This window comes from Molossus molossus, unplaced genomic scaffold (assembly GCF_014108415.1).
Source record: "Molossus molossus isolate mMolMol1 unplaced genomic scaffold, mMolMol1.p scaffold_m16_p_13, whole genome shotgun sequence".
Taxonomy (NCBI): Eukaryota; Metazoa; Chordata; class Mammalia; order Chiroptera; family Molossidae; genus Molossus; species Molossus molossus.
In genome coordinates this window covers 85,503,275-85,564,222 of record NW_023425348.1, presented here as the reverse complement: position 1 = coordinate 85,564,222, position 60,948 = coordinate 85,503,275, and the positions used below count along the sequence as shown (strand labels likewise).

Genomic DNA, 60,948 nt, shown 5'->3' with positions numbered 1-60,948 from the left:
AGACGGAGCCCGAGAGCTGGGGCGGAAGAAGGACGTCGGCCCCGCGACGCGCAGTGCGCGAGGGCAGCGGCGCGAGGTGTGTGGCCCAGCCGCGTGGCCTCAGGTCTTCGCGGTCACCACCTCCCAGTGCATGAGGGTGCCGGGACCGGTGGCGGCAAGAGGGCACCAGCGAAAGGGTGGCTGCAAAGCCCGTGTGGCCGTAGCTGGCGGTGAGGGTGAACCCTGAATTCCGGCCTCCGAGATCCCCGCAGTCCGTTCCCAGAAACCTTCGCGCGGAGAAGTCTCATCAGAGGAGTTGGGGGAGGGCGCCCAGCTTTGCAGGCCCTTCCCTGAAGCCCTGCTGTCTTCTCCAACCCCGATTCCTTGGTCTGGACAAGGAGAAGAACCTCAGGCGACTCACCCACCTGTGCTGCTTTTTAAAAAATAATCCTCACGTTGCGAGGCTGGACATTGAGAGGAAGCAAGGTAAGCTGGGCAGAGGACCCACGCACAGAGAGGCCGGCCGGAGCTGCTCCCGCTGCGGAGCTACTTCAGGTCGGGCCTGGGGGCAAGGCGGGAGCTAGTGGGTTGGGAAGCTTCCGCAAGGCCTCGGTTTTGGGCCCTTGCAACACCTGCCAGCCTCCATCGCCATTTCTCTGGCTGGGGTCGGAATTGAGCCTACCCTTTCTTAACTTACCTTTTCACTCTTCTTTCCTGATAGTTTGATGTTAACTCTTCGGATCCTCAGTGCCACCCGACAGAAAACTGCATGGCAGGAGAGGAACACCAGCTGTGCAGTGAGTATAAGGGGTTCAGTGCAAAAAGCTGGAACTGAAGTCACAATATCCACTTTGTTTTGGTTGGGGTAGAATGCTTACTTATCCTTGCTCCATTGTTAGCCAAGTATTCAACCAGACTGACAAACCTAAAGGCCAGATTCTTTGCCAGTTTCTAGGTGGAATCAGGCTCACTTTGGTCAAGAACGTCTGAACTAAGGGTGGCAGTGTCCTGGTTTCTGTATGGGACCTTCCCGCCAACTCCAGCAGCTTTTCCTTGACTGCACCCTCTGCTGGTTAGTGTGCTAGAGTGAGCTCAGAGAAAAGGTGAGCTAGAGTGAGCTCAAGAGACAATTACCAGAGAATTTTATACTCAGTATTGTTTCTTTTTTTTTTTTTAATCTTCACCCGAGGACATTTTTCCATTTTTTGTTCAGATAGAGTGGAAGGGGGAGAGAGAGAAACATCAACATGAAAGGGACACATCGAGTGGCTGCCACCCGCATGACCCAACCAGAGCCAGGGACAAACTGCAACCAAGGTACATGCCCTTAGTGGGAACCAAACCAGGGTCTCTCCGGACCGCAGGCTGACGCTCTAACCACTGAGCCAAACTGGCTAGGGTTCAGTATTGTTTCTTCAATGTTAAATTGAGGATTATACCTGTGGAACTCTTAAGTGTGGTGCTCAGGAAGAAAGGATAAGAGTAGCCAGCACTATAGAAATTGACTCTCAACAGTAATGTGAATGAGAAAAGTTAAAGGATGATAATAACAGCTACCATTTTGGGGGTGATAGTTATATGTGCTAGGCACTCACAGTGCTAAGCAATTTTATCTGCACAGACTCATTTAATCTTTGAAACAGCCCTAAGAATTAACTAGTTACCATTCCCATTTCATAGATGAGAAAAGTGAGCCTCAGAAGGTAGGTCATTTACCTGAAATTCAAATCTAGACTTATCTTTTAGTTCCTACATGAAACAACTATGATAGTCTTTCTTGAAGTAATATTGGCACTCAACTCATCCTATTATCTTTTAAATTTCCCTGCCACTTTAAAGATACACACACACACGAAACAAATTAGGTGTAACCGTGGTTCTGAAATGTATTCTCTTACCCACAGGAATCTGATCTAGGAAAACCTAGGTTTGTTAATAGATCAACATGTGTTCTCCTGCCAGTCCCAAAATCATATACAGGAATTCCCGGTTCCTCCGGTTGGCTTTTCTGCAGCTTTATCACCAGCAACAGAGTGGGGTGTTCTGTGATGTCCTTCTGCAGGCAGAAGGTAAGAGACTACAGCAGTTCCTCGAATAACATCATTTTGTTCAGTATTGTTTCATTATAACATTGAGAAAAATAAAATTGATTTCTGGTTGGGGACACTGTCTGTGTGGATTTTGTGCTTTCACCCCATGTCTTGATGCTACTTCCTTCCACACTCCAAAGATGTGCATGTTAGGTTAATGGGCATGTCTGAATTGGCCCAGTCTGAGTGGGTATAGGGGTGTGTTTGGAAGTACACTACAATGGAAGGGCATCCTCTCTAGGGTTGGTTCCTGCCTTGAGCCCTGAGATGCCTGATAGGCTTTGGCCACCCCACCTACAACCCTAAACTGGAATAAGCCGGTTGGAAAATAATTATCTGACTTGTTTTTATTAATTTTTCTCAAGTGTATATATACCTCACATTTATTTCAGTGTTTAACATTAGAAGTATTTTGGTTGTTCTTTATTTAGAAGTTGGGTGACACTTCTGTGACCAGAAATATGCTATAGGAACTTAACTCTTGTTTATATTAGTCTATGGTAAAATTGGTTTCTTTATAGTTATTTTGCTTCAAGTTCCAGTTTCTTTTTTCTTTAGTTTTTTTTTTCTTTATTGGTTTTTTAGAGAGAGAGGGAAAGGGGGAGAGACAGAAACATCGATGAGAGAGAACATAGATGAGAGGGAACATCAACTGGCCGCTTCCTGCTTGCCCCCCACTGGGGATCAGGCCCATAACCTGGGCATGTGCCCTGACCAGGAATCGAACCGGTGACCTCTTGGTGCCTGGGTCACCGCTTAACCACTGAGCCACACAGGCCGGGCTAGGGCTAAAGTTCCAGTTTCTAAGAACCTATCAATGACATTAAGTTAAGATTTACAGTAGTGGGGACTCAACTGAAAATTCTCATAGAATAAGATAAAATGACTTTAGGACCAGGGAGAAGAGAACATAACCAGAAAAAAATGTATAACCACCTTTGAGCACTATAAGCTATTTGGTAAAGAGCTGTTTGTTTCTAGGACAGTTGTGTTTGCAGGAGTATAAATGAGACTGTGCTCTTTTTCTCTTAAAAAATGAAACTAATTGTCCCTGGCCGGTTTGGCTCAGCGGTTAGAGCGTCGGCCTGAGGTCCAGAGAGACCCGGGTTCGGTTCCCGCTAAGGGCACGTACCTTGGTTGCAGTTTGTCCCTGGCCCCGGTTGGGGTCGTGCGGGAGCAACCAGTCGATTTGTCCCTTTCAGGTTGATGTTTCTTTGTCTCTCTCTTCCTCTCTCTCTCCCTTCCACTCTACCTGAACAAAAATGGAAAAATGTCCTCAGGTGAGGATTTAAAAAAATGAAACTAAAGTTTTTTTAAGCAGAAATTCTATAAAACTTGAATATCAAAATGGAATGGTTGTGAAGAGTGAGTTAACATATGTAAAGCACCTAGAACAGTGATTTTAATGTACTAAGCATAATGTAAGTGTTAGATGATACTATTATGTATTTCCCATTTTCTAACCAGGCTGGTGCTTTTTTTTTCCTTGTCTTCAAATTGATGGTTTTTGTTGTTTTTAGACCTAAAATGCAGGTGTTGGCAAAAGAAGGTTTACAGTTGTTCATATGGAAAAATATATAAAACACGAATAAATAATTAATACAAGAATAAACTGCCCTGGCCGGTTTTGCTCAGCGGTTAGAGCGTTAGCCTGCAGTCCAGAGAAACCCGGGTTCAGTTCCCGCTAAGGGCACGTACCTCGGTTGCAGTTTGTCCTGGGCCCTGGTTAGGTTGTGCGGGAGGCAGCCACTCGATGTGTCCCTTTCACATTGATGTTTCTCTCTGTCTCTCTCTCCCTCCCACTCTATCTGAACAAAAGTGGAAAAATGTCCTCGGACAAGGATTTAAAAAAAAAAGGTTAAGAATAAACTGTGTTTGGCTTACGCACAATTGTAAACCTACTTTCTCCCACCCCTGTATACATAGCTTCCTTCTACCCCTTCCCTTTATATTTGAAATGTTAAATCCTCATGAGGTTGAGCTTGGTATAGTCGTCCCTCGTGGTTAATCCGTTCCAGACTCTAGCAGTTGCACCTGGCATTGAAGGATTCCTGGGGTGCTCAAATACATAGGCCTACAGTCCATACGTACTGTAATTTTAATTGTAATACAAGGGTATATAATTGACTCAGACAACCAAGCGTGCGCTGTATCATTTTCACTGTCTCGATCAACTTTTTAATGAATATACTTGAAAAAACCACAATAGAGTGAAGCCGTGAAAGTCAAAGCGCAAAGTGGTGAGGGACAACTGTAGTGGGAAAGGCCCAAGACTAGAAGTCAGTTTAAGTCCTAGCATTTTACTTAGTTAACTAAGTGACAAATAGGCAAGTAACTTCATCTCTCTGGAGTTCAGCTCATTTATAAAAAAGGATTTTGACAACCAATATTGTGCAGCATTTTACAATTTACATAGTACATACACTATAGTATAGTGTCTCTTATAACTGCCTTGTGAGATAACATTATATATATGGTGAATGAATTGAGGCCCAGAGAGTTGACTTGCCTGTTAGTTCTTTAAGTAGGTGGTGTTGGAATTCATTCCTTAATTCAGAATAAACAAAAATATATCGATTATCTGTTGTATTCTACACTGCATTGGCATGGGCATACAGTATATATGAAGATAAAGTCCTTCCTCGTAAGGAAATCAGGTAAGGGGAGAAACTCAAATAACCAGTGTATTCAGGTAACTATGCAGTGTGATAAATAACATATTGGGGTAAGTATAGGCTGATACAGCAGCATCCTTTAGACTTAAGGTTGGGGGTCAGGTTTAGGGAGATTTTCTTGGAAGAAATAACCCCTTAGGGTGAGGTCTGAAGGACATACAGGAGGAGAAAGTAGGGAAAGGTTTTCCCAGGCAGAGAACAGAATTACAGAGAATTAGAGATGTGAACAGGGATTTGTGAGTGGCGTCTTATGTATGGTTAGAGTGCAGACTACAGGAAGTGTCTTGACCAGAGATACTGCTAGAGAAGTTAGCAGCGCCATGTAAAGCCTGAAGTATTATGCAAAGGACGTAGGTCTTGTCCTTAGAACATTGGGAATTGTGCCCTGGCCAATTTGGCTCAGCGGTTGGAGCATCGGCCTGCGGTCCAGAGAGACTTGGGTTTGGTTCCCGCTAAGGGCATGTACCTCGGTTGCAGTTTGTCCCCAGCCCTGGTTGGGTCGTGTGGGTAGCAACCACTCCATGTGTCCCTTTCTCATCGATGTTTCTCTCTCTTTCTCTTCCCCCCTCTCTCCCTCCAGCTCTATCTGAAGATAAATGCAAAAATGTCCTTGGGTGAGGATAAAAAAAAAACATGGGGAATTGTATTTACAAGTTTTAAGGTTGTAATCAGATACCTTTTAGAAACAGCACTCAGGCTGCATAGGAATTATTGGATTATTCAGGGGCCCAGATAGGAGGCTGTTTTGTAATCCAGGGAATGGTGGCCTTAACTAAGGCATTGTGAGTAGAGAGAAATGTCTGGCTTTTGAGCTACTAAAGAAAATTTTAAGTCCTGGCCGGTTTGGCTCAGCTGTTAGAGCGCTGGCCCGCGGACCAGAGTCATGGGTTCAACTTCGGTCAAGGGCATGTACCTCAGTTGCGGTTTGGTCCCCAGCCCTGGTTGGCATCGTGCAGGAGGCAGCCAGTTGATGTGTCTCTCACATCAGTGTTTCTCTATTTCACTTTCTCCCTCCCTCCCTCCCACTCTATCTGAAGATAAATGGAAAAATATCCTTGGGTGAGGATTTAAAAAAAAGAGAGAATTTTAAAAACTTGTTGCAGTTGAGAGTATAGACTCTGTGGCCAGAACCCTGGGTTCAAATCTTTTTGCTACTTACTAACCATATAATTGTGGGCACATTACTTAACTGTCAAAATTGACTCATCTGTAATAACAATAGCTACTTCATAGAGGTCTGGTGAAGATTAAATGAATATTGGTAAAACCCTTAGAATAATACCTGGCACATAATAAGGACTCAAAAAAGTATTCGCTTTTTTAAAATTATTGTTTGATTAGATGCTGTAGGTAAGGGAGACAGAATCAAAGATAGCTTCTAGTGCTCAGGTTTGACCAGCTGAGTGAAATATGACCTTATTTTGAAGTAAGAAACAGGTGGTTTTAGTAGGTGAGGAATGAGTTCACTTACTAGAAAGGTTCCATTGGAGGTAGTTGTGGGACACCCATGTAGACATGCAGGCTATGTCATGTTCAATATCTCAGGAAAGCTATCTGGGCAGAGGTAGGATCTGGGAGTCATCAGCAAGCCTTTGTTATTTGAAGCCATCAGAGAGACTGAGATTGCCCACAAAGTGCCCAGTAAATGAGAAGGTGGCTAGGACAGACCACTGCCTGATAGAGTTCAAAAGAGAATTTAGCTGATTGTCTCTATCTAAAGCTCATGCCCTTTCTACTAGATCACAAGCAGCTTCTATACATTTTTTTACACTCATGTGAGTCACAAGTTTATTCAAGTATTTGATCCCCTACTCTGTGTCAAGCACTGGGTATACCTTAGTGAACAAGACAGGCATGGGATCTGTCCTTGTTTAGTGAAGATGGACCATACAGATAGCTAAGTGCTATGATAGCTCCAGAATATCTTTCTGTGCCCAGGAGCACCAAACCCAGACCTGGGGTGAAGTGGGGGAAGACTTTCTGAAAGAAGTGATGTCCAAACTAGATTTTGAGTTAGCTAGGTAATAGCACGAGGTTTCAGGAAGGCAAAAGGAACAATTTTTCCTTCTACTTGAACTTCCATGGAGGGAAACTGAGAGAAAGGGCAACACGTTTGGGGTAGTAATATCTGCTTAGCTCATGAACATGCCAGTCCGTGTGAGATAACTAAGTGTTTGGGTTTCCCTCCAGGTGAGGTAGTCCCAGCCCATTGCTGTATCCTGTCTGCCTGCAGCCCCTTCTTCACAGAGCGCCTGGAGAGGGAGAAGCCAGCTCAGGGTTGTAAGGTGTTGCTGGAGCTGGGGGGCCTGAAGATCAGGACACTTAGGAAGCTGGTGGACTTCCTATATACCTCAGAGATGGAAGTATCTCTAGAAGAAGCCCAAGACGTGCTTTCTGCTGCCCGTCAGCTCCACATATCTGAGTTAGAATCCCTTCAGCTAGAGGGTGGGAAGTTGGTGAAGGCCCCTCAGGGTCGAAGACTGAACCGGGAGTGCTTACAACCTCCCAGTGCTGCACCAATCTCTGCCAGGGTGCTGGCATCCAGCCACTGCCCTAGAACTCCACCTGTTACCCAGACTCCCTGTCCCCTTGGAGCAGTGAGACTGAAGTCAGGGAAGGATGAGGGGGCCCAGGACAAGAGCAACCGACGGAATGCAGAGAACTCATCTGGCACTCTTCTGCTCAAGAGGAAGGCCAGAGCCTGCCCACCTCTGCAAGAAGAAAGCTCTTCACCATCAAGCCACAGTCAAGGATCTAAAGAGAACAAGAGTGAGCCTATCCTTGGTCCTACAGAGCTTTCCCCACCCAGTTTGTACCCCTCTGTGGATAAGCGACTCTTGCCCAGAAAGATCAGGCTGAGTCGTTCAAAGCCACCACCTGATGTCTGTACATCCAAGCCTTCCAGCATTTTAAGTGGACCCAGTTCAGTGCCATCAGCCCCTGGCCGGCGTCTTTGGCGACAGAAAAGTATAAATAAAGAAGTGCTAGAGGACAAGCATAAATCAGGGAGAGCTAGTCCTCTACAGAGCACCCAAAGCCCATCTGGTCTAGGAAAGACAGGTGGGAGTAAGAAGTGGAGCCCTGAAGTCAGGGCACCTAATTCAGACTCTGCAGAGGAGGGGCAGATTGGGAGAGTGAAACTTAGGAAGACTGTCAATGGGACCTGCTGGGAGGTGGTGCAAGAGCCTCCCCTGAAAACCTCTAAAGATAGCCCTCATATCCCAGAATCTGGAGACTCAGAAGAGCCTCCAGGGATTCAGCCATCCTCAGTTAACCAGCAGGGAATGTCATCTAGAACAGACTTGTGTCAGGACTCCCCAGTGTGCTCCAGGCTGCAAGACATTCTGCTCTCTGCTAGCCACTCCCCAGAACACCCAGTGGTGAAGTCCGAGTTTGGCTCCAGTCCAGAGCTGGTAGGGAAGGAACCTGGGTTTGATATTGACTGCAGAGAGCCATATGCATTTGACACAGCCCTGCTGGAGCAGCCCTGTGAAGCTGAGGAGTACCGAATCACAAGTGTTGCTGCCACCAGTGAGCTGGAGGAGATCCTGGACTTCATGCTATGTGGCTCAGACATTGAGCCACCTACAGTATCTCTGGAGAGTCCCGGGGCTGAGGGCTGTACGACCCCAAGTTATCACCTGACAGAAACGGGAAAGAACTGGACCGAAGGGGAAGAATGGTATTTACCAGACATGGAACTATGGCCCAGGGAGCTCACAGGATTGGAAAAAGAACCTGTTGGTGAGAACAAAGAGCCAATTGAACCCTTTTGCCCCTTTGTCATGCCCTCTAAGATTAGTGAAGGGGAGGTGCTTTCAGTAGGACACTCTTGGACTCAAGACCGAGAAATTTCCAGCTCCCAGCCACTGGATGGTCAGAGGAACAAACTTCTCCATATTGACTCCCTTGACCCTCCCCAGAGGTCCTATGGGGACCTCTCACCTCCCTCTTCTAACTGGGTGGAGACTGGGCTGGAAGTATCCCTAACTATGGAAGAGGTGTTGTATCCTGCTTCAGAACCAGGCAAGGAGGTGCTTAGCAACTCCGAGCCATTAGACCCACTTCCTGCCAGCCCTGAAGAGGAAGAGATTGATGTAGAAGACTGGACATCAGAAGGAAGGCTGGTGCCCACCAGTATTCCCTCTGTATGGCCTGACCCTTCCTCAGAGTCAGAAACAGAGGTAGACATACTAACCTAGTGGAATGGGGAAGGCAGTTTAGGGGTACTGGGAGGATGGGAAATGTTGGCTAGCAAAGGTGGTATAGGAAGACAGGCTAGCACATGTCTGTCCTCTTAGCACAAGAGGCAGGTATACTCCTTGCTCTCTGCAGGCCCCGCCTTCCCCTCCCTAGATTTTGGGAGTAGGGCAGAAGTTTAGTACCATGGGTAGAAAATTATGAACTTGAACCATCTTAGTTCCTTATAATCTACTTTCCAGTGACAGGTAGAACAATAAACTGTGTGGTCCCAACTCTGGTGGGTCATAGGTAATAGCCAAGGCCAGGTCTCCCAGGTTATGAGGCACTGCTAACTCAGGAAAAATTAAGTACACCCTTTGCAGTAGTTCTTTGTCAGAAAATGTTCCAGAAGGTGTGAAGCGGTGCTGGGCTGGAACACAAAGTAGATGGGAGGGACAGGACATTGTCTAGCACCTATGTGTGGGGCTTACTTATTCCCTGTATGAGAAGTCTAGCCAAAACCTCTGTCGGGGCCAGGAGGAAGTACTTCCATCATCACTTCCAAGAAGTGAGTTGAAAAAGATACAGTTGCTTTTTAAAAAATTACTTACTTTCCCCCCAAAATTTTACAAGTTTTCCATATGCTCTACCAGACACCCTGGGCGTTTCAGGTTCATTGGTTACTGGCTTTCATCCTTTACCATAAAATTAAGTTTTACTTTATTACTCAAGTACTTTATTTCAACTTTTATTAAACAAACCAAATCTAAGAACTTTTCAGTGTCTTACTAGAGTGTTGCCTCACAACTGAACCATCACTTCTGGAGGGGAAGAAACCGTAGCTTCAGGCACATGACTGAAGTTTGGCCATGTCCCATCATAAATGCTCCCAACATCACCAGGGATAGAAGGCTGTGAAAATGAGAGAGAGAAAAAAAAAAGTTAGAAAAGGGATCCAGGCAATCACATAGCCTGAGGAAGATATGCTCTCCCACCCCTGAACCCAAAGACTCAGGAGAGCTCAAGGATTGCATCCTCCTCCCACATCTCAATATATCAAGTGCCTAGCACATGCCAAAGCACTGCATGAAGCACTAGGGATGAAGACAAGATCAAATCCAAGTGACTAAGAGAGTACAGTAATGAAGTGTTACCACATTGGACTATTAAGAGAAAGACCCTACTAGGAACAAGTCGGGGTAAGTATATGTGAAGTTAGACAAAGACTTTGCCAATAAAAGGGGGAAATCACAACCCATACAAATAAACACGTGTCAGTGATTTTGTTTAACTCATAAAAGAGGGAACTGGTGGGATTTACAATCACTTCAAAGAATCAAACCACTTGCCATCAGGGACGTGGAAACAAATTTTTAACAAAACCGGCCCATACCCCCTGGGCAATAATTAACTGCATCTTCAAAGGCTATAAATTGCATTTCCATAGGTCATTTGTTTTAAGACTTAGCTGAAAGACGATGAAATGAAACATGGAAATAAGCAAAAGGCACACTAGACAGAAAACAGTAAAATACTTTTGCTGATTTCAGTTTTTCCTACCAGTAAAAAGGGAGAGGTATTCCCAATGGAGGAAATAACTGAGAACAGTTAAGAGTTATGAAAACAAACAAAAATGTGCCTCCTGGGTTAAATGCGGCTTAATCGTAAGGGTTGCTTTGCAAAATATCCGCATCAAAATCACCCAATCCCTCCCTTGCCCCTCGGCCCGATTTCAAACCTCGGCGTGAGACTTTCTGCCCAAACATCCCTACGAAAGGTACTTCTTCAGCTTCTCCACCACCTCTTGCGGCTCAGGGAACTTGAGTTTTCGTGGAGGTCCCTTCTTAATCCCCGTCCAGAGCTCCGCACCTGGAGAAAGACCGAATGAAGAGAGATTACTCTCTCTCCCAGCTGTATATCAGCCCTTCCTCTCCTCGGACCCATGCCCTCTCTTCTCAGACCAGGGCCCCTACTCACTACTGCCGTCCGGGCGCTGGAGCGTCACCTCGAAGCTGCCCCTCCGGGGCTTGGCAGGGTTCACCTTCACTGGAAGCTCCGGGGCCTCCATGCGCAGCGCCTGGCTCAGGGCCGCGGCGTTGCGCCCGTACACGCGTCAACTGGTGCTACGGAGAGACGGGGAGGGTCAGAGACCAGGGCCTTGGGTGTGCGACGCCCTTGTTCCCCTCCCAGTGACTCTCCAGACCCCTCACCAATGCTCGATAACAATAGTCGCCTCCTCCATTTCCTTCTGGCCACCAGCCTGCTTCTCCACCTTCTCAGCTGCTGCGACCACCGCCGTCTCGGCCTTCCGCTTCCTCCCGCGGGAAGCCATAGCACCTGGAGCCCGGGCCGGGAACCGAGCCGACCTGGGGCGGAAACAGGGTGCAGACACGGCCACTGGGCGGCCACGAGGAAACAGACAGCCCCTCTCAGAGTTCCAAACTGCAGGCCAAAGGCTCCGCTCCCAGAACAAAACCTCTCCCAAGCAGCGGAAAGCGTGGCGCGGCCACACGTAATGGGGAGGCGGGACCTTCGGGCACAGCCAATGGGCACACAGGCTCGGGGTGACCCGGGAAGCATCAGATTTACCTGCGCCTGAGGGCAGACACAGCAGGGGCGGGGACTAGGTAGCTCTAAACTCAAGCGAGGTTTCAGGTTTTTCTGTAACCACAGGACCGGGTAAGTAGTGTTCATGGTGAACTCGACCCCCAGCCCTCAAAACCTCCTCTCTGGGACCCGGGCCCAATCCGGGGCCAATTCTACAATCTAATACGATGTGATCGGTACTCTGGATTTACGGAAACGGGCCTTCCCCAACACTCCCCAATCCTAGGTACCAATGACTGGCATTTGGTGAAACTAATGAAAATGGCCTTTGAAGTCACCAAGAAGTTAGGCAATTCCTTTGTGGTTGCCTGGCTTTTTACACACTTAAGGAACAGACAGGAGGCGCAATCAAAAGAAAATCCCAGTCTCTTTATTATGTAAAACCGTCAACTGGGTGTGGGAGAGCAGGTAGGAGGGTAAGTGAAATCCCAATCCTGCCCACGGGCTTTCTCCTCCAGGCCCCACCTCACAGCGGAAGGTCTCAAACTTCTATCTTCCTTCCTCCCAACCTCCATAAAATAGATTATCGAATACTATCTTCAGTGAGAAAACTGTGGTTAAAGGTTTATTCTTGGAACCAGTGACAGTTAGGTGTATTTTTAATGAAGGCCACAGGTCAAGCCAGAAGGACCTAAAGAAGCAAGGGTCCTTGAGGGAAATTTTTTAGTGCATACTCTATACCCCGGCATCTTGTTAGGGGTTCAATCTACTGTAAGTAGACTGCGTAGGTCCACTAAAGAATATCGAAACCACAGCATGGTGGAGATGTATGAGTGGTGGGCAGCACTTGACACACTGACCCAAGCTTGAAGGGAAAAGCATTTCTTCCTCCATTACAGGAGATCTCTCCCTTCCTCCAGTGAAATAGTTGGCCACAGGAGTGGTCTTCCTGGAGTGTGCCTGTCGATTCTCTGGATGCTTCTTTAAAATCAGAAGCAGCACCCTGCCCCACCCAGGCACAGCCAAACAAGGATAACATAAATAAAAGGCGAGGTTCCAGAAAGGCTGTAGTTACAGATGAGGCCGAGCTTCAAAGGTGTCTGGGATTGACAGAGAGGAAGCACTAACAAAGCAGAGGACCTATTTGTTCTTCTTGCTTTCCCCATCTGGCACTGCTGTGGGTGTTGGGGCCACAAACTGCTCTTCAGGGATATTATCTCCAGCCTTCCATTGCTTCTTGGCCCTTTGATACAGTTCATTCAAGCTGAATTCTCGGATCACATTCTCCTGCACAAGAAAGATGTATACGTGAGGGTTGGGAGGGGGAATTCAGAACCTGCGAAGTAATAAGTATTTAGGCACAGCTTAGGAAAAAAGGAAGCAAAGGACAGAAATCTACTCTAACCTAAATCTTTTTTATGGGTACCTGAAAAGTCAACTAATGTTTAACTACCTATTATGTGCCAATCACTGTGCCAAGAATTATAGCGACACTATTTAATGTAATCTGCAAAACAACGCCATGAGCCAAGTGTTACTGTCTCCAATTTACTGCTAAGAAACCTAGGGCTACAGTAAGACTGAATCTTAACTAATAATTCCCCAGTACTAGCAGGTCTGGCACATGGTAGAAACATAACATAAATCTGCTGAGTGAATTCATGAATGAGGTCTAATAATTAGTCCATACTCTCAAAGCTTGTGGGCAAATGGCAGAGCTAGGAATCGAACCCAGGTTGGCTCCAAAGCCCACCCACTGTTCCATATGCTTCTCCAAACCACTTGCATACTCTTTCTTGTACCTCAGAGAAAGTCCAAGAGACAGCTCGTCCTTTCTTGTCAATCTGTGGCCGCCGCATGACTTCCTTGCCACCTTGAAACAGGATCAGGGTAGGAAGCTGCTTGGTGAGGGGGGATGTGCTCACTTTGTACCTATAGGGCCCACAAAGTACTCTGTAAATGCATCTGTATACATCACTCAAAGTAATTCCCTGTTTAGACCCTCAACCAGGCCTTTACATACCGTGTACTAACATCAGTGTAGCGTCCAATGTCCACCTTCCCAAAATTTAGCCCTGTACAGTTGTACCTGAGAAGAACATATTTTTTAACATAGTATAATAAGAGAATGTGGAAGTATAGCTATTGGAGGGAATGCCTTTGGTTGTAATGTGCAAAAATCAAAGCCAAAAATAATGAGAGAAGGTACAGTCTCTCAATTCCCATCATCCTTCCTTTTGCACCACTTACTTCAGGGAGAGGTCAGCATAGATTGGAGCAAATGATTGGCAATCATTAGACCAATTGGCAAAGAACTCCACAATCCAAGTGACCCTCTTGTCTCGCTCCAGCTCTTCCTGCCACACACAGGGAGGAAACAGTGAGCTGGATCATACAGGTTCCTAGAAAAGTTTAGACCTTAGCATCTAACTCCTCATCAGGGCTTCCCCTCTCCGCCTCCCTTAGCTCCCATGATAAATGAACCACAGTGCCCTTGACTTCTGTTCTGAAGCATGGTTGCTCCTCCTTGTGAGTAGGGTTTACAACTACACAAGGGACCCAAGAAACTAGAGAGAAGATGAACACTCACATCAATGGTTTTGTCATTGAAGTACTTGATGTACTCAGGGCCCATGTACAGGGGAGGTTTGCATGTCATCAGGAACACTAAACACAGAAAAAAGATGTCAGAGGAAACACATAAGGCCTTGGGAAAGGATTTACTTTCAAACCAGACTTCAAGCACCAAAGAACATACTTTGTGAGCATATACAGACCACTGACATATTCCCTTCCTCTTAAAGGCTCTGTAGATTCTTATTGTCTGAGCTACACACATAATTAGGAAAACATATGGAAGAAGACTATGGAGAAACTGGTTTGGATTTGGTTCCCACAACCAAGTCTTGTAGTCTCCTTACCTATGCAGAGTATGATGTAAAGCAGGCCCATGCGAATATCCAGGCGGAAGAAAAGAATTGCATTGGCCACTTTACTGAACATGAAGATGTTGCCTATATGTTGCTCCACAGTGACTGAAACACAAAGATTTCACAGGTCAGGCTGACTGTATGCTCCTATATCCCATTCTTTGTCCCTCTTCCTGGAGTACTTTGAATTGGGGGGGGGGGGGGGATAAAGTCCAAGATCAAATTCAGCATTGGCATGGAATGAGAGACGAGTACAGTAAATAATGCCCCTCTCATAACAGGAATGAAAACACCTCTGGAGGGTGTTAGGCCTACCCCTGTGAGACAGAGAAACAGGCTCAACTTACTGGACCTACGGTTCTTCATCATCACGATGGCACTGAGAAACATCAGGATCTCTACTTCTCTCTGCAACAGAATCAAAGTAGTAGAAATGCCATCAGCAGAGATAATTTGGGTGGGTAGGGGAACTAAATATGGAACAAAAACTAACAGCGATCCAAATGGGGGAAGGTAATAATAAATAACTGGAAGTCGGCTAAGGTGTAGTGGGAAAAATACTAGTCAGAAGATCTAGATTCAAGTTCTACCCCTGCCACAACCTGGCTGGTGCCTTTCAGCAAATCAACTGCTAAGCTTCAGTTTGTTCCACTGAATAACATCTATTTCAAAATGCTATAGTGAAGGTTAAATAATAATGGGTACAAAAGAGTTGTATAAAGTATGATATGGTGTAAAATTGTGAGAAATTACAACCAACTCTGTGACCCTGAGAAAATAAAATTTTTCCAGGGAAACTTTCTCAGTAATATTCTATTCATACAATATATGGTTATTTCATTTGTTTGGTTTTGTTTAAGTTAAATCATTCCTCTTTACCCAATATTCATAGGGATAATCCATGTGCCTTTAACATAACTTGAGAGCTGAAGGAGGCGTTTGTTTCAGACCTCTCACAAGCCCTTTTCAGTATCGCTGGTTTAGGGTTCTTTCTCACATTCTAGAATGTAAGCTCCACGTGAGCAAAGTAAGACAGAAAATAAACATGACAAAGAAACAAAATAATGTGAAAGAGTAAAAACTGCAATGACGAATAACAAGGATCATGTGAAAGAAAGCAAGGAAGGAGGGCAACTATAAATTGGATGGTCTGAGACCTTCCATACCTTTCTGTTTAAAATACAAGGGCCAAATCATTACGTTAGACAGAACCAATCAACTGTGATTTACAGCTAGGAATCAGGGACCTAGGTTTTAGCCTCAATTTCCAACAAAAAGTAACTTGCTGGATTTAGAAATGGCCACGTAAAGTGGGGGTTAGGGAAGATGACAAGACTTATTAAATGAAACTGGGTTAGAACTGAGACTTGCAATTGTGGAAAGATGGATTTAAAAAGGGAACTATGGTCAACCAAGAGACCAAAGATAGGACTTCCAGTCAAGATGGCAGCACAGGTAAGCGCGGTATCGTGTCCTCCCACAACCACATCTACGTTACAACTAAACTACAGAACAACCATCATTCAAAACTGCCTGAAATCAAGCTGAATGGAAGTCCTACAACTATGGAATTAAAGAAGCAACCACATCAAGTCTAGTAGGAGGGGCAGAGGCGCAAGGGGCTGGCCCCACACCCAGGTGTGGCGGATAAAAATCAGGAGGACAGCCCTGGCCGGTTTGGCTCAGCGGTTAGAGCGTCGCCTGCGGTCCTGAGAGACCCGGGTTCGGTTCCCGCTAAGGGCGCGTACCTCGGTTGCAGTTTGTCCCCGGCCCTGGTCGGTTGTGCAGGTGGCAGCCACTCGATGTGTCCCTTTCACGTCATGTTTCTCTCTCTCTCTCTCTGTTCCTCTCTCTCCCTCCCACTCTACCTGAACAAAAAATGGAAAAATGTCCTCGGGTGAGGATAAAAAAAAAAAAATCAGGAGGACACCTCGGCTGGGAAGGTCCTCCCTGATGACTGAGGGGTCCCTGTCCCACACCAGGCGCCCCACTCAGGGTTTCAGTGCTGGGACGAGAAGTCCGCATAACTTCTGGCTGGAAAACCAGCAGGAACTGAGGCTCAGGGAGGCTGAGGCGGCTGGAGCCCCAGGCAGCTCCTTAAAGGGCCCGCGCACGGACTTATCGGACTCTCTCCCTCTAAGCCTGGAGGGGAGGCAGCTCGAGGGGCGCCAGAGACACACAGGGAAGAACTGAGCTGTTTGGCACTGGACCAAGGGCTGGAGAGGGGACTTTCTCCAGGACAGACATGCAATCAGAGGACTTTGTTCCTTTTGGTGAGCCCTTCCCTCAGGAGGCTGGCAGACAGCCGCCATATCTGGGACTCCAGCACCTGACTGGTTGCCCCGCCCTGGTGATTCCCAGAGGCCCCTGCCCCATCCAACTTTCAGGCCCACCCAGTTGCTTAACCATAGGACTGGCCTGTATTGGATCCTGCTTTAGGTTTTCCTAAATTCTTTCAAAGAAGCAGCATCTGGTCTCAGCTAGCTCCATACCTCGCGTTAAGTAATACATAGAAACAAACACAGGGAGGCAGCCAAAATGAGGAGACAAAGAAACAGGTCACAAATGAAAGAACAGAACAAAATCCCAGGAAAAGAACTAAGCAAAATGGAGATAAGCAACCTAACAGATGCTGAGTTCAAAATACTGCTTATAAGGATGCTCAATGAATTTAGTGAGAATCTCAGCGAACTTAGTGAGGGCCTCAAGAACATAAAAAAGGACCAGTCAGAAATGAAGGATACAGTGAGAAATGAAGGAGGCACCAACTAAAATAAAGAATACTTTACACAGATTCAATAGTAGAGTAGATAAAGCCAAGAAGCAAACCATCGATTTGGAATATAAGGAAGCAAAAACACCCAATCAGAACAGCAAAAAGAAAAAAAGAAGCCAAAAAAATGAGGAGAGTGTAAGAAGCCTCTGGGACAAGTTGAAGCGTGCCAACATTCACATCTTGGGGGTGCCAGAAGGAGAGGAGAGAGAACAGGAAATTGAAAACCTATTTGAAACAATAATGGCAGAAAACTTCCCTAACTTGGAGAAGGAAACAGACATACAAATCCAGGAAGCACAGAGAATCCCAAACAAGATGAACCCCAAGAGGCCCACACCAAGACACATCATCATCAAAATGCAAAAGGTTTAAGACAAAGAGAGATTCTTAAAAGCAGCAAGAGAAAAGCATTTAGTTACCTACAAGGGAGCCCCCATAAAATCATCAGCTGATTTCTCAAAAGAAACTTTGCAGGCCAGAAGGGAGTGGCAAGAAATATTCAGAGTGATGAAAACCAAGAACCTACAACCAAGATTACTCTATCTTGCAAAGCTGTCATTTAGAATCGATGGCCATAAAAAGAGTTTCACAGACAAGGAAAAGCTAAAGGAGTTCATCACCACCAAACCATTATTATATGAAATGTTGAAGGGTCTTTTTGAAGAAAAAGATAAAATATATGAACAAACAAAATGGCAATGAATACATATCTATCAACAATTGAATCTACAAATAAAATGAACAAGCAGAACAGAAACATTCTCATAGATATAGAGAACATTTTGTTGGTTGCTAGATGGGAGGGGGTTTGGGGGAATGGGTAAAAAAAGTGAAGGAATTAATAAGTACAAATTGGTTGCTAGACTGACAAATCTCAAAGGGAAGGGGGACTGGGTGTGGGAAGAAATAAACCAAAGAACTTATATGCATATATGCACAACCAATGGACACAGACATCAGTGTGAGAAAAAGCAGGAGGGGGGCAGGAGTGGGGAAGAGGGGGTCAGTGGGGGGAAAATGAGGAACATCTGTAATATATTCAACAATAAAGATAAAAAAATAAAATTTAAATTTAAAAATTAAAAAAAAAAAAAGAGCCCTAGCCAGTTTGGCTCAGCAGTTGAGCGTAAAAAGAGAGAGAAAGATAGGACTAAAAGAAACACTCTGTCTTTAGACCAAAGACTAGCTATGTATATGCCAAACCTTATTTCCCTTTCTTCCTGGGCATGCTGCAGCTAGACTCACAGTCTCCTTGCATCTAGGTAGAACTGTGTGACTAGCACTCCTGAATGGACTATGCGTGGAAGGGATGTGCCACTGCTGCACAGGCAGTAAGAAAAGGTGTGTCCTTGCTTTCCAGGTTTCTTTCATCTACTGGTTGGCTGATGCTGAGATGACCCTTAAGGTGTATGTTAAGACAATGTGAGACTGGATTCCAGACTAACCATATTAAGCAGAGCCCTTTTGATTGTTCTACTTGTTTGTTCATTGTTTTGTTTTGTTTTTCCTTCTTTTTTCTTTTTTATTAACTAATTAATTTTTGTTACAGATGTTTCTCCTTTTCCCCCACTGATTCCCCCCTCTCCCTCCCTCCCTGCCCTGTCCCCAGCTTTGTTGTCCATGTCCATTGTTCATGCATACATGCATATAAGTTCTGTGGTTTATCTCTCCCCCACCACCCCCTCTTCTGGGGATTGTCAGTCTGTACCCCACTTCCACGTCTCTGGGACTACCCCATTCCTCAGACTGTTATGTTCATTATATTCCACAAATAAGTCAGATCATATGATACTTGTCTTTCTCTGTTTGGCTTGTTTCGCTTAGGATAGTACTTTCTAGGTCCCTCCATGTAGTCTCAAAGGATAAGAGATCTTTCTTTCTTACAGCTGCGTAGTACTCCATTGTGTATATGTACCACAGCTTTTTTATCCATCGTCTACTGATGGACACTTGGGCTGTTTCCAGATATTAGCTATTGTAAATAGTGCTGCTACAAACATGGGGGTACATATATTCTTTCTGATTGGTGTTTCAGGCTTTTGGGGGTATATTCCTAGAAGTGGGATCACTGGGTCAAATGGAAGTTCAATTTTTAATTTTTTGAGGTAACACCATATTGTTTTCCATAGTGGCTGCACCAGTCTGCATTCCCACCAGCAGTGTACTAGAGTCCCCTTTTCTCCACACCCTCGCCAACACTTGTTGTTTGATGATTTGTTGATGAAGTGTTCATTGTTTTTAAACTTTTTTTTATTATTATGGGCATTTTTAAACATACATAAGTTGAGAGGATACTGAAGGGTAGCAGAATATGCCACCCCAAAATATGCCACTTTGGCAGAAGGATTATTTTGAGCTTGAAGGCAATTGAGAAGTAGATACAAAAAAAAAAGACCCCCACCCATTTGTTTAAAAGCCGGACTTAATGTTTCAAAGCTGTCCCTCTAACCCACTATACCAAGATGGACAAAAGTTAATCAAGGGAGATAACTTTAGACCCTGTCAGCCTGAAGACAGCATGAGAGGAATCTATACAAACTAGACTTTATATAACATTAGTGTACCTTCCCACAGTTTGCTACCCTTGGAAACCTAAAACTCTTTCCTTTGTCTAGTCATTTCTCCACAATTTTACTGTTCTTTGCTAAAGACACTATATAAACCAGAGCTCTAAGCCACCTGTTCAAGTTACTTACTTTTCCCTGAGCATCTCCCATGTATTCATGCGGTATACATGTTAATAAACTGTCTCTTTTATCTTTTATTACAGCCAAGACCTCAGAAGGCTACAGGGAAAATTATTTTTCCTCCCCTCCAATACTTTAATGAACCCCTACTACTCAGCTTCAACAGTAACATTTTGCCAAAATGGTTCCATTTCATCTATGCTACCTTTTTAAAAAATTTTTTTTTTTTTTTTTTTTAGAGGGGGGAGGACAGAGAGAGAGAGATAGAAACATCAATGAGAGAAGCATTAACATCGATCCACTGCCTCCTGTTGCCCCCTACTGGGGATGGAGCCTGCAACCTGGGCATGCTCCATCCATTGAGCCAGACTGCGTGGTCAGACTCTTTTTTTTTTTTTTCCTCACCCTAGGACATTCTTGCACCCATCTTCAGATAGAGCGGGAGGGAGACAGGGAGGAAGAGAGAGAAAGAAACATCGATGTGAGAGAGACACATTGAGTGGTTGCCACCCACACAACCCCAATCAGGGCCAGGGACAACCGAGGTACGTGCCCTTGGCAGAACCAAACCTGGGCCTCTGTGGTCCACGGGCCAACACTCTAACCACTGAGCAAAACCAGCCAGAACTAGACTCCTTTATTTTTTTTTTAATCCTCACGTGGGGCTTTTTTTTTTTTGGTATGTGCCCCTAGCGGGAATTGAACCTGGGATTCTCTGGTCCACAGGCCGACGCTCAACCACTGAGCCAAACTGGTCAGAGCCATTTTTCCATTTTTTTGTTCAGATAGAGTGGGAGGGAGAGAGAGGAAGAGAGAGAGAGAGAAACACTGACATGAAAGGGACACATCGAGTGGCTGCTACCCGCACGACCAACCAGGGCCGGGGACAAACTGCAACCGAGGTATATGCCCTTAGCAGGAACCGAACCTGGGTCTCTCTAGACCGCAGGCTGACACTCTAACCACTGAGCCAAACCGGCCAGGGCCAGACTCCTTTTTTTTAACAAACTCAAATACTACTATCATACCTAACACAATTAATTTCTCAATGTTATTCAATACTTGGTGTTTATTCAAATGATTCCAATTATCTCAAATGGTCTCTGTACAGTTATTTGTTCAAATCAAGAACAAGCAGGCAAGATCCACACATTGCCTTTGGCTGATGTGATTCTTTGGTCTTCCATAATCTCAGGATACCTGGCTCTTCATTTTTAACCCAAGCTATTTATCTGTTGAAAACACTGAGTCAGTTGTACTGTCAACTTTCCCACTTTCTGGATTTCTCTGCTTGCATCCTCATGGTCTCTGTTCTTCTGATGATGATCTTCTACCTCCCATACTTCTTGTAAAGTGGTAATGAAATTTAGAGGTTTAAATACAATGAAATCCAAATCTTTTGCCAAAATTACATCATAGGTGATGCTTGGTACTTCTTATTGCACCCCTTCAGAGAACATATCTACCTTTCATCTGATGGTTTTAGCATCCACAGATTACTACCTAGACTTACTATTTCACTAGGGATTGCTAAATGATATTTAAATTTTATCATTCCTTCTGTATCTACTAGCTCAAATTCTTCTACTAGGAAATCAACATTTCCTTATTTGTTTATGCTGAAATACAGAATATACAGTAAAAGCAAAAAGCTTCTTTCCTTTTATTAAACTAGAAATGAGCTTTTCTACTGTTAAACCACTGAAAGTTTGAGGTTTACCTGTTATTTCTAACATTATTTACTTTAATATCCTAACTTTCCAATCACCAAGGTAAATCAGTAACATACAGATTTTCCAGGAAAGCATTGGCTATGAACCCAAAGTAGAAATGCTCCATGATTCAGGATGAACCCAGTAAACCAATCATTAAAGTTGAAAATGTATTTAAGACTTCTGGTCAAGATGGCGGCGTAGGTAAACGCAGTATCGCGTACTCCCACAACCACATCAAAGTTACAACTAAACTACAGAACAACCATCATTCAAAACCGCCTGAAATCAAGTTGAATGGAAGTCCTACAATTACGGAATTAAAGCAGCAGCCACATCCAGACTGGTAGGGAGGGGCAGAGGCGGCACCGCTTCGAGGGACTGGTCCCACACCCATGTGTGGCGGATAAAAATCAGGAGGATATCTCGCTGGGAAGGTCCTTCCTGAGGACTGAGGGGTCCCCCTTCCCACACCAGGTGCCCCGCTCAGGGTTCCAGTGACAGGAAGAGAAGTTCCCATAACTTCTGACTGGAAAAACCAGCGGGAACTGAGGCTCAGGGAGGTTGAAGCAGCTGGAGCCCCAGGCAGCTCCTTAAAGGGCCCGCGCACAGACTTATCGGACTCTCTCCCTCTAAGCTTAGAGGGGAGGCAGCTCGAGGGGCGCCAGAGACACACAGGGAAGAACTGAGCTGTTTAGCACTGGGGCGAGAGCTGGAGAGGGGGCTTTCTCCGGGACAAACGTGCTGTCAGAGGCCTTTGTTCCTTTGGTGAGCCCTTCCCTGGGGCGGCAGACAGAAGCCATATCTGGGACTCCAGCAACTTGGCTCACACTGGTAGCCCCGCCCTGGTGGTCCCCTGAGGCCCAGCCCCGCCCCACCCAACTTTCAGGCCCACCCAAGCTGTTGCCACTTGCTTAACCATAGGGTTGGCCTGTCTTGGATCCTGCTTCAAGTTTTCCTAAATTCTTTCAAACGAGCAGCATCTGGTCTCAGCTCGCTCCATACCTCGCGTTAAGTAATACACTGAAACAAACACAGGGAGGCAGCCAAAATGAGGAGACAAAGAAACAGGTCACAAATGAAAGAACAGAACAAAACCCTAGGAAAAAAACTAAGCGAAATGGAGATAAGCAACCTAACAGATGCTGAGTTCAAAATACTGCTTATAAGGATGCTCAATGAACTTAGTGAGAACCTCAGTGAACTTAGGGAGGGCCTCAAGAGCATAAAAAAGGATTAGTCAGAAATCATGGATGCACAGTTAGAATTGAAGGAGGCATTAACTGAAATAAAGAATAATTTACACAGCTTCAATAATAGAGTACGTAAATCCAAGGAGCAAACCATCGATTTGGAATATAAGGAAGCAAAAAATTCCCAATCAGAACAGAAAAAAAAAAAAAAGAATCCAAAAAAATGAGGATAGTGTAAGGAACCTCTGGGACAACTTCAAGCGTGCCAACATTCGCATCTTGGGGGTGCCAGAAGGAGAAGAGCGAGAACAAGAAATCGAAAACCTGTTTGAAACAATAATGGCAGAACACTTTCCTAACTTGGTGAAGGAAACAGACATACAAGTCCAGGAAGCACAGAGAGTCCCAAACAAGATGAATCCTAAGAGGCCCACACCGAGACACATCATCATCAAAATGCAAAATGTTCAAGACAAAGAGAGAATCTTAAAAGCAACAAAAGAAAGGCAGCTAGTTACCTACAAGGGAGTTCCCATAAGGCTGTCAGCTGATTTCTCAAAAGAAACTTGGTAGGCCAGAAGGGAGTGGCAAGAAATATTCAGAGTGATGAAAACCAAGAACCTACAACCAAGATTACTCTATCCTGCAAAGCTGTCATTTAGAATCGATGGCCATATAAAGACTTTCCCAGACAAGAAAAAGTTAAAGGAGTTCATCACCACCAAACCATTATTATATGAAATGATGAACGGTCTTTTTGAAGAAAAAAATAAAATATACGAACAAACAAAATGGCAATGAATACATATCTATCAACAATGGAATCTACAAAAAAAATGGACAGGTAGAACAGAAACATTCTCATAGATACAGAGAACATTTTGTTGGTTGCCAGTTGGGAGGGGGCTTGGGGGAATGGGTGAAAAAGGTGAAAAGATTAAGAAGTATAAATTCATTGCTAGACTGACAAACCTCAAAGGGAAAGGGGTTGGGGGGGGGAAATAAACCAAAGAACTTATATGCATAACCAATGGACACAGACAATAGTGTGGGAAAAGGCGGGAGGGGGCGGGAGTGGGGAGGAGGGGGTCAATGGGGAAAAAATGTGGAACATCTGTAATACATTTTACATTCAACAATAAAGATTAAAAAAAAAAAAAAGAAAATGTATATAACACTATACTGTAGAGTATCGGTTGTTCGCCCTCTTCATGGCATGGCTAACTAGGTTGTAGCTCACTGCCACTGCCCAGTACCACAAGAGTGTATCACAACACATGTTGCTAGCCCAGGAAAAGATCAAAATTCAAAATTCTAACTATAGTTTCTACTGAATGTGTATCAATTTCACACCATCCTAAAGTTGAAAAATCTTAAGTTGAACCATGGCAAGTCAGGTATCATGTGCAGTTAAAAAAAATTTTATCAGAGTAATAATAAAATATAAAACCTCCCAGTATTTTGCATATTGTTAGACAAGAGTACACAAAGAAATTAATTATACAAAATGTCCCTATACTTATACTTATAAAAATCTTTATTATTATCCACTTATATTTTTGAGTCCTATTTTGGTTAAAGTGGTATAGACTATCAGATAAAAAATAGGTCCCTTTGAAGCAGCATGGCTACTCTTAAGCTAATTAATAATACTGTCTGGTAAAGGACAGAAGGACGTATTAAAGAGTAAACAAGAACAGAACTTATATGCAAGTATGCATAACCAATGGACATAGACAGCAATGCTGGTGACAGGCGGGAGGGGAGGATCAGGAGGAGGGTGTCAATGGGGGAAAAAGAACCATCTGCAACAAAAATGAATGAAAAGTAAAATAAAGAGTAAACAAAGGTCGGAGGATTAAAGTAGGGGGTTGGGTTCTGGTAAAGGTCAAGACTCATTTTTGTAAAAAAAGACCAAAACTCAGGATGACCCTCCTTCCTCAGAACACCGATGTTGCTACACAGCAGAGGGCACAGAGCTTCAACTCATTCGTCCGCACCCCTACTGAGGAAGTACAGCCAGAAGCTTGAGACGGATTTCTTTACGATGTATTCCTTACATTTCCTTTTCGATAAATCTAACAATTTTATTCATTTTTGTACTCCCAGGATGCAGCATACTTCCTAGCATATAGTGCGCACTCTGGAAATGCTAACTGAATAGAGAAATGGGTGATACGGGCGTGTGGGTACTATGGCCGAGCGTGGTTTCAAATCCTAGTTGTGTGTGACCTTGGACAAGTCTCCTAATCACGCCAAAATCAATTACTTCACCAATAAAACAGGCATAGTACCACTTGTCTTGTTCATCTCCCGGGCTCCCTGAGAGGCTTTCCACAGGGGCAGCTGTGTTAAAGGACCGGACACACACGCAGGGTTTGGGGCGGGCTGTTGTGGAAGCTAACCTGTCTTACCATCTTAAATACGACGAGGTTTAGACTCGATGACGGTCCAGGGCCTATACTCTAATGGTAAGTCCGTTACAAGTTCGGAACCTCGGGTGTTCTCAAAAAAGTGAAGCTCAGGGGAAGGGACCGTCAAGGTCGCGGGGTCCTAAAGCGGGGGTCGCTCACCCAGTCAAAGTCACACGGGTTGCCGTCTTCGCGTTGCGTGGGGAGAGTGAGACAGACCGGGGGCAGCTTCCTCACGAGTAGGAAGGCAGCAGAGAGCAGGGCTGACAGAAGGTAGTAAGGTCGGGCCAGCCATCGTGAAAGGCGCGGCACTGAATACACCAGAGCAATCAATGGTGCCAGGACCGCCATCTTCCTGGCACGGCGGCGCTGGCCGCTCTCCGGCGTTGGTAGGCCTGGCCCCGCCTCTTCCACCATTGGGACGTCCATTGGGCCGAGTCTCGGATGCACCCCCTCCGGGCCCAGAAGTAGGTTTCTGATTGGATGCTACAGAAGGGACGACCTGAAAACGGATGTGATGTTTTATTGGTCCATCTAGCTGTCGTTTTTTCCACCTAAGTCATTTTATTGGCTATGTGACTGGCTAGAGACTAATATTACACATACTTCCTAGACGTACTCATCAAGCGACGGAAGTAGTTGCCGGAACGAGGTAGGTGGGTCCCAAAGCATCCAATGATAAGCGAGTCAAGGGGGAAGAGGGCGGGACACCGGGAAAGGATTGTCCAATGAAAATCACTAGCGCCAGACACCGGGATAGCTTCGGGGTAGAAGGAAAGATGGAGAATTTCACGGCGCTGTTCGGAGCTCAGGCTGATCCACCCCCACCTCCAACCGCACTCGGCTTCGGACCAGGAAAACCTCCACCCCCACCTCCTCCTCCTCCAGGCGGGGGACCCGGCACGGCTCCACCCCCCACCGTGGCCACGGCCCCTCCCGGTGCCGACAAAGCAGCTGGTTGTGGTCCCTTCTACCTAATGCGGGAACTGCCAGGTGAGTGCTAGGCCTGGCTGAAACCAACCAATCAGATCACAACGAGGGGGTAATGGGCGTGGTTCCTAGCAGGTTTGCAGGTGTGTAAGGTAACCTAGGCAACTCGTGCCAGGACCTTGGAGCTCCAAGTCTAAAGACATCTGTGCTACATCAAGAGTTGAGGAAAATAATAATGAAGATTGGTCCAGTACTTGGCAGTTCACAACGTAGTTATATGTGTAATGGAGTTTAATATATAGAACAGCCTCGTGAGGCAGGCATTGTTATCTGCATTTTATGGTTGAAAAAAACTTATGTATAGTATAGAGAGGTTGACTTTTCCTTTGGTTAGTTAGTGGTTTTATTTTTCTTTTTTTAATCCTCATCCGAGGGCATTTTTCCATTTTAGTTCAGTTAGAGTGGGAGGTAGAGGAGTATAGAGAAAGAGAAACATCCACGTGAAAAGGACACGTAGAGTGGCTGCCTCCGGCAGGACCCAACCAGGGCCGGGGACAAACTGCAACCGAGGTCCGCGCCCTTAGCGGGAACCGAACCTGGGTCTCTCTGGACCGCAGGACGACGCTCTAACTGCTGAGCCAAACCGGCCAGGACAGTTGGTAGTTGATCTGCACCACACTCTTTACCTATTCTGATTGCACCTATGTATATCAATCAGCTGGCACGTATTGAATATCTGTTTTAGGTAAATACTGAGTGTGTAGGAAGAAGAGAGGAAGACATAATGGTGAGATGAAGAACAAGATTAATAAGTCTGGTCCTTGCTTTTAAGGAAGTTTTTTTACTTAGGGATGAATATTATATGGTTTAAGGATAGTGACTATATTTCTTGTCAAGGCCATTCTCATTACTTTGTGGTCATGTCTCACATTACAACAACTAAGACCTACATGATGATTTTCAAAATATCCAAAATGACAGCACAAATAAGTTACCTAGATGAATTTATATTGATGAAGAATATTAGGAAGAATTTTCCTATAATCAGGTCAGTTTTCCTAAAAAGAAACACAGGAGGGGTGTTTTGGGTTTTTTTTTTCAGGAGATGATGGAGGCCCATTTGGATGGATCAAAAATCTTTCATATCCCTGGCTGGTTTGGCTTAGCTATTGGATCTTCCATCCGCAGACCAAAGAGTCTCTATTTCAATTCCCAGTCAAGGGCATGTACCTTGGTTGCAGGTTCAATCCCCGGGTCGGGGTAATGCAGGAGGCAACCAGTCAATGTATCTCTTACATCAATGTTTCTCTCTCTCTCTCTCCCCTTCCCTCCCACTTTTTTTTTTTTTTTTTTTTGGTGGTACATGCCCCTAGCAGGAACCGAACCCGGGACTCTCTGGTCTGTAGGCCGACACTCAACCACTGAGCCAAACTGTCCAGGGCCCTCCCACTTTTTCTTTAAAAAATCAATAGGTGAGGATTAAAAAAGAATTTTTTTTTATCCTCTCCCGAGGACATTTTTCCATTTTTTGTTCAGATAGAGTGGGGAGGGAGAGAGAGAGAAACATTGACGTGAAAGGGACACATCGAGTGGCTGCCACCCGCACGACCAACCAGGGCCGGGGACAAACTGCAATTGAGGTACGTGCCCTTGGCAGGAACTGAATCCGGGTCTCTCTGGACCGCAGGCCGATGCTCTACCGCTGAGCCAACCCTCCCACTTTTTCTTAAAAAATCAATAGAAAAATATTCTCAGGTAAGGGTTAAAGAATTTTTTGCCGACAATGTGGCTCAGTGGATTGAGCGTCCTCCCATGAACTGAGAGGTCCCAGTTCCATTTCTGGTCAGGGCACATGCCCAGATTGCCATCTCAATCACCAGTAGAGGGGATATACAGGAAACAGCCAATCAATGTTTCTCTCTCACATGGATGTTTCTGTTTCCCTTCCACTCTCTCTAAAAAATCAATAAAAACATTTAAAAAAAAATTTTTTTGCATAGGGGTTTGGTGGTTGACTAGGTCCCAAAACTGTTATAGTAAAATGTGTTTAACCATGAGTGTCAGTCAAAGGATTAAGATTTTCCCTGAGGATTACAGGAAACCTTTGATATTCTTGAACTGAGTAGTACTGCTTCTAAAAATGTCTGCGGGGGTGGGGGGAGTACCATGTATTGAAATAGAGAAACCATGAGTGAAGTGGGGAAGATTTGGAGTTTTAAAAAAAACAGAGTATCTGGCCCTGGCTGGGTAGCTCAGTTGGTTAGATTGCCCTCCCGATACGACAAGATTTCAGGTTCAATCCCTGGTCAGGGCACAAAGAAGAGTCAATAAATGAATACATAAATAAGTGGAACAAAGAGATGTTTCTTTTGCCTTTGCTCTCTCCCTCTACCCCCCCCCCCCAATTCTTTTCTCTCTCTAAAATAAACCAACCAAAAATCATAGTATCTGCATGAATTGACTTGCAGAAAGTTAGAAATGCAAGATCAGTTTTCAAGAGAGGAATCAGGGCTGGGGAGAGAAACTTCTAAGTCATCTTCATAGCTGATAGTCAGAAAGTTGGAATGACTCAAGTTAAAGTTTAGAAAAATGAGTATCTTCTCACCTGAGCCTTGAGGCATAACCACCTGGAAGGAGGAGCACCAACAGAGAGGGAGGGTAAAATCAGGATACTATAATAGCAGGAGGCAGTGCTGAGTTATGAGGAGAGGTACTGTGGCACTGTCTCCTGACATTAACAGTAGACCACTCTTCTGAGAAGTTTGACGTGAGAAAACAAGGAAAAGAACAGGGTAAGGCCTAGAGGTATAGGGAAAAAATACCTTGTTCATTTAATAGTTATTGAGCATCAGGTGTGTGTAGTTATTTTTATTCATTTTTTTATTGATTTTAAAGAGAGAGGAAGGGAGAGGGAAAGAGAGAGAGAAACATCAATGAGAGAGAACATCGACTGGCCACCTCCTGCATGCCCCCCACTGGGGATTTGGCCCACAACCTGGGCATGTGCCCTCACCAGGAATCGAACCAGTAACCTCATGGGTCCATGCTCAGCCACTGAGCCACACCAGCTGGGCTTATATTTTTAATGTTTATTATATTGTTTGCTTTTGCTGTTTTTTCTTTAAAAATAAATTTAAAATTTTTTGTAATTCTCACTTTAAAGATTTCTTATTTAGTGTGGCTGGTATTTAGTCCCAGTGGTTGAGCATCGACCCATGCACCAGGAGGTCGCCGGTTCGATTCCTGGTCAGGACACATGCCCAGGTTGTGGGCGCGATCCCCAGTGGGGTCATGCAGGAGGCGGCCAATCGCTGTACTCTCATCGATGTTTCTCTCTCTCCCTCTCACTTCCTTGCTTAAAAAAAAAAGGAAATAAAGGGAAAAAATTTTAAAGATTTCTTATTTACGCTAAAATATAGTACTTCACTTTCCCTCTGGGTCAGTGACTTAAAAAATTTATTGACTCTGTTTCTTTTTCTTTTTTTTAATTTATTGATGAGAAAGAGAGAAAGAGAAATACCAGTTTGCTGTTCCACTTATTTATGTATTTATTGGTTGATTCTTGTATGTGCCCTGACTGGGAATTGAACCCACAACCTTGGTGTATGGGACAATGCTCTAACCAACTGAGCTACTCAGCTAGGACTGCTGTTTCTTCTTATCCATGGAATGTGGTAATAACTGTCTCAAGTACACTGAATTTTTTTCAAGGTTCAAATGAAAACATGCTGAAAAGTATAAAGTATGATGTAAATGTAAGGCATTATCGGTATAAATATTGTGTGGCTGACTTCTTAAAATATGTCATTTTTCTCCCTATGTCCTCTAGGCAGCACAGAGCTGACAGGAAGCACCAACCTGATCACACACTACAACCTGGAACATGCCTATAATAAATTCTGTGGGAAGAAGGTGAAGGAGAAGCTGAGTAACTTCCTGCCTGACCTGCCAGGGATGATTGATCTGCCAGGTTCCCATGATAATAGCAGCCTCCGTTCCCTCATTGAGAAGCCCCCTATTCTTGGTGGCTCTTTCAATCCTATCACAGGGACCATGCTGGCTGGCTTCCGCCTCCACACTGGCCCGGTGAGTCCCCTCTTGGGGAGGAAGGAGGCAAATGGGGAGGTCTGAAAGGCATGGAATTAGTTTTTCTGTCCAACTCTGTTCTTTATTAACTTACTGAGCAGAACAGACATTGGGAGTAGGGGATTTGCTCCCTCCACTCACCTGGACCTTCCTTCGGTTCCTTTAGTTGCCAGAGCAGTGTCGTCTGATGCATATTCAGCCTCCTAAGAAGAAGAATAAGCACAAGCACAAACAGAGCCGTACCCAGGATCCTGTCCCCCCAGGTAAGCAGTTCTCTTCACAGCCAGAAAACCTGATGTTCTGAATCTGTTTCGACCTTCCTCTGTTAAAAGAAACACCAAGTTCCAATACAGAGCCCTGGACTCCCAAATTTTCCTGAAAGAAGAAACTGATGTACTGGGGTCTCCTGGGCAAATAGGACCTTGAAACAGGGCCTTTAGCAGTGCCTCTATATCCTGTCTGGCCATTTGAACGAAAGCACTTGCCCTTGACTAGGAGTTTTCCTGTAGTCTGCCGAGTTCTAGGAGGAAGGAATTTTGAGCTCTACAGTTGATAGGTGCCTAATGTCTCCAACAGAAACACCATCTGATTCAGATCACAAGAAAAAGAAAAAGAAAAAAGAAGAGGATCCTGAACGGAAAAGGAAAAAGAAAGAGAAGAAGAAAAAGAAGGTAAAGTAGGGGCCTGTTGCTGCAACCAGTAAGTTTCCCTCTTGTCTCACCCCAGCCCTAGGTAGAGTCCTTGGACCCACTATTGAAAACCCAGGGCAGGTTGCAGTTTTCCTATACAGCCCTGGTCAAGGCCAAGGCTACCTTCTAGTTGTTCTTGTACCTCTCCTTTGTCTTCCCCAGAACCGACACAGTCCAGACCACCCAGGTATGGGCAGTTCTCAGGCCAGCAGCAGCAGCAGCCTCCGCTAACAGGACCACTGGACTCTGCCAGAATGACTTTTCCATGCTGTACTGAACCTGCTGTCAAAAGCTGCCTTCCTGGCTCTTGGATATTGCCTTAGGAGCATCCCGTGGCTGGAACAGAAGCCAGTCCTACATGCTCAGTTAAGAGTAATGCATTATGAGAAAGGCCATGCTTTTGTAAGGCTCAGTCTAGCTTTCTCATGGACATCTCTTCCTCTCCCAGGAAGCTTTCATCTCTTTTGTGCATTTTGTCTGATTTAGAACCTTATCTGATTTGTTAGGGTTTTTCTTTTTAAAAAAATTTGCATTTATCAAACTGGCTGAAGTATGGCTGACTGTTAAGAGGTAAGTGCCTTTCTGTGAGTCAGGGTTTAAGCCAAGGCATACTAAGATCTGGGGGGAATTTGAATCTTATATTACATTATCTCATCAGTAGGCAGGGCACCAACCAAAAATGAGATTGGGGAACATGGTCCAAAAGTTAGGCAGAGCTTGGTAATACCTTTCCATAGCAGACACACCTGATTGATCTTCAGGCTCCATCTGAAGAGCTGATCCACTTGGGGGTCGAGTGTATTCTAGGTGAGTTTTTGTGTTGAAACAGAATAGCTGAAAAAGCACCTATAATCACCACTGTACTTCAACAGGTTGATTCTTGGTCAAGCCCATGATTTTTTTTGTAGTGAATATCTGGCAAGCAAAGGTAAATACTTCTCTTGCCTTTATAATAAGAACTTTGGACCTGCCTCATTCCTTAGTTAAGACAAAGTATTTGGCTGTTGTGAAAACATCTTTAGCTTCTAAGACAGCAACAAAATGTAAAATTAAGTCCCTTCAGTCTTTGCAGGCCAGGTAACTGAAAAATCTGAGAAAGCCCAGCCTAATGTAATCTGACTTGAAAGAATAGTTTAAAAATGTTGCTATGAGCTAAGGTTGTTCGTAGATCATTAGGCAGAAAACCCCTCATTTAGCTCGTTTTAATCTAGGATTTCAGAGGAGTCTATATACTTAAGTTACAGACAGTGAAAATAAAGGGTTCTGGCCAGTTTTGAGATTCAGTGTCCAAGGATGCCTATTAAAATTAGGGCACAGCCTTTTGCTTTCACAAGTAGAAGACAAAATATGAGGCACCGAATTGAATTGCCACCCATATGTATAGGTGGCCTTAAACAGGGCTTTCATGCTTTGATTATCCAGTCTCCCCTTTGGCTACATCCAAAATGAACTTTATTTCCCAGAGATAATTCTGTATTAAGGAACAAGTGTGGCACATGTCAAGAGTTCTCTAAGCTTCAAACTTTAGTGGTTGTAAACCACTCCCCCCTGCACCCCCAGGAATTCTTAGATTAAATCACCAAAAACAAAACAAAACAGGGCCTGTTGTCTTAAGTGGTTATTTTCACCATAGTCCTGCCTAAAGATGGGTCAGGACCAGGAAGCTTATGAGGTTTTCTTTGTAGTTCCCCACCAGAGACCATTCACCCTGCCTTAACCAGACAAAATAACACAAGTCAGGGGGAGCTGGTTAGATCAGGATTTCTTTTTATTCCTTGTTGGTTTAAAATGGCTAATCAGAATAAAAAATAAAAGGGCCTCTATCTAGAGGCTGGGATCTCCCCTATTTAGAGGTTAGAACCCAGGTATCCCCTCTACCCAGCACCATATTGAGGTGGGTTGAGGGGTAACCAAGAAGGGACAATTGGAGGGGCCTAGGCCTGCCACTCCTTCTCTCTATCCCGTTTTTGGCATGTGATGAAAAATATTGCTTTTTGGATTCTTCTGGCCTTGGATTTAAAAATGTTAACTGTGTGAAATAGGGGAATTCTTTGAGGGGCTAACTGAAGAAGCCCACCCCACCCTAATCCTTCTTCCCCAAGAAGAGAGGATTATCCAATTGTTTCCGGAGCTTGGCCAAGCTCCTTTCCTGATCTCCCCACCACCAAAAAAAAATCATGGGGCTGTGACCCCTTTCCTGGGGAAACTTAAGTGCCAATGAGCCTAGAAAACTAACTCCTCTCCCTCCTCTGACCAAGACCTCAGACTCGCCTCTCCCCGGTTTCTTTCCTGATCACTTAGCACCAACAACAGGGGGTGCTATTTTCTTAATTGGTAATGGACAAAAGAGGGAACCCTGGGGAAAAGGAAGACTTCTATCCACATCTTCCCTGTTTTCCTGCTGGTCCGAGGAATGGGAAGAGTAAGATCCTCTCCTTAAACATATCCCTCCCTCATTTTCCCGTCCCAGGATAGATATATAATTTCTTTGATATTTATAATATATATATATGTACACACACACCTGGTAACGCAGAAGAGGAAAAAAATAGAATCCGTAACAATAATAAAAAAAATTATTTCTGGTTTAAAAATGATCTGGTTCTCTCCAGGGCGAGCAATTGCACAAATGTCCACTGAGTCTGGTCCAGGGGTAAAGGGAAGGGAAGGTCTTAAAAGGTAAAGGGGGTTGCTTACCCCGTTCTCAGGGCCCCAACTCTCCAACTCCCCAACCCCATTGCATTTTATAAAACGCTCCTCCATCCTCTTGGAATCTGGTTCAAAAAATGTCCATGCAGAGGAGGGAAGCCCCTTGAGGAAAGGAAGGTGGCCAGCTAGGGGGCCCTTTGGTGTAGGCGCGGAGGTGTGGGGGAGGGGAGGTGCCGAAGGCTCACACCGAAATCTCATAGGTGGTGCCACCTACTCCTGACACCTTCTTGACTCCTCCCCTTGTGGGGCTACTGAGAGGTGGCTGGCCTGGGCCAGGGGAGGCTGAGCCTATACTCTTGGGCTGGCCATTTGATTTGCTGTAGGCGGTCTTGAGCTGTACTTCATCTCTGGGAAGAAAAGAAGAGAGAGGTGTCAGGAAGTAGGACACAAAACACAGAAAAGGGAGATAGTTTTAAAAGTCGAGAGAAAAAAGATGTACTTTTCTCTATACATACTTTTTTTTCAGTGTGATGAACAATTTTTAATTAAATAGTTTGTGGTTTGTACTTCGTACACATATACTTTCTTACCCAAACATTCCCTTTTGTTTTATTGCCCTACTTGAAACAAGCCCGATTCCCTATCTCCATTTTATTTCTTCTCTCCAACTGCAGCTATCTTGTATATTTACAACACTCAAATAAATTAATTTTTAGGAAGATGGGATTAATAAAAAGTATTAAATTTCAGTCTCTTAACAGGAATGGCCCAGGAAGGCAGCTGGAGTGAAAATGAAGAGCTATCCACAAGCAGGATAACCCTGGGTACATTTGTGCTAGAACCTACAAGGGCAGTCCTGATACCTTCTGTAGGGCAGGATGCTAATTTTAAGTCTGCTGAGGGCTAGGATGGACTACTTACTTGGGTGTCAGTAACGGCTGCAAGGCCACTTCTTCTGTCTCAGAGACACTAGGTGGGGCTTTTTGGCTGCTGTAAGACATAGATCGGCCAAGGTATGGAGCAGTTGGGCCTGACTCAGGGGACCCTAGTCCCCGGCCCCTTAGCCCATCTGGCTTGCCAAAACGGGGCGCAGTTGGACGTCCCAGTGGAGTCTTGCCCAAGGGTGATCTCTTCGAATCGTCTGAGGAGGAACTAGTACGAGGGGCATGGCCTGAGCCTGGTGTCGACTGAATGCCTGAGTCCCCCAAGCCTGGTTCTTCCTCTCGGCCTGGGAGTGGGGGTGACTGGCGTAGCAACTTCTCTCGTTCCTGGAGGGAGGCCACAATATGGCGCGACAGATTGTCGTACCGGACTGGTGAGGGCTCTCGGTGTGCTGGGCCGGTTGGCACCAAATGTGGGTGCCTCTCGGCTTCCCGTTGCTGGGCCAGCCGGGCTGACAAGAAGGGAGAGGTGTAGCCTAAAGGCGTGTCTGGCTCAGGTCCTGCCTGCACTGACTCGAAATCAGGGCTGTCTGAAGGAGTGAGCAGGCTGTCGTAAGATAGGCTTCCATTGCGTGTCTGGTTGGCCAGGCTCTTATAGGAGGTGGAGGTTGTGCCCTCTGAACGAATGGACTGCAACTGGCCCAGCTCAAAGCCTGTGCCCTGGGCTGACTTGAGGCTGGAGGAGCGTGAGCCACTGGACAGTGGATCGAAGTGAAAGCTTTTGCCAAAAGTGGGAGAACGGAAGCTCTCTGGCTCCAAGCTGGGCTCTGAGCGGTAGCTGGGATGGCGGCTGCTCTCTGCAATTGAGGTTGGCTCCTTCAAGCTGTCACCACGACTCAACTGGGAAAAAAAGTAAAGCAGACTCTTAGTGCTGCTCCTCATGTGACACATGCTAGGCCCCAGAGCCCATGCAGTCAGTCAAAAATAAGACCTGTTTAGAACATTTGCCTGCATTATCTTGTTCAACCCCTAAAGCAAATCTATGAGTTGGAACAAATACCACATTTTAAGATGCAGAAAATAAGACTTAGGTTAAGTAACTTGCCCATGATGGGTTTTAAACTCAGGTATTACACTTAAACAGTGCTTTTATCTATTATACTACATTGCCCCCATTTATGAAGTAACATCAAGGAGATTCAGTCCCACTAACACCAACAATTAGTAAAATGCCTCTGATTTTCTTCTCTTCCCTCTGCCTCCTCCTTCTCTTCTCCCAATCTTCTTTTTCCCAGAACAGGTGGCATACATTACCATCCTACTTGTTAAAGAACTCAGTACCTTGGCGCTGGAAGAGTGGGGCATGGCGGCTGATGTGCTGCTGCTACTGTAGCCTGGCCGATACTTGTACATGGTAGGTGTAGGGGGGCTGTCCTTGCCCAACAGGCTGCTATCTGTAGGAAAAAAGGCCCAGGGAGCACCACTTTATAAGCTGCTCTCTTAACCTGGCTAGAATTCCTTAAACTACACAGAGGAGAACAAGGTAGAAACAGATATACTCGGCCAAGGGAAAGCCTTAGGAATATGATTTTGCTGAAATCAAGACTTAAGATTCCTATTAGCTCAGAACTCAGAGTGAGAGAATGCACCAAACAGGTCTAGAATGCTGTCTACAGCTGATAGTTCCCCCACAAATGTCCAATTCACTGCCAACAGCTAAGTGGCATTCCTTTCTCCAGCTGTCCAAAGTAGTGGCTCAAGTGCCACCTATTTGGTGTTCTCATTTACAACACAAGCATTAACTCCTAGCCCTTGCCTGTCTGTCTTCTCTACAGTTCAGTCACCATCTCACTCCTGCCACAGCCCTTACCCTCATTAGTAGCCAGGTTGAGGTGTGTTCGTAGCCCTGTGTAACGGCTCAGGTCCGGTTTAGGAGGTGGTGGAGGTTCAGCATCTGCGGACTGGCTCTCTGTAATCTCCAGGCTTCCCTTAGACTGGATAAAGGAGGGCAAATCAGATTTGGAAAACTGGGTGCTAGGCATCTCACAAGTATTAAACTGGTAACAGGAGTGTTGGAGAGTCAATTACCATAAATTTCTAAACTGGGACTGAAAGACAAGGGACAAGAGGCAGTTTGGGAATGGTACTAGATAAAAAGTCTTCAACAAGGGTTTAATCCTGTCACTGATCTGTTCACTTTTAACCACAACTACTACTTGAGCTCCAACCACATACAAACTGCTATGTTAAGTCCTATGAACACATGGAAATGAATGGACTCAATTTCTAATGTCAGGGGACTTACAGTCTGATGGAGGGGAAAAAAACATGTATTTAAGTAATTTTAACATAAATCAGAAAGCAATAAATACTATAAGAGAGATGTAAACTAAAAGTATGCTTCCATCTCTTTGCCTGAGAGTCTCTAAGTTACCTAGTTTTGCTCCCCTAAATTACTCACCTTACTTCTCCTAAGCTCTCCCTGGATGCCATTGTCCATGATCTTCACAGTTATCTGCCCATCTGACACTTCTGGTCGAAGGAAGGGAGGTCTGATTACAATGGTCTTCTCTTTCTTTGGTCTCCCCAAATACCTGAGTATTAAGAGTAAAAGGGCTTTCATTCATTCACTCCAATGTATCTCCTGGTTGTTTACCTTGTGTTAATATTTTTACACAAGAGACAGTCCTACCAGGCCAATGAAAAGGTCAGCACTGAACTGAATTCTCTGATTCCATTAACTGCAGCAAGACTAGGCCTCTGGGCAGATTCCTAGCTTAAGGCACTCTGGAGTAAGTCTCAACTCTCAGAGGAGAGTAACCATAATACTTGACAAATATCAACTGAATTCACAGGGTCCACTAAAGGATAGCATGTCTTCCCATGTAGGCATTTCCCATTCTAAGAGAACCCTTCCTAAAGGCAGTCTCCCAGCAATCCTCCCCGGTAAACAGAAGAAGCCCAAAGGCAAAAGTTTTTATGAAAGGTGAACAGCAGGCCAAAGGGATAGATGTACCTGGGTGCTGGGGAACTGCAGAGTACACGGCTGACATTGTTACAGCAGCCATTGGTGAAGGGATTCACACCTCCCCGGAATTTACCCGTAACCTAGAGGGAGGAAAAAAGGGCCAACACAGACAGATGATGGGACCCTGACTTCCAACAACCAAAACACAACCAGTGACAAAGTTCTGTATACCACCTGGGAGATAACAAAAAAGGAGTAAAACACAATCCTGCCTTCAATCACCTTATACCTGTAATGGCTAAGAATGGCAATTCTAGAGTCAGTGTCCTCCATTCAAATCCCAGGTCTTCCTCACCCCAGCCATCTCACCCTCAACATCAGTTTCCTCGTGTAAAATGGGGATAAACAGCTCTCTGAATGTTGAAAACTAAGATAATATACAAAAGACCAAGCAAGTAAGGTTAGCTATTATATTCACAAAAATAATTGTCTTTGAGCAGCACTATAAGCTTCTTGAGGGCTGGCCCAGGCCTTTTATTAAGTTTCTCTAAGCTTGGAGCCCAAATTGTCAAGTATAAGTGGACATTCTGTAAATGTTTGTTAACTAAGAAATAGCCTCTGCTCTCATGCTTACATGTGGAACATGGACACCTCCTCATAAAAGATTTTTTTTCTGAAATCCTCACCAGAGAATACTTTTCCATTTATCTTTAGATAGAGTGGGAGGGAGAGAGGGAGGGAGGGAGGGGGAGAGAGAAAGAGAGAGAAACATCGATGTGAGAGAGACACATCGACTGATTGCCTCCTACACGACCCCAACTAGGGCTGGGGGACCAAACCACAACCAAGGTACGTGCCCTTGACCAGAATCAAACCTGCGACTCTTTGGTCTGCGGACCAACACTCTATAATCACTGAGCGAAACCGCCAGGGCAGAAGATATTCTTTAGGTATCCCTTTGTGGTATAAGTAAAGATTATATATATAATTTCTTTTTTTTGGTACGTGCCCCTAGCGGGAACTGAACCCGGGACTCTCTGGTCCTCAGGCCGATGCTCCAACCACTGAGCCAAACTGGCCAGGGCTAGGTATCCCTTTGTGGAAGCACAGGCTACACACTAAGCAGAGGGCTAACAGACACGCCCTGCTCTGGGGTCTCCCATCACTTCTTCCCATACCTGTTCATTGGTCGTGCGCCCCCTAGCCACCAGCACCACATGAAATCCCGTGAGGCCAGCTACAGGGATGAAGAATAAGCCAGCCACACACATCACTGCCATTCTGAGGCCAAACAGTCAAGGAGAACAGAGTGACACGATCTCACCTTCCCCAGCCCATACTATAGCCATCTTACCTTGAGCCTCACCACGAGAGGATTCAACCTTCCTCATTCTTCCTCCTCCCAACCCCACAACAGAAAAACTTTGAAGGATACGTGACAGCCGTGCGGACCCCTGAGAGTTCCTCCATGTGGTAGAGGACGTAAAGGAGGCCAAAGCCAAACACACCCATAATGTGTGCTGTCAGGGAAAGGAGGAAGAGGAAGAAATAACGGTAGTTCCGGCGACCAATACAGTTGTTCACCCAGGGGCAGTGATGATCAAATTCCTAAGGGCAAAAGAGAGACTGTGAGGCATCCTTGGACCACAGCACTAGATCCCTTTTCGGTCAAGAAGATGAACAAATGGCAGAACTTAAGTGTTGTTATTAGTAATCTATGATCATGTTCATCATTTAGTTGCAAAACTAAAACAGGCTCATGCAGTATATCTTGCTCTATCAGTCTGTAAGGAAGACCTTCCAAAGGTTCATGATCAAAGGCCAAAGTTGCCTCTCAAAGTTTATCCTATATGAGCAAGGAACTTTGACATGGAAGAATGTCAAAGGCTTTGCAAAAACATCAAGATCCATGAGAAAAGAAGCTTGAAAAGAAAATCTGGCAGGCAAATGCTTACAGCTAAGTAAAAATTGATTGGGGAAAAAGTAAAAAATAAAAGTAAAGGCCCTGGCCGGTGTAGCTCAGTTGGTGGGTGTCATCCTGTGTACTGAAAGGATGCCAGTTCAATTCCCAGTCAGGGCACATGCCCAGGTTGTAGGCTCTATCCCCACTAGGGGGCATGCAGGAGGCAGCCAACTGATGTTCCACTCTCATATCAATGTCTCTCTCTCTCTCTCTCTCTCTCTCATATCAATGTCTCTCTCTCTCTCTCTTCCTCTCTAAAATTATATTTTTAAAAACCTTTAAAAAAATAAAAGGAATGTAGAAAGAGAAATATAACAAAAATTTTATTTATTTTATCCTCACCCGAGGACATTTTTCCATTTTTTTTGTTCAGATAGAGTGGGGGGGGGGGGGGGAGAAACATGATGTGAAAGGGACACATCGAGTGGCTGCCATCCGCATGACCAACCAGGGCCAGGGACAAACTGCAACTGATGTATACACTGAACCCTGGTCTCTCTGGACCACAGGCCGATGCTCTAACCGCTGAGCCAAACTGGCCAGAGCTAACAAATATTTTAATGCAACAGCATGATACTATAGATGCAAGAGGTAACACAAAGCCAGAACAAATAGCCAGAAAGATAAGCCAAAGGAAGGAAGGCAAGAGCCATGAACCCTGCTGCTGGGAAAGCCTATTGCATTTGGGGTCCCTCCTGTAACAGAATATTTACGCTCTACCTCTTATGTGTACATCACCACTAACACTTTTTGACACAGCTAGAACACACAAGCCCAGGTATCAGCCAGGATTCACAGGATTTCATGCACAGGATTCGATCCTTACTCTATGAGTAGGAAGATCACTTTGGTTAAGCATCAAGTCATACCCTACTCAGGTTCTTACCTCCACACAATTGTCACAGACACTGCAGTGGGAACATCGAGGAGGACGGTAGAAGCGGCAGGTGGCACACCATTTCATGCGCACCTGGATACCCTTGATTTCCACTGTTTTGTAAAGGGGAGCTCGGAAGTCATCTTCCTTGTCTTCATCCTCCTCAGCTGCAGAGAGCAAAGTCAATTAAAAAACAACTGTGCCAGAACTGTACTAAGCACTAAGGATGCAGTGATATGTAAAATATGGCCTCTGCCTTCGAGGAATTCAGACTAATGGGAGAGAGATTAGGAACTACTGACTCTAATACTGTGAGATCAGCTCTATATACAACACTTTGAGAACACAGATGAGGAAGCTATTTACTTTGCATTGGGAAATGAGGTTCAAGAGAATGACTCAGCCCTGGCCGGTTTGGCTCAGCGGTTAGAGAGTCGGTCTGCGGTCCTGAGAGACCCGGGTTCAGTTCCCGCTAAGGGCGCGAACCTCGGCTGCAGTTTGTCCCCGGCCCTGGTTGGTCGTGCGGGTGGCAGCCACTCGATGTGTCCCTTCACGTCGATGTTTCTCTCTTTCTCTCCCTTCCTCTCTCTCCCCCCCACTCTACCTGAACAAAAAATGGAAAAATGTCCTCAGGTGAGGATAAAAAAAAAAGAGAATGACTCAGAGGTGGCTGTGATATGGGTACACTGATATTCTCGGTTTACATACTAGGAACATATTTCTAAAATCATTTACAGCCCAGCCAGTGTGGCTCAGTGGACTGAGCATCGTACCATGAACTGAGAGGTCCCAGTTTGGTTCCTGGTCAGGGCACGTGCCTGGGTTGCAGGCTTGATCACTGGTGGGAGACATGTGGGAGACAGCCAATTGATGTTTCTCTCTCATATCAATGTTACTGTCTCTCTCTCTCCCCTCCTCCTCTCTCTAGAAAGTCAATAAAAACATATTTTTAAAAAATAGGTATAAGTTTGATTCATTCACACCAAATGGCTATGGTTGTGTTGGCTGTTGTCATTTTTCCATTAGACAATCTAAGGGAAAAGAAGTCATTGCCCCTGACTAAATAGTCATATTTTAAAAATTCTTATGGCACACTGCTTGAAAAATCCCTGGTATAAATAAATATTTGATAAAAGAACACTAAAGGGTCATTAAAATAGCTCTACTTGTCTTTAGGGACTCAAAGTTCCTTTCGTTCCCGATCTTTGAAACAGAAATTACAAATGAAGCACAGTGACACAGGCTTTTTTGAATTTCAGAAAAACTTTATCTCACCAAAGTTGTTATTCCAAGCCCACCTGTCTCACTCTTACTAGATAACATTTGAGAGGAAAATCAGATGTCTTCGTTAATTTCTTTCTTTCTACTTCTTATTCTATTAATGACAGTTCTTAGTCTCACCTCCTGTCCCAGAAACAGCCTACTGCTTCTGTATACAAAACCCATCTGATGTGCATGGAAAAGCATCTCCTTCCTAACTCTTCAATTATCCCCTTTCTTCCATTTCAGCTTCTCTCTCTTCTCTGGTTCCAGCTCCTCAGTCTACCAACATACTAAAGTCTTCTTTCTGTATCATAAAAAAAAAAAAAGCCTCTCTTATATTTTATATAAGATATAAAATATCTTATATCCCATAAGATATTTTATCTTTTGCCTTCCTTGCTTCACTTCTTAAGTAATTTGAATATTCATTGACTCTTCCTCACCTCATAGTCACTGCCTTCCAAACCATTACACTTTTGGTAATTTAACTCTCTCTCCATACACATACATAAATATACTGTTAAAACTACTGTTGTTCAGATGACTAATTTCTTAGTTACCAAAATAATGGGCAATTTTGAGTTTCCATATTATTAAATCTACTTTCTGATAACTATCAGCTACTTCATGAATTTTCCTTAGTTCCCTCTAGTTTTTCCTCCTACTAACTTTTCTTTCCCAATCCCTCTTCAATGGCTCCTCCTCCTCCTCTGTTTCTTATTAAAAATGTCAGTGCTGGTCTTTCTACTTCCTCTAGACCATCTCACTGCTATTGCTTCAAATACCACATGGCTAAAGAATTGAAGACCTTGGTCTCAGAGTCTGATACTCAATTGTGCACTGGGTAACTACCTAAATGACCCATAAATATCTCCAATTCAACATTCTGAGATGCTCTGTGTCCCCTCCAAACTTGTTCAACATTCCTAAAACTTGAATCTTGGTTTATAAAAATCAGCATCGAATTTGTCTCCCATGTTAGGAACTTTGGAACTACCCTAGACAATTCCTTCACCCTCTCTCTGCTCCCCAGTAAGCAGTTGTTCAGTCTACTTCTGAAAAATCTGTAAATCAAGCCTTGAATTCAAGTTTTCATCTGGTTTGCATTATTCCAACAGCCTCCCAAATTATATCTGTACATTCTTACAAGAATTATATCTATAATATGAAGTCTTGGTCCTATGTTTCCTCCAATTAAAGACCTTTTGCTGTCCAAAAGAAAAAAATCTATTTGATTTAGCATATAAAGTCTTCCACAATTTGGCTCTGGGTTTTTCTTTTGCCCCTTCTGGCCCCATTATGCACTCTGCCTTCCACCTCACCAAGTTCAGCATTTTTCATGGCTACAAGCTTCTGCCTAGAATGTCCTTCAAGTTCATTCTCTACTTGGTCAAGTCTTTCCTACCTACTTTTAGCAGCATGTCTCTATTTATCTAGGCACATATTAGTGCACACTTCTCTACACTCTCAAAGAATCTTGTTCATGCCTCTATTACAGTTTGTATCACATTGTTATAACTGTCTAATTTATCTTGGATAGTACTATCCCTGGCAATACTGCCCAAACCATATTCTTGAAATATATTTCTGCTGAACAGATAACTGAAAATCAAAGAGTGGATTGAAAATGAATCACAGCTACAAGTTACGACATATAGTACTGAAGGCCCTGACCTATTTATTTTTCATGAAGACTATAAAAGTATCCCAAAACCTTAGGATACTTATGGCCCAGGACTCAATGTGTACGTCCAAAAATCATTATTTTTTCAAAGGTAGTAAGGAGCTTCCAAAAGAGGAGAGGGAAATCTTACCTCGAGGGAAAATCCCTGGGTCCATGAAGGTGGCCATGCTGAAGTTGGCCAGCACAAAGAGAAAAACAATCGCATTGTAGATGGGCACTGCAGGTGACACATAGAGGCTTAGTCCTGGACAGCTGCACAGATAAGAAAGAAAATGAGGGGCTGCCTCTAACACTTAGGACACCAACCATATAAAGATCTATAAAGAATCAGCCCCCATACCTATTTTTAAATCCTGTGTAGTTCACCTTTGCCATCTCAAATTATCTTATCCTCCCTAATGGGTCTAGTTTCCCACAGAAATGCTCATTTTAGATCAAGGTATAAGACTCTGAATCTCTCCTATCATAACCTCTTGCACTAAGGTCTGTGTTTTTCAGATTCTTTCTTCTCTGGTGGATCTTTCTACATTTGGAATCTGTTGTTTTTTTTTAATTCTCACCCGAGGACATTTTTCCATTTTTTTGTTCAGAAAGAGTGGGAGGAAGAGAGAGAAACATCGACGTGAAAGGGACACATCGAGTGGCTGCCTCCCGCACAAACCCAATCGGGACCGGGGACAAACTGCAACGGAGGTACATGCCCTTAGCAAGAACAGAACCCGGGTCTCTCTGGACCGGAGGCCGACACTCTAACCGCTGAGCCAAACCGGCCAGGGCTAGAATCTGTATTTATCTCCTTTTTACAAGGCACAAGAGTTAGGGACCGAGTTTGTAACGAATACCAGCTACACTCCCTTCTCTGGAGCAGCCCAAGGCTTCTGGATCCCAGCCATGCCCCAGTGACCTGTACATTGGTCCAAAGCATTAGGTACCACCTGCTTCTCTGGCTCCCACTCTCTCTGACTTTGTATCACTCTCAACTGCCTGAAGTTTCCTCACTGCGTCAGATATTCCTGAGTTTTATTCAATTAGAAGTGAATTATCACAGTGAAAAAAGGAAGGAAAAAAACCAACACAACACTCAGATATGGACAGCACAAAACTAGACCCCTTGAGTGGGGAACAAAGAAAAAATTACAGCCTTGGTTGGGTGGTTCAGTGGGTTGGAGTGTCATCCTGTGCACCAAAAGGTCGTGGGTTCAATTGCTGAGCAGGGCACATACTTAGGTTGCAGGTTCGATCCCCCATTAGGGGAAGCAACCAATCAATGTTTCTCTCTACAATCAATAAAGCTTTAAAAAAAAATAAGAAAGATACCAGACCAAAGCACCCTAAATCCTGTAGGAAAAAGAAACTGGCTAAATATATCCAATATTCCACAGGATCCAAATCAAGAGATATGCTTTAAGTAACTTTTCTTGGACAAAAAAAAAAAGTGCCCTAGTCCAGGACTACACTCAGTTTCTGTCGGGATGTGAATCTAGTAGGAATGCTGCAGGTGCTCTTCCTTTCTCGGATGATATTCTGGGAGCTGGAAGTTTCAGAACACAGATGTGCTGCCTGCTTTGTCAGTATCAAAGGCCCTCTCTTTCCTGTCTCAGCTCAGGAAGAACTTCCCTTTACAAGACAGAAGCTAAATACCCTAATCTGCTTTGTGCCTGAGAACTTAATCTCCAGAAATAGGACAGCATTTGTCTTTGTCCCCTTTATCTAGACCAGTCAGAAGGAAAGGAAGAGTTAACTGAAGTAAAGGAAGAAGGGACTAAGAGAACAAGACAGCATGAGTCTGGAGAATACATCCATAGCAGTCTTGAATTGTGTTGTGATATGTCTCCACCAAAACAAAAGCAAAGCCCTAAATAGTGATTTAAGACAGTTTGTAGGAATTGAGCTTCTTAAAGAGATACAAATAAACTAATGATAAGAGAGGAAGATGATTAACACAAAGCATCTCACAAGTCTTGACCACCACCATCTAGTCAAATTCCATTAAGCCATTATTATGTTTTTAATTTTAAGTAAATATTATGTGCAAGGCTTTTTAGATAGTAAATATCAATTAACTCTTTGCTTCTCCCAGTGGATCAGTACATAAAACTGGAAGATAGTAAGATCATGAAGCTAAAGTAAAGGCACTGATTTCAAGGGCAAAACAGACTTCCCATCACAGTTCTCAGTTTATTCTATCAAAGTCTCCTACGGAAGCCTCTTCCTCTGGGTTCTTTGGTTCAGAAAAGATGTCCCCCTACCTTGGCAGGGTATGGGGTGAATTACAAGCAAAAAGGATGATTCCTTACACAGCCCCACCTAAAGCCTGACTTCCTAGGCTCCTTAGGAGGGAGGGAAAGAAACTGAAAACCAGTCATCCAGGTCAGAGCCCCTCCCTAGTACTTAGCTGTCACTTCAATTTCCGCCTGGGGAAGAGGAGAAAGGGTGACTCACTTGACTCCTACAGCCTGGGAAGATAATTAGAAGGGAAAAGAAATTAAATCCTTAGAACACTGAGGTACCAGGATTTAAAAGTCCCATTCCTAGAACTGGCCATTATGGCTACTGTAGCAGCCTCTTGAGCTTCTGGAAAAAAAAGACTACCTCCATTCCTGAGGGAAACTAAGGTGAACGACAATGAGCCCCCTCTCAGGCCCAAATGTCAGTCTTTCTGACCCCATTCTTTCTTCAGTTTCTACATTTCCAAACAAAGCAAATCAATGTCTTCTGTATCCAGCCAAATACCTTCCCATGGATAATGAACTTTACCCCTACAACCTTCTTGATATCAACCCATCCTAATTAAAGTGTGAAATCCTAGAATCAGGTTCCAGCACCTGTTGCCAAACTAAAGCCTGCCCCAGAGTGGTAGATTCTAGAAATAATACAAATAACTGCACAGTTAGTATTTGCTCCTAGATTCAAATCAAGGACCCACTGCTTTCAACCTGAACACTCTTCTTGATGGAGCACCCTACCAAGGAGAGGCATGTGTGAGCAGAATCTGTTCCTGCCATATCCCACATTCTGTTTAGCTCCGGGAGAGGCCTGCTGTTACTATGGTATTCTGCCAGATACCTAGGTGACCACCCCAAGTAGCCTGTCTGAATCTGTTGCCTTTGATGGGAGGAGATGAGGCCTGAGCTGAGAGGAGTTGTTGGGGCTCGTCCTTAGCCTATAGCAATAATCATAGAGCTCCAAAGCACAGGGAGTGGCCGTAGCCCAGAAGGCTGGCTGGCTGACTGACTCACTGATGAAACTCCCAGACCTATACCATCACAGAAAGAACAGGTTCTTCTGCCCACCCATTCAGCCCTCCTCTTTTCAAGCCAAATAAAATGGGGACAGTAGGTTTCATTCAATACCTACACTCTTGAAAATCGGTTTTCTATCCCTATCTAACACTTCCTACTATAAATGGTTCAATTCCTAGTGCAAAAAACAAACTAGGAGGTCAAGAAGTTTTGGATTTTAATCAATATATTTTGCTTGGTAGCCTTAGGTAATCCAAGAAAACTCTCCAAGTTCGTTACTTCAACTTTGTGATACAAATATGAGAATGAAAGATCCTAGAATTCTTTTTAAACCAGATGGCTTAATGCTGGGCATTCACTGGCTAGAAGACAGATACACACATTACTAACTATTACCATCATCATCAATTATCATTCCAGCTCCACCTTCATCCCTAATTCCACTTCCCCATCTGAGGTACTAGAGATTCAAGATCACTTGAAACATAGGCACTACCCTCCTAAAGAGCAGGTCTATGCATTCCACCCATGCCTCGCACATAGTTTGAGTGTATGGCTAGTGTTCCTTGTTAATGAGGAAAGGCTGGAATGAATAACCCCACTTCCTGCCCCAGGGGATCCTCAAAATTCCATAGGAAAACAATTTCTCCCTTTAGAGGTGGGTCATTTTCTCTTAAAACACTTCATGTGTAGGGTATCTGTTACCAAGACTTTCAAGAAGGTCAGTGCAAGACAGGACCTGGGCACTTATTTCTGGATGAGAAAACAAAGTGGGAAGGAAAAGGAACAACCACTGCTCAATTATTGCCCTAAATCACAAGACTGCTCCCACTCAAATCAGGTGCCAGCACCTCCTCAGTCATGAAAAAAGGACCAGAGGGAGAGTCACTAAGGTTGCCCAACTCTCTGGGGTAAAAGGATTGGGAGGAGCCAGCAGTAGAAACTGAAAGGAAGAAAGCTCACTCATGGATGGGACACTAGAGAGACCATCACAGATTTCTACACAACCCTTAGTTTTATCCTTCTTGTGGAGGATCACCTGCAGCAGAGATTTATCCCCATGCCCTTCCTACTTGTTTAAAAATAAACAAAATGAGCCCTGGCCGGTTTGGCTCAGCGGTTAGAGCGTCGGCCTGCGGTCCGGAGAGACCCGGGTTCGGTTCCCGCTAAGGGCACGTACTTCGGTTGCAGTTTGTCCCCGGCCCTGGTTGGTCGTGAGGGTGGCAGCCACTCGATGTGTCCCTTCACGTCGATGTTTCTCTCTTTCTCTCCCTTCCTCTCTCTCCCTCCCACTCTATCTGTACAAGAAATGGAAAAATATCCTCAGGTGAGGATAAAAAAAAAAATAAAATAAAATAAAAAATAAAAATAAACAAAATGAGATACTGGTTAACTTCACTCACAGTTGGAGGAGACTTGAGAATACATTTCAGTGATTTATTTCAAATGTCACTGCCAGGAGCCCTGAAAAGGTCTCAAGGGTCTCCAGGAAGACAAACAGTAGACACCAAGTGGCTGGGGCCTCTACCCATCAACTTGAACCAGACAGCTCTACTCTTATGTTTTATGTACTGGGGTTCCCAATAAGATCTCATTTGAAAAAAGGGTCATGTTGCTTAAATAAACTGCACGAGATCAACTTCCTCATTATATAGAGGAAGAAAGAGGTCCACAAAGTTTAACAGACTTTACCAAAATCAATCTCCTGACCCCCACCTCCACCCCCAAAGTGCTTATTCCTTTTATCTAGCACTGCCCCCTTGCCAATCACAAAAGGAGGCTTAACAAAGACAGATGAGGATTCAGGCACATTATCTTAAATGCGGAGTCTAATACCTAGTTGGGAGGGGGAGGGTTACTTTAGCAGACACTCTCCTTCCCAAATAGTGAAAAGGGGACAGAATTAAGACAAGATCCCCAATAACTCACCGGTCTAGTTTTAGTACTGAATAAATTCAGTGAATGAGGGGGATTGGGCTTCCAGGAGGAAGACCTCAACTGTTCTACTCAAGCTTCTCTGGGGCAGATCACCATTTTTTGATGACCAAACCCAACTGATAATTTCTGCTCATAGCTTTCCCTACTTGAAAAGAAACATGGCAGGCAAATTATATCTAATTGGTTGAAGCCCACATGCCTCCACTAATTTGTCTGCCAGCTGAAAGGGACTCTTCCTCCTACTCCCACTCCTCCAGGTACCCAAGTAATTCTCACTTATATAGATAGTTGAACAGATAGTTATAGCCTAGCGAAGAGAAATGGAGTCTAACAGTAGTTACAGATTTAGGGCCCCAAATAGGAGCTCATAATTTATGATTTCAGAGAGCCTTCCTCTTGTCTCTATTTGAAATCATAAATTATTTTTTAGATTGTATACAATTTTAAACAGGGGATTCCTCCAAGGACTTGAACCTCAAAAGGGACAGAATGTATGGGAGAACAGTTTTTGAGATCAGTGGCACCTCAGCCCAGATATATGCTTGTAGAGGAACTGCTATGGTTAGATAGAGAAAAGGAAGGTAGTTTCAGAGGTTCAGAGTAAGATAAATAAGGTTTATGTCTTCACAGGTAGGTGGGGAGACCCTAGGAAGGAAAAGAGAGCCCAGAATTTGGTCCTGAGGAAAGAGCCAGAGGAAACTCTCAGTAGGACTTAAGGCTTCTAATTTTTGATTAGAGGCAGTAATTCCAAATTGAGTCAATACTGTCCTCCAAAGTTCTTTTTCCTAGGGCTGACAGACCATTAAATAAAGAGGACCCCTACTTTTCTGGCACCAGGGAATGGAAAAGTGGGTTAAACAGCTTCAGCTATCAGTTGAGAAAATGCCTATGTCAAGAGAACAATTTGTGGCAGAACTGGTATAACCAGCCAAGCACTTCAGTGTATCCAGATTAGCAAATTAAGAGCAAGGATTCTTCTTGCCCTATCTCCAGAACAGATGGGTTGAAAGAGAGAAACCACTTAGTCCCTCGAATTTCCAATTTCCCCAAGGCTTTGCCCCTTGAAGGAAAATAGAACCTCCCCCAAATAGGCAGGTCTGAAAGTGATTTTGCACATATCCCTCCTGACACAGCACAACGGTTACAAGGATATCAAGATCCCATATAAGTGTTCCGTGGTTAAAATGCTTATTCTACCTACTGGCCATAATAGCAGAAACCAAAACAAGTCTGACACTAAGATTCACTCCTCCTTACTGGCAGTCAGTGCATGAATAAGGACAGAACACTGAACATGTTGAGGGATTCAGCAGGTATGTTCAAGCTGGAGAGCAGGAGCCAAGGAATCTATGATTTCTACTTATCAAAGGAAAAGGTAAGAAATAAGATGATGCTTATACCTTAGGTAATAGATCTTTTCCTTTTCTAAAAACTAAATAGAAAACATCATTATCACTTTGCTGATCCACATTTGTTAGAATTCCTTCGGCATAAGCTCCATTTGAAGGTTTCCCTCCTGGCTTTCTCAGATTTAATTCTTGTTCGTTATTTCTCCCCATAACAATAACTGCCCCCACCCCAGCAATTCCTGCTTCATTCATCTTTCAATGAGTCCAAACTGTGTTCATTCCCTACCACTTCATTTTCTTCCTCTTCCCAGCAACCTCCCATTGCTCTAAACAGTACCTCACAAATTAGGTTTGAACCTGAACCACAGCAAAGTGAACTCCCCAGAAAAATCTATCATGTTCTGAGTGTTCCAAAAGCTACAACTAGAACAACAAATCAATGACTCTACAGTTTAAGGCTCAGAAGGCTGCTACATGTTAATTTATGAACAGGTAACAGCCGTTTGTCAGGTGGTCAACAGCTAAAACTCTGGGGAAAAGGGGAAGAATAAATCACCCAGTCTCCTCCAATAACAAGCCAAGCAACGAAGTCTGAACATCCTAAGTGAGAAATCTTTTAATACCAACTGCTCTTCCTAACAGGACCAGAGAATGGGAAAACTGCTGCCATTCCCTTCAGCAAGAATCAATATAAAGGAAGTCTTCTAGGACTCTCTTCCTAAATAAAACTTGCCCTCACTCCCCAGTGGCCTTCACTCCTTAAGTAACACTAAAAGCCAAAAGTCTCTCATTGGCATATTTTCTAAAGTTCTAAAATTCTCCAGCACTGCTCTTACACTCTTAAATTGAAGCTTTAGATATCCAGGGGAAAAGTCACTGCTATCTGAAAAACCTTTCATCTCGTCTAGTTCTCTTTTCTCTGACTGCTAAGCTGCTTCAAGCTTCTCCAGTGGTTTCCTCCCACTTCCTTCCTAGTTCAGGATCATCTAATGATGGAGCTGGGTAGGAAAATATGAACATCTGTGATTCCAGTGGAAGAGAGGGAGGGGAAAGTAGAGGATTCAATGGAGTAAGGCTGAGAGGATAGACTTTCCTTCACTCTTTTTATACCATGTCTCTGGGATTTAGATTTACCTCTATCAGACATCCAATAGCCAGTTGCTTGGCTTTGAAAGTAAAACTCAAGAGAAAAAATACCCCACCACCTCCCACAGAGTGCCCCCCAAATACCACTGCTGGGAGAAAACTTACGTAAAGGCAAAGAAGAGTGTCGTAGCTCCCACTAAGAAGATGGCGGCTGCTGAGACTGGAACATACTTGCTGGGTTTGAATCTCTTTCCAGACTCTGCGGGCATGTTGGAGGTCTGATGGGAGATCTGCCCTGCCGCATAGCCCAGGCCCACACAACGGCAGAACAGACAAGAAATCGGGATGAGGGCAACAACGAAGATAAGAGCACAGGACACCAGGGAAAGAGAAAATTTAAAATTATCACCCTTCCCCCTCCCAAATAAAACCAAAGGTCAAAAGATCTAAAATGAAGGAAAGCACATGGGAGGGGGAAAGGTGATTCCAAATGATGAATAACCACCTCCCCAGAACGAGGCAGAAGATTAAGAAACACAACTTGTACAATTTAAAAACTGGAGACAAACAGGAGGTTGTACACATGCAAATGGTTGCAGGTAGAGAACATAGGCAGTCAGACAGATCAAGGAATAGCTCATGGATGGAGATAAGTCTTCAGAAGGAAAGAAGGGGAGAATATCAGGGTAGGGCAGAACACTCCGGGCAAGGAAAAATTCTTCTGAAGAGATACTGTAGTACCTCCACGACTACACTTCCACAAAATGTGAGCTGCACCCAAAGAGGTATGCCTTGTGTTTCTATTTTAATCCAAGAAGGAAACTGGATCTTTTCAACTTTAAAGAGAAGCTGTTTTTACTGCAGTTCTTGTCTCTTTTAGGCAGTTTTCTCAATGCCACCACTCCCACACCTTGACTTCAGGGCTTGTAGTCTGGGAATGGTGGTTTAATTTTATTTCTTTTCTCTTGATGGCTGAAGCTGGGCAGCAGCTGTTACAAGACTGAGTTGTAAATCCTTGTCTTTGAAGGGGGAGGGAAAACAGAGAGAGAGCAAGCTTGTCTGTCTTCAGTCTCTTCTTTTTATTCCCAAGCCCGTTAAGGGCTCCGTTTCCTAGAGAGTTCATGCAAAACTAAAGGGAAACATAAAATCTCTGAGGCCATGTTCTTCCCAATAAGCAAAATAAGCTGAAAAGAAATCAATTCCACTCGATGCTTCTTAAAGATTACTGTGGATGAAAACAAAGTTCCAAAGAGGTCCCTGTTTCCAAGTTAGTGAATGTCTCTGATCTTTCGTCTTCAATCTTGGGCTGTCTGAATGCAGAGTTCAACTGGGTAACAGTGCCTCACCTGGAAAAAATAAAAACAAAAACAAATATCTTTAGCAAAGAAATTCTTTCAGGGTATTAAGAATATCAAGGCTAAAACCTCACAGGGCACTGTTAAAAAGTGCCTTTTGCCCTGGCCGGTTTTGCTCAGTGGTTAGAGTGTCAGCTCGAAGACCAATGAGTCATGGGTTTGATTCCAGTCAAGGGCAGGTACCTTCGTAGCAGTCCATCCGTGGCCCTGGTTGGGGTCATGCAGGAGGCAACCAATTGATATGTCCCTCTCAGGTCATCGATGTTTCTCTCTCTCTCTCTGTCCTTCTCCTTTCCCTCTCCCCTCTCACTCTATCTGAAGATAAACAGAAAAATATCCTCAGGTGAAGATTAAAAAAAAAAAACCGGTGCCTGGCTGGTGTGGCTCACTGGTTAAGCATTGACCCATGCACCAAGAGGTCACTGGTTTAATTCCCAGTCAGGGCACATGCCTAGGATGTGGGCCCGATCCCCAGTGGGGGCATGCAGGAGGTGGCCAATCGGTGCTCTCTCTCATCGATGTTTCCCTCTCTCTCCCTCTTCCTTCTCCTCTCTCTATAATCAATAAAGAAAAAAAAATTTTTTTAAGTGCCTTTTGAAAGAAAGATTGGTATCCTCTTCACTTATGTGTATGATGGGCTCTTAATTAGGACAATGGATCCAGAATTCTTCACTCCTTTAAATGTTATTCATATTAGAAAGAGAAGAACATGGCTTCACCTGACCTAAGGTCATCAAAAAACTAGTTCTTGTAAGGGGCCCATCTCACCTGACACCAACAGTAACAAATACCAAAATCTAAAAACAAGCAAGTGCCAGCAGTGATGAGCAGTCCTAGAAAAGAGATTTCTCTTTGAACGAAGAGTATTTCTTGCTACAACGAAGAGAGAAAAAAATAACCTCAGAACTAGGGCAGCGAGTCTCATTTCCTTTCTATGTATGGCGCTCTCTCTCTCTTATCTCTCCATGCTTTTTAGTTATAACCCTGAAGAGGTAGAAGCTAAATTTTTGGTATTCTAGAGTAACATGTGAAAGAACCTGGGTGAGAAATGGTCTTGCACTGAAGGATGAGATGCCCTCTATGAGAAACTGAGTCAACCCTAGGGGCTGGTCCTTTTCTTCCCAATTCAACAGTTACTTAATTCCTACATTGGCCTATCAGGAAGTCAACTGAGCCCCATCTTCCCCGATATGATTAAAGTAACAATTATTTCTGTTGATGGTAGTTCTAAAATAACACTAGCACTTTGGATTTTATAGGATGCTTTTCATCTCATGATCTCAAAGCACTTAACTCACATTATCAGTGACAGAGTCCCTTATCCCACCCTGTAAAATTGAAGGCTAGAGAATGCCCGAGGCTACTCCTCTGAATCACCTGAGCAGTCAAGTTCAGAGCCCAAGAATTCACATACATGACCCTTTGCCAACCCAAACCCTTTCTAACTCTTTCTCATCCACTACACCACCTGCCCAGTGATGACAACTTGGAATCTGTAGACCAAAAATTTCACTTGTTAGAATTTAAAAATAAAAGTTTTACTACACCCAAGTGATCTAGTATTTCCCTAATACCAAAAACAGAGATTAAAATATGAGAAGATTTGAATGAAATACAAATGTGTCATGGAATTTATCACTTCCTCTCTTCCCTGTGGCATGGAAGGCAAAGAAGCCATGCTTCGAAAGATGCACTCTCTCTCTTTAAAAAACAGCGTTTTAGAGGGCCAAACAGCAATATTAGAACAAGGTGAATACCCAGAGATTACAAAAAATTTTTAACATCCTAAAAAACACAAATCCTCTCTACCCCCTAATTTTATGATTATTTAACTCTCAGTTTTCTATAAGAATCAAATCTCAACCTTCTGAATGTAGGCCTAAGTAACTCTGTTAACAAAAAGAAGCAAATTCTTGATTTGCAAATAGTACTATTAAACTTTTCCCTCAAAACACCAAAGATTAGAGAAAAAATGGAAAAGTGTACATACTGCTTATATTGTATCTAGAGTAGGATACAATTCAGACAACATATATTATTTCAGATTATATTTTCCAACAGGAAAAAAGTCACATGGGTTAATACTGACACAGTAATGCAGGATGATAAAAAGCCATGCAATTTGGGGAGTATGATACTGAGAAACAAGAGCTCAGCATCTGAGATGTTTAGGGGAAATCTACATTCGAAGGGACAAAACATAACCTAAGAATTTATTGGGCATAATAAACACGTACCAAGTTTTAGCAAAAGGATGTGCTGTGGGTAGTAAGGGTAAGATTGCAGGTGAGTGTGTTTCATCAGAGCCAGCAGTCTGGATGCACACCAGAATGAGAAAGGTATACAAACATGTGTATGACACAGGCACAGAGTAATCTATGGAATGGAAATATGTATATATGAAACAAATTACAGAATATGTGGCTTGGAGGTTCTGATCAAGGTTTAATACAAAGACCTCCTCAAAGGGTGAATGAATATGAACAATACCACTAACAGCACAAGTACTGTTTGTTGAAATAAAGAGGTGTAACAATACAACACAGTAAACCTGAATACAAAGTAATCAAGGTATCATGGGATAATCCGCATGTCAAGATATTAACTGAAAAGTCAAGCAGAAGTTTAATATGAGTATTATCATTATATACCGAGGTAGCAACGTATAGAGATATATAATTCTCGTGAGCACTAGGTGGGTTTTGAATAATGGGTGATAATGAGCATTCTGAAGAGATTTGACACAGTAGAGAGGGATAATGGAATAAAAGGATAGGGATGCAAATAGAAGATCATCCTAGACAAGATGACATTAATCAGGAAGTGAAAAACCCAAGACGGAAAAAGGGTCTACAATATAATACATATCTGATCTTACACCTTCTTTCATAACTTTAAGTCACTTTCTTACTTCTCATTACAGTGTTTTCATTCGGCCAAGTTAAGTAAAACATCTTCCACATCCCTGTCCCACAAAAGAGATTCCTATTGGTAAAATATTGGCACATACATTCGAGCTCCACATGTAATAAGTACAAAGTACTAAAAGCATGGAGCACCTGGCTGGTAGGGGCGAGGAAGGGGACGGTCAGGAGAGAACAGGTAGCAGGATGAGGCTTGAGCCAAAATAAGTATCAGCAAAGTGGGTCGAGGGACCTGAAACGCAGGGAGGTAAAAGGGGAACAGCACCCAATCCCCACCCCGCAGCTGGGGCAAGGAGAATCGCCGTATGGGGCAGATATGACTGAGAGCCGGATTAGACGGAATCCACGGCGGCAGGGCCCACTGGGGCTGCGGGAGACTGCAGAGCCCAGAGGCGCAGGGCCGGGGGCGGAAGGGGCGGCGGCTGGGCACCAGGGGCCGAGGGGGACCGGGGTTCCGAGCTAGGACCCGGCGGCCGGGCACTAACCCGTTCTGCGCCTGGGTGGCCGTGGATCCCCGGCCTCTACTCGTCGTCCGTTTCCGGGGCCCACGGGTCCCGCCGCAGTTGGATGACCCGGCCCGGAGGAGGAATGGGGCCTCAAAACACCTCCCCCTTCCAGGTCCCCCTTCCCTAGAGGTCACTCTTCCCTCCCACCTCACTGGCCCGAACTTCCGGTTCCGCAGAGGCCGGTGTCCTCGGTACTCACCCCAAGCACGGTTCCCGTCACCGCCGCCGTCGTTATCGCTGCCGCCGCTCGGCAGTGCCGTCCGGCCTCTGAGAGGCAGCGCGCGGCCCCCGCACGCTCCACGCCCGCCCTGCTCCGCGCGCTCCCGCTCGGCGACGCTCGTCTTCGAGCCGGCGCGCGGCCGTTGCCCTCAGTGCCGGGTCTCGAACCCTCCCAGCGTTCCCATTGGCTCCCTATCCCGGGCGCGCGCGACGTATCTCGCGGGGCACGTTTCTCTCATTCATGCGACTCACGCCGCCGTGCCCGCCCCCGCTCACTCTCTCATTCACCCATAGCCCCCACCCCCTCTCTCCTGTAGGCCGTGCGCGCGAACCCCGGCGACCGCAGCGACCTCGCGGTCTGATTGGCTGCAGGAGCACAGCGCCGTACGCACGCGAGGAAACGAGAACGCGCGCGCAACGCCGTCGGGTTCCGCCGACGACTGGGAGTACGGGATTGGCGTACTGCGCAGGAGTCAGAAATGGAGAAGTGCCCGGACGAGACTTCCCTTTTCCTGCGTCCTACACTCTGTTCCTACCATATCCAACAGAAATCTTCTAGAGTAAAAAGTAGTTATTATGTGTGCACTGGAAGAACAAAAGCAAGCAGCTGCCCTGTCGAATTCGCCAAACCCCCTCCACGTAAGTATGGTACCGTCCAGACAGGCTTCCAGTATAACCAATCACCTATAGAGTCCTCGCCGTCTTTCTGCATTAGCCCCTTCATTCATTGGCCAAACTTTTGGTAACTAAAGCCCTCCCCGCCCCCATTTTTTTTTAAATGGTGAGAACTTTATTTAAAACCATCTTGATGAAGCAGTTGTCGGTCCAGCGAGTTTCCTGGCACCAGCAGAATGCCAAGGGGAATGGAATGGTGTGGGACTGTGGCTCCATTAGGGAGGGGGCGCCGGGACTTGAGAAGTCCGTGTGGGCCGAAGCGCCTGTCAGAGGCCGGGGATGAAGAGGAAAGGGGGGGCCCGAGCCTTGGAGCAGTAATGCCAGCGGCGGAAAGAGACGCTTGGAGTGCGCGACTTCTGAGGCAGCAGCCCCCCGGGTGCGAGCCTGTTCTTGGCTCCGCTTAATTACCTTAATTTCTCACCACAACCCAAGGAGTGGGCCCCACATCCCTAACTTCGCTGGAAGGAAAAGATTCTCTAGAAGTTCCTGTCCCTGGCGAGGTGCTGGCCAACTCTATGTATATCACAGCGCCACACTTTGCTTTAATCAGCCCGAAACAGCTGTGAACCCTAGAGCAAGGCCTAGAGTTCTCTCCTCATTTAGCTCCAGGCCATTTCTCTTCGGAAAGCCGTTCTGGCTGTTACATAACAGTCTTTCCAGAAAGTGCTCCACCAGCCACCTCTCTGAAGTCAAGTTTCCTCGCCTGTGAAGTGCAATTCTAAATCCTGCGGTCTGCTTTTGGTTCCGTGTCAAATGTTGCTGGTCTAACACTTCAGCACTAGGTAGCAAGATGAAGGAGAAAGGTCTACCTTCTGTTTCTGGGATCTAGTCTAGTTCCTTATCTGGCATGGCCTATACATCAGGTTCTAGTTTATTCTTGCTGAGGGCTCCAATCCACCATTTATTGCAACACATTCGAGAGTTCTCTTTTTAAGACAGTGTGTATTAAAAAATGGTATCTTCAAAATACTTTCAACCTTAAGAAAGGTAAAGTTAAGGTGTTACCGGAGATAGAATATTTCTTTGATCTGGAGAGGCTTTTCTATCAGGTTAATTTGTTTCCTTAGAAATAAATGTTTTCTATTGCATATTTTTCTTGGATTTTAAGACTTCCTCATTTCCCAAACTTATTAAGCATCATTCTTTCCTGTCAACACTCCAAGAAAATGTAAATTATTTTGTCTCTGGGCTCTACAGTGCTAAATGGGAATAAAAATTCGATCTTCCGCCCTGGTCGGTTTGGCTCAGCTGTTAGAGTGTGTGTGGAGGATCCCTGTTGGGTTCCTGCTAAGGGTTGCAGTTTGTCCCCCACCGGGTTGGTCCTGTGGATGGCAACCACTAGGTGTGTCTCTCTCACATCGATGCTTCTCTCTCTTCCTCCCTCACTCCATCCAATTCTATCTGAAGATAAATGCAAAAATGTCCTCGGGTGAGGATAAAAAAATCTATCTTCCAACATCCAACCATTCTAAACTCCCGAGACAATAGACTACTGAATGCCAAATTCTTAGCTGGATGAGCACTAACAGTGCATAATCACTATCCCAGGGTTTAGAGATTCCAATTTCTTATAGTTTTCCTTAAAATCATGCAAGGATGTTTAATAGAACATAAGGTTTAAACTGCCAGCCATGCCCAGCCCTTGTGGCTCAGTGGATTGAGTGTGGTCCTATGGACCAAGAGGTCTCGGTTTGATTCCCCATCAGGGCACATGCCCGGGTTGCGGGCTCAATCCCAGTCCTGGTCAGGGTCATGCTGGAGGCAACCTATCAGTGTGTCTCTTTCACATTGATGTGTGTCTCTCTCTCCCTCCCTCCCATTCTATCTGAAGATAAATGAAAAAAATATCCTGGATAAGGATTTTTTTAAAAGCCCTAGCTGGTTTTCTCAGTGGTTAGAGCGTCTGCCTGCAACCAATGAGTCACCTTTCAATTCTGGTCAAGGGCACATACCTTGGTTTCGGTTGGTGCCTGGCCTCAGACGGGGTTCTTGCTCCAGAGGCAACCAGTGGGTGGGGTCCCTCTCACATCAATGTTTCTCTCTCTCCCCCTCCCTTCCACTCTATCTGAAGATAAATAAAAAAATATCCTCAGGTGAGGATTAAAAAAAATTTTTAAATAAATAAACTGCCAGCCACTTCTGAAGTCATGGACAGTAAAACCTGGGCTAACACAATAGGATATTCAAACCACCAAACTTCAAATTACTTACTATGTATATCAAGAAATACCTTATAGCCCTGGCCGGTTTGGCTCAGCGGTTGGAGAGTCGGCCTGCGGTACAGAGAGACCCGGGTTCGGTTCCCGCTAAGGGCACGTACCTCGGTTGCAGTTTGTCCCCGGCCCTGGTTGGGTCGTGAGGGTGGCAGCTACTCGATGTGTCCCTTCACGTCGATGTTTCTCTCTCTCTCTCTTCCTCTCTCTCCCTCCCGCTCTCTCTGAACAAAACAAAAAAAAAGAAATACCTTATAGCCTCAGCCGGTTTGGCTCAGCGGTTGGCGTGTCGTCCTGCAGACCAGAGTCCTAGGTTCAGTTCCCGCTAGGGGCACATACAAAAAAAAATATACCTTATAGTTTTTCTAGTGTAGTTTACATACACTTTTTCAAATCTTCACTTGTATTTCTTTATGCCTATAGATGGCAAACTACAGGGTCATTTTTAGTTCAACTCACTGGTAAATAAAGAGGCAGACAGGAACACAATGTTATCCTTGGGTTTAGACTCAGAGAGGAATGACCTGTCTTTCAGCACTAACCACCTCTTTATGTTGAAACACTGCCACCTTTCCTCCTGTCCTTATGAAATGTCTGTGTTAAAGGACAGTTTCTCCCCTTGTGCCCATCCCCTTTGCTCCAATTTCTTCTGAAAAAAAAAATTTTTTTTAAAGTTCAGTAGTTTTTTTGTTCATTTGGGTTTTTGGAGGGGTTTTTGTTTGTTTTTGGTAATGCGTGCCCCTAGCAGGAACCGAACCTGGGAGTCTCTGGTCCACAGGCCAATGCTCAACCACTGAGCCAAACTGGCCAGGGCATCTTCTGAAAATTTTTTGGCATTTTATTTGAAAAATGAAAAACATGCAGGAAAAAACAGGATAGTGTCAAGAGCATACCATGTCCATCATTAAATTCCTACCTCTTGAGTCTGTTATGCTGAGAGGCAGTTTATCTAAAAACTAGCAACTCTCCCTTGACTCCATATCACCATCATTCCCTTCCTTAGCAAGCTTCTTGAAAGAGTTGTCTATAGTTGTTATCCCTACTTCTTCAGTTTATATCTCAATATATTTCAATAGGACTTTTTTTTCCCTTTTTTGTTATTACAGAGAGGAAGGGAAAGGGAGAGACAGAAACATCGATGAGACAGAACATGGATTGGCCACCTCCTGCATGCCCCCCACTGAGGATCGGGCCCACAACCCAGCCACGTGTTCTGACCAGGAATCGAACTGGCGACCCCTTAGTGCATGGGTCAACACTCAACTACTGAGCCACAGCGACCGGGCTCAATAGGACTTTTATCCCCACCATTACAAGACTCTTCAAGGTCAATACTGACATCCGTGCTTCCAGATCCATAGTCAAGTCTCCTTTGTTAGTTCCCATTATACCTCACCTCTTACATTTGGAGTGCCTTAAAAGTCCATCTTCTGACTTCTCCTGATTTCCAGTCTTTAAGTGACTTCATCCAATATCACTACTTTAAAATTTTTTTGTTTATTAAAAAATCCTCACCCGAGGACATTTTTTCATTTTTTGTTCAGATGGAGTGGGAGGGAGAGAGAGAGAAACATCGATGTGAAAGGGACACATTGAGTGGCTGCCACCCACACAAACCAACCAGGGCCAGGGACAAACCACAACCAAGGTACATGCCCTTAGCGGGAACCGAACCCGGGTCTCTCTGGACCACAGGCAACGCGCTAACCACTGAGCAAAACCGGCCAGGGCCAATATCACTGCTTTAAATGCCTTCTACTAGCCAAAAGCTCCCATGAACCTTCAGCCCTAACCCTCCAGATTCTAGTTATGTGGTGTCCACATGGTGAGTAATAGCTCAAACTTAGCAGTGCCCAAGTAGAATGATTCTCCCTTACCTTCTCCTGAGCTTCCCCAATCTCATAGCCAGTCCAGTTGCTCAAGTAAAAAATGTAGGAATCATCTTTGATTCCACTTTCTTTTCCTCTTTGCTCCCATCAACAAGTCCTCTCCAAGGCAATCTACTCAGCAACTCCACCTCTGCCCTACTCTTAATTCCTTCCATTGTCACATTGAAACTAACTTGTGTCCTTGCTTCTCTACTCTTGCCTCTTTAAACCATTTTTCATACAGCAATGATTAGGTCATGTCATTCCTGTTTAACTACCTGCTATGGTCTGAATGTCTTTCCCAAAAAAATTCATATATTGAAATCCTAACCCCCAAAGATGATAGTATTAGGAGGTGGGGCCTCTGAGAGGTGCTTATGTTGTGAAGAGAGTCCCCATAG

The 60,948-nt window shown here is 44.6% G+C and overlaps 5 protein-coding genes across 8 annotated transcripts; 2 read left to right on the top strand and 3 right to left on the bottom strand.

Annotated features, from left to right (window-relative positions):
• Window positions 1-1,924: 1,924 nt before the first annotated feature.
• On the top strand, window positions 1,925-8,946 carry BTBD18 (BTB domain containing 18). The gene is made up of 2 exons (XM_036259891.1): window positions 1,925-2,048; window positions 6,935-8,946. The coding sequence occupies exons 1-2, from the start codon at window positions 1,925-1,927 to the stop codon at window positions 8,944-8,946; spliced, it is 2,136 nt and encodes a 711-aa protein (XP_036115784.1).
• Window positions 8,947-9,218: 272 nt separating this feature from the next.
• SELENOH (selenoprotein H) lies at window positions 9,219-11,281 on the bottom strand. Its single transcript, XM_036259211.1, has 4 exons — window positions 11,137-11,281; window positions 10,904-11,049; window positions 10,665-10,795; window positions 9,219-9,838 (listed from the first exon to the last, which is right to left on the bottom strand). Exons 1-3 carry the CDS (start codon window positions 11,256-11,258, stop codon window positions 10,695-10,697), a joined length of 369 nt encoding a protein of 122 aa, XP_036115104.1. The 5' UTR covers window positions 11,259-11,281; the 3' UTR covers window positions 9,219-9,838; window positions 10,665-10,694.
• A 1,079-nt stretch (window positions 11,282-12,360) lies between these two features.
• Window positions 12,361-25,579, bottom strand: TMX2 (thioredoxin related transmembrane protein 2). Of its 2 annotated transcripts, XM_036259209.1 has the most exons (8): window positions 25,345-25,579; window positions 14,751-14,811; window positions 14,395-14,508; window positions 14,064-14,140; window positions 13,724-13,830; window positions 13,497-13,562; window positions 13,276-13,405; window positions 12,361-12,760 (listed from the first exon to the last, which is right to left on the bottom strand). In XM_036259209.1, the coding sequence occupies exons 1-8, from the start codon at window positions 25,531-25,533 to the stop codon at window positions 12,614-12,616; spliced, it is 891 nt and encodes a 296-aa protein (XP_036115102.1). In that variant the 5' UTR covers window positions 25,534-25,579; the 3' UTR covers window positions 12,361-12,613. The 2 variants fall into 2 exon arrangements, with proteins under 2 accessions (XP_036115102.1, XP_036115103.1); XM_036259210.1 differs by lacking the exon at window positions 12,361-12,760 and having other exon boundaries at window positions 13,313-13,405; window positions 13,508-13,562; window positions 25,345-25,573.
• A 241-nt stretch (window positions 25,580-25,820) lies between these two features.
• MED19 (mediator complex subunit 19) lies at window positions 25,821-31,432 on the top strand. Its single transcript, XM_036257826.1, has 5 exons — window positions 25,821-26,175; window positions 29,942-30,198; window positions 30,365-30,461; window positions 30,775-30,869; window positions 31,050-31,432. Exons 1-5 carry the CDS (start codon window positions 25,911-25,913, stop codon window positions 31,116-31,118), a joined length of 783 nt encoding a protein of 260 aa, XP_036113719.1. The 5' UTR covers window positions 25,821-25,910; the 3' UTR covers window positions 31,119-31,432.
• A 1,200-nt stretch (window positions 31,433-32,632) lies between these two features.
• ZDHHC5 (zinc finger DHHC-type palmitoyltransferase 5) lies at window positions 32,633-56,061 on the bottom strand. 3 transcript variants are annotated; one of them, XM_036257823.1, is made up of 12 exons: window positions 55,772-56,061; window positions 50,953-52,133; window positions 43,303-43,424; window positions 40,235-40,392; window positions 38,821-38,993; window positions 38,564-38,666; window positions 37,434-37,525; window positions 36,879-37,011; window positions 36,288-36,411; window positions 35,759-35,871; window positions 34,458-35,317; window positions 32,633-33,943 (listed from the first exon to the last, which is right to left on the bottom strand). In XM_036257823.1, exons 2-12 carry the CDS (start codon window positions 51,054-51,056, stop codon window positions 33,778-33,780), a joined length of 2,148 nt encoding a protein of 715 aa, XP_036113716.1. In that variant the 5' UTR covers window positions 51,057-52,133; window positions 55,772-56,061; the 3' UTR covers window positions 32,633-33,777. The 3 variants fall into 3 exon arrangements, with proteins under 3 accessions (XP_036113716.1, XP_036113717.1, XP_036113718.1); XM_036257824.1 differs by lacking the exon at window positions 55,772-56,061 and adding an exon at window positions 55,552-55,653; XM_036257825.1 differs by lacking the exons at window positions 50,953-52,133; window positions 55,772-56,061 and adding an exon at window positions 41,627-41,792 and having other exon boundaries at window positions 43,303-43,414.
• Between the last annotated feature and the right edge of the window lie 4,887 nt (window positions 56,062-60,948).

Coding starts and splice junctions, on each gene's coding strand:
- BTBD18 (XM_036259891.1), top strand. CDS start 1,925: ATGTGTTCTCCTGCCAGTCCCAAAATCATATACAGGAATTCCCGGTTC. Junction 2,049..6,934: donor TGTCCTTCTGCAGGCAGAAG/GTAAGAGACTAC, acceptor GTTTCCCTCCAG/GTGAGGTAGTCCCAGCCCAT.
- MED19 (XM_036257826.1), top strand. CDS start 25,911: ATGAAAATCACTAGCGCCAGACACCGGGATAGCTTCGGGGTAGAAGGA. Junction 26,176..29,941: donor CCTAATGCGGGAACTGCCAG/GTGAGTGCTAGG, acceptor TATGTCCTCTAG/GCAGCACAGAGCTGACAGGA. Junction 30,870..31,049: donor AAGAGAAGAAGAAAAAGAAG/GTAAAGTAGGGG, acceptor TGTCTTCCCCAG/AACCGACACAGTCCAGACCA.
- ZDHHC5 (XM_036257823.1), bottom strand. CDS start 51,056: ATGCCCGCAGAGTCTGGAAAGAGATTCAAACCCAGCAAGTATGTTCCA. Junction 38,667..38,820: donor GGGGTCCGCACGGCTGTCAC/GTATCCTTCAAA, acceptor GTTTGGCCTCAG/AATGGCAGTGATGTGTGTGG. Junction 37,012..37,433: donor TGCAGTTCCCCAGCACCCAG/GTACATCTATCC, acceptor CTTAATACTCAG/GTATTTGGGGAGACCAAAGA.
- TMX2 (XM_036259209.1), bottom strand. CDS start 25,533: ATGGCGGTCCTGGCACCATTGATTGCTCTGGTGTATTCAGTGCCGCGC. Junction 13,563..13,723: donor TATGCTGACCTCTCCCTGAA/GTAAGTGGTGCA, acceptor TGTTCTTCTCAG/GTACAACTGTACAGGGCTAA. Junction 12,761..13,275: donor TCTCTTGGACTTTCTCTGAG/GTACAAGAAAGA, acceptor TTTCTTGTGCAG/GAGAATGTGATCCGAGAATT.